At 50.9% G+C, this 70,244-nt stretch overlaps 2 protein-coding genes and 2 long non-coding RNA genes across 6 annotated transcripts in view; 2 read left to right on the top strand and 2 right to left on the bottom strand.

Moving 5' to 3' along the window:
* LOC106782775 (uncharacterized) overlaps window positions 1-4,015 on the bottom strand; it is a 4,685-nt gene extending 670 nt beyond the window's left edge. Inside the window, exons 1-3 of one of the 3 annotated variants that reach the window (XR_011436487.1) lie at window positions 2,848-4,015; window positions 1,602-1,766; window positions 1-373 (exon numbers count right to left, since the gene is read on the bottom strand). The exon at window positions 1-373 is cut by the window's left edge and continues 670 nt beyond it. This is a non-coding gene — a long non-coding RNA (uncharacterized lncRNA). Of the gene's footprint in view, window positions 374-1,601; window positions 1,767-2,124 lie in introns of all 3 variants that reach the window. The other 2 variants (XR_002806223.2, XR_011436486.1) reach the window with 2 other exon arrangements.
* Window positions 4,016-4,059: 44 nt separating this feature from the next.
* On the top strand, window positions 4,060-10,182 carry TRNP1 (TMF1 regulated nuclear protein 1). Its single transcript, XM_023635386.2, has 2 exons — window positions 4,060-5,026; window positions 9,402-10,182. The coding sequence occupies exon 1, from the start codon at window positions 4,194-4,196 to the stop codon at window positions 4,866-4,868; it is 675 nt and encodes a 224-aa protein (XP_023491154.1). The 5' UTR covers window positions 4,060-4,193; the 3' UTR covers window positions 4,869-5,026; window positions 9,402-10,182.
* A 3,408-nt stretch (window positions 10,183-13,590) lies between these two features.
* Window positions 13,591-20,810, bottom strand: TENT5B (terminal nucleotidyltransferase 5B). Its single transcript, XM_001500644.7, has 2 exons — window positions 20,289-20,810; window positions 13,591-15,501 (listed from the first exon to the last, which is right to left on the bottom strand). The coding sequence occupies exons 1-2, from the start codon at window positions 20,784-20,786 to the stop codon at window positions 14,482-14,484; spliced, it is 1,518 nt and encodes a 505-aa protein (XP_001500694.4). The 5' UTR covers window positions 20,787-20,810; the 3' UTR covers window positions 13,591-14,481.
* Window positions 20,811-55,991: 35,181 nt separating this feature from the next.
* Window positions 55,992-69,351, top strand: LOC111772372 (uncharacterized). The gene is made up of 2 exons (XR_011432329.1): window positions 55,992-57,905; window positions 68,952-69,351. It is a non-coding gene; the product is annotated as an uncharacterized lncRNA (long non-coding RNA).
* Window positions 69,352-70,244: the final 893 nt, after the last annotated feature.

Genomic DNA, 70,244 nt, shown 5'->3' with positions numbered 1-70,244 from the left:
GACTGAAAGGGCGGGGTTAGATCTCTTAGCAAGACCTTGAGCCTTCTAGGCTGGGATAGAAGTAGACCCCTCAGGCCTTGACCTCCTGTCCCACCCCACTCTCAGCTGATGGAGAGATCCTGCTTTGGGCCACAGCCGCACACACCATTCCCTCTGTAAGGCTCCGTCTCCACTGGCTGCTGTCCTGGGAGGACAGGGCAGGTGATGGACAGGACTCTGGAACCACGGTCCCCCTGGGCTGCCTTTTCTCTTTCAGGGTCTCTGACTCAGACCACAGACAGATCTGACCAGTGTATGAGACGTTGGACAAATCCTTGCATCTTTCTGTGTCCTTGTGAATGCCACAGGTATTGGCAGTTCCATTTCTCAGACCCTGAAATTCACAGAGAAAAAGTGCGTTTCTCAGGGTTGCACAGCTAGGAAAGGACTGAGCTTCAATTCAGACTCATCTCTCTAATTCCAGATGTTTTCCTCTCTGTATCCTTTTTTATATTTTAAATATTTCCTCTCTTTCCCATCTTTCCTACAAAAGGAATGTATAACTTTTATAAAGATCAGAGGGGCCGGCCCCATGGCCAAGTGGTTGAGTTCGTGCACTCTGCTTTGGCAGCGCAGGGTTTTGCTGGTTCAGATCCTGGGCGTGGACATGGCCACATCAGGCCATGCTGAGGCAGCATCCCACATGCCACAGCTCGAAGGACCCACAACTAAAATATACAACTATGTAATGGGGGGGGTTGGGGGAGAAAAAGCAGAAAAAAAAAAGATTGGCAACAGTTGTTAGCTCAGGTTCCAATCTTAGGAAAAAAAAATAAAGGTCAGAAAAAAACAATAATCATTATCATTTAAAAATGTATTCCCTAATTCCAAATGTTGTGCTTCATGGGTTGGCTGTGCCCTATGAGTTGTCCATGGCCCCCGTCCACTCCCGGAGTGCGGAGCTCAGGCCAATTAAGGAAGCCTGGAAGGAAGCTGGCAGATGCTAAACTTCTCTCACCTCTGGTCCTGTGCACACGATGTTCCCATCCTGAATCCTTCTCCCTTCCTGTCCCCCGACCATCTGTGCACCCCTCACTTGGATTCATCCTTCAGGTCTCAGTTTAAATACCATCTCCTGCAAGGAAGTCTCCCCGATTGCCTCCCCACCCAGCTGGGCACAGTATCTGCTCTGTTCCCGTAGCCTCAGTGTTACCCCCATCCCTGGAGATACCTCACTGAACTGTCATCACTGTCTGTGTCCCCCTAGACTATGCGCTTCTCGAGGGCAGAGCCCCATCTGATCGTCGCTGTACCTCCAGCAGCCAGCCCAACAGAGGAGATAATGATCAAATTTGTTGAATGAGTGAAATAAAGAAAGAAGGAATAAATGAATGAATGGAGAAGGAGGCTTCTCCATTTGCATCAAGCTCTATCCTTGCATTATTTTTCCATTCAAACAAACGTTTATTGAGTGCCTCATGAGGCCAGGCACTCAACCACAGGAGATTCTAATGATAAGCAAAATCAATCAAGGGAGAGAGACTCTTAAATAACAATAAACAACTACATATATATCTGTAACTTGTGAGAAATGCCATCAAGGATAGAAACAGGGGACATACCAGAGAATAACAGGGAGCTGAGGGACGACTTTGGGATGGGTCAGATCTGTGTTTGAATTCTGCCTTGGCCACTTATCTGCTGTATGACCTTGGGCAAGCCTCTTCACTTCTGTGGGCTTTGGTTTCTCATCAGGAAAAGGCTGCTGATGCCCCTCTTTAGGTATTCTGTGAGGAAATAGAGAACATTCATCCATTCAGTGAAGATAGGTTGAGGGCCCGGTCCCGTGGATGAATGGTTAAGCTGGTGTACTCTGCTTCAGAGGCCCAGGGTTTCACGGGTTTGGATCCTGTGCGCGGACATGGTACCGTTCATCAAGCTATGCTGAGGCAGGGTCCCAAATAGCAGAGCCAGAAGGACCCGCAACTAGAATATATAACTATGTACTGGGCGGCTTTGGGGAGAAGATGGAAAAAAAAAAAAAAAAAAAGATTGGCAACAGATGTTAGCTCAGGGCCAATCTTTAAAAACCTAAAAAAAAAAAAGAAGATTGAGTATCTCCTCCTATTCACAGAAATGACTTGCCCAAGGTCATCCAGTGCACGTAGGATTTGAACTCAGATCTGGCTGGTTCTCTGGAGCTGGCTGATTTGGTGGGGGGGGGGGGCGGTGGTAAGTTCTGGTCTTGTTCCCCTTGATTCATCCCCCAGAAGCTGGGAGCAGTGATCTACCTGTTGCAGGCAAAACACCTGTCAGTCTCCCCACAGGAAAGGGAGGAGCTGGACTTCTGCACAGAGAAAGACACGAGGTTTGATGACACAAAGGAGACATTCAAAGGAATGACACCATTCAGCAGAGCTTCCTCCTTGTGGGGGGCAAGCTGGTAACTCCTGAGCCTCTGTCATCCCCATCGAGTCCCTCTGACTCCCTGAGTCCCCGTCCCTCTCACTGAGCCTCCCTTCTCCCCCTGTGAGCCTCCTCCAGCACCAACGCGTCCACTAACCCCTCCCCCTCACTGAGCCCATCACGTTCCTTCAGTGAACCCCTCTTCTTGCCCTCACTGAGCCCGTCCTCTGACTGGGCCACTCCCCTTCCCCGCCACTGAGCCTCCACTACTGCTCACTGATCACCCTCCCACTCACTCCCGCATTCTAATTCCTCCTCCCTTCCTCTGCACTGAGGCTGGCGCCCCCTCATGGACCTCTCCCTCCTGTGAGTCTCTTCTGAGAGCTCCCACCCAGGAGCCGAGCTGTCTCGCCCACGAGTCCCCATCACTCAATCTAAGGCACCTGAAAGCACTTAGAGCACCTGGGGGGAGGGACTCCATCGTCCTCCTCCACATCAAGGGAGTGCAGCTCCTGCGTCAGTCTCCTTTTCAGGCCAGTCGCACTGACCACACCTTTGGCAAGTCCACCTGAGCCCAGGGTTTGCTGCACTTCTTCCCAGTCGGTCTCAGAGCTGGTTTCTGACCCTCCAGCCCCTGCCCCCGCCCACCACAGAGACTTCCCAACTCTGATGGCACCTTCCGTGGGATGGAAACTGAGGCAGGGCCATGGCTGCTGGGCCAGTGTTTGGAGGGTATGGGAGCGTCACTTCTGCTTTGAAGAAAATGGGCAGGGCTCAGTCCTATCAGTTTGCCAGGATGACTAAAGTCCTGTTACGGAGGGCCTCTCAGTGACAGTGAGGAGACCCAGGTATCTGAGCTCCCAGGGGGCATGAATGGCTGAGTTGGTCCCACTCAGTGGTCCAGATTCAGCAACCGACTGGCCATGTGACCTCGGGCAAGGCACCACTGCACCTTCTGGGTCTGCTTACCCCCCTGTGCAAAGGGTATGGGGACACCTACTGGGAGGAGAAAACAGGAGCAGGGGCGTGGAAAGAACTGCACACCGCCGGGTCCGGGGCCCCTTTGGGGGGCCACCAACGTTTGCGAAAGCCGCGCTAGGCTCAGCGGCAGCGCTGTGGTTTGTTCTGCAAGCGAAGGGCCTGCCTGGCGGGCAACCAACGCGGCCAGATCTCCGCCGGGACGCCAGTCGCCCTTCTGGGTTAACCCCTCCACTGAGTCAGGGAGGTTGGAGAAGAGGTCCTAGCGAGGCTTGTGGCCCAGGAGACTACGCAGAACCGATTCGGCCAAAGGGCAGCGTGCGGTACGGGAAGGAGCACCGCGCAAGGAGTCAAGTCTCCTGAGTTTCTAGTTCAGACTCTCAATGTCACATAGTTTGGCCTCAGGCAAAATCTTCCTCCACCGAGAGCCCATGATTTCTAAGTAGCAGCTACCAGAGCTTATGACTCAGCGATCAGACCAGAGAAGATGCAGTCGTCTTCCTACCCCAAATTTGGAGCAAGGGGGATGAGGACCTGATGGCCTAGCAGGGCAAAGTGGGACGAAAGACCAAGGACCTGAACGGTTTGGGCGAGTCCTGAACGGGCGGGGCAGGGGAGGCGGGTTCCAGCATACCAGTCTCTGATAGGCTGTGCTGTCCATCGCTCGGCCTCGTGTTCTATAAGACGCACCGGCGGAAAGCACCGCGCTGGCGTAGGGGCTGCGGCCGCATCTCTCTCCGGTGCGCGGCGTCCATCCTCCATCGTGCCCCGCGCGGGGGTAGCCGGCGAGACCCGCGGACTGACCGCTGCAGACCGCCGGGGGGCGGGGGATGCCGGGCTGCCGCATCAGCGCCTGCGGCCCGGGGGCCCAGGAAGGGACGGCAGAGCCGGGGTCCCCACCGCCGCCGCCCCGGGAGCCCTTGTCGTCCCCTCAGCCCCCGCCCCCAACTCTGACCTTGCCCCCGACGCTGGCTCAGGCCTCGCCGCTGCCGGAGGCGGCCCCGGCGTCGGCGGTCTCTGCCGAAGGGCAGGAGCTGCAGCGCTGGCGCCAGGGCGCTAGTGGGGGTGCGGGGGGCACCGGCGGCCCGGGCGCGGCGGCAGCCGGGGCTGCGGGGCGCGCCCTGGAGCTGGCCGAAGCGCGGCGGCGACTGCTGGAGGTGGAGGGCCGCCGGCGCCTGGTGTCGGAGCTGGAGAGCCGCGTGCTGCAGCTGCACCGCGTCTTTCTGGCGGCCGAGCTGCGCCTGGCGCACCGCGCCGAGAGCCTGGGCCGCCTGGGCGGCGGTGTGGCGCAGGCCGAGCTCTACCTGGCGGCGCACGGGTCGCGCCTCAAGAAGGGCCAGCGCCGCGGCCGCCGCGCCCGCCCGCCCGCGCTGCTCGCCTCGGCGCTCGGCCTGGGCGGCTGCGTGCCCTGGGGCGCCGGGCGCCTGCGGCGAGGCCACGGCCCCGAGCCCGACTCGCCCTTCCGCCGAAGCCCTCCCCGCGGCCCCGCTTCTCCCCAGCGCTGACCTAGCGCCGGGACTCCTGACCACCCCGACCGGCCATCGCCAAGGTGCTGACCGACGGATTGAGAACACTGGCTGGATGTCACCGACGCGGATGGACGGACTGACCGACCACAGGAAGAGACAGTCGGGGGGCCGGGGGCCCAGTAAAGGAGGTTGAGGTGCGGTCTTAGGGGCTGGTGCATCCGCGGGGCGGGGTGGTGCAGGGTCCGGGTCTCCCTTCGCTGGGGCTTCTGGAGTCTGCTGGGTCCCTAATACAGCTGTCCACTTTCTGCTGCCGCCTCCCCTAGATCACCTGGGGAGTGAGGTGGTACCACCAAGCCCCCGTTATAGAGTTGGACAAATTGAGCGTGGATCACAGCGTGGGGTTGGGGGCGAACTTTTACGAGTCGGAGTCTGCTGTATTGACGCAGCACCCCTAGCTTCATCTCCACCTGCCATGCCTCTCCTGGACCCTTGGGGCTGTAAGAAGAATCTTGCCCTTGAGGCTGCTGCGTTCCGGCACCGCCCAGCTCCACACCTTGGGGAGGACAGAATAATGAGGCCCTGGCCTGGGATGGGGGCTGGCACAGCGATGTACCACTGAGTTTTCCTCTCCTAAGCCCCCGTGTCTCATTTCGGGAGATGGAGACCCAGAAAGATTGAGGATTTATTCCCATCACATTTATACTTAGGTCCTTCCGCTTCTAGGAGATGGATCTTTTCTCATACCCTCCTGTAGCTTGGCTAAAATAATCGGGGTGGGGTGTTTGGTAACTGCCTAAGGCCTCACCTGCTCTCCTAGGAGCCCCCCTCCCAGCCTGTGTCTAAGATGGCTCTGCAGGGATGGAGCCAGGTGACATTCTTTAACAGGCCCCAAGGGGGCAGGTATGTCGTGGGATGCTAGAAAGGGAGGCCTTAAAGGGCCAGACCTGTAATGAGATCAGCCTCTCTTCCGGCCACATGCCCTTCAGGCCCCCCATGCCCCTGCCCCCACTCAGCTGTGAGTGGCCTGGCTGCTGCTTTACTCCTCTCCAGCTGAGTTGACTGCAGCCTCACTTGTCAGTCTGTGAAGTGGGTGTCTTCACTTTCCGGAAGGGCTGTAGTGAGGTTAACACAGGGCAGAGCTCTGTCTTCTTCCCCTCTAAGTCATGGAATAATGTTTTACTCTCTTAAATCGCACCTCGAAACAGGCACTGCTTTTACTGGTGGAGCCAGGAGCTAATTTAAAGGCCTCACTTTATGGAGTGGCAAGGTCACATGTCAGCAAGGGGCAGAGCTAGGTCCAGGGCCTGTATGTGTCCTTCCCATTGTGTCTCTTCCTTGCCCAGAGGCAGGGGCTAGAGAGAGCTGGTGTGCCTGCCTGCTGTGTGACCTAGAACAACTCTGCCCCTTCTTTGCGCTGGTTTCCTCAGTCCCTCTCTGAACAGAGCCGTCCCTCCTCATGTCAGGGCTTGGGGATGGGGAGAAGAGCGTAGGATGAGAACGTCAGAGTTATGGGAATCTGGTTTAATCCTGGAGTCCTGAGGGTCAGGTGCTCTGCTCAAAGGCAGAGCCCCAGGGGCCCTCACCTGACCCTCTCCCACCAGCCCTTCCTCTCCCCAGGTAGGCCTTCGTGAACCCATTCTTCGCTGGGGAAGGGAGGTTCAAGAGGAGGTCTCAGGGGCTCTGAGAGAGCTTGGGGGCCAGGAGAGCAGTGAGGGGCCCTGGCATCCTCTGGCCTGCCCAGAGAGGAGGTAGTTCACTAAGCTACTTGGGTCATTTGGGGTCTAGAGGCCCAGAGAGGACAAAGACTTCCTGGAGGTGACACAGAGAGGAGCTCAGGCCACGGCGCTGGGCTGCAGCCAGGACTGTTTGCTTTCTGGATTACACGGGAGACGGCGCTTGGTCCAGAAAAGCTTTTAGCTAATGGTGTAAAGTGCTCTATGCTGTCACCATTTTGTCTTTCCTTTCTCTGGGATTTATTGGTAATCAGCTTTGTCCTGATTTGGAGGGGGTGGGGGCGGTAGAGAATTAGAGATGGCTCTTGCTGGAGAAAGTGGCGATGTGTGTAGGAAATGGAGATTGGTCCCAGTGTCACAGGCAGCTCTGTCCCCTCCCTCCACTTCCATATGTCCCACTGCTTCTCACCAAGGGCCTTGGCCAGGGCACACAGCACTCAGTGACTTGAACTCCAGCTCTTGGTTCAGTGCTCTGCCCACTACCCCTCAGCCAACTAATAAAAGTCATCTTCTCACCTCTGCCTGGCCCACCCAGAGCCCCTTCTAGGAGGCTCCATTTTCTCAATGAATAAACTGATATCTACTCAGTGCAGGGCCTCCAGAAACGGCACTGAGTCAGAGGGTCTCTGCTTTTAAGACCTGGGCAGTTGATGTTGTTGGAGGGCTATTTTTAGGCCTTCACAAATAACTATAGCCCCTGGTCAGGAGACTGACCCTCCCCCCCATAACTTCCTGAACACTTTCTTGATGGCCCCCAGCCCTGGGGACTGGACAGAGTACAGGGGATCTTGAGGGACTTATGCACTGAGGACATTGATGGCCATCAGTGTGTGAATCTGGGATCTCAGCAAAGAGAAATGAAGAGAACAGGAGCCTTTCTCCAGGCCAGTGCCTGAGGCTGGGAGACCCGTTTAGGCTTCTAATCTGGGACGTGCCCCTCCCCGGGAAAAACTCCTTCTCTCTTTTGGCTGGCCCCAGCCAAGTGAGGGCGTCTCTGGGCGGCGCCACCAGAGGGCAGTGTGGGGCTGCATCCTGGGATGTGGGGGCGTGGCCTGGAGCAGGCTTTGTCCCCGCCCCCAAACAGCTCCTTACCCGGGCCTTGAGCTTTGAGGGTCTGGCAGAGAGAGCGAGTAGTGGAGGTCACTTAGAGAGGGGACACAAAGGAAGCCCTGGGGTTGGGCCGGGCCCTGGACCTCAGGGGAAAAGTACATCAGGAAAGACCTTCCTGGAAAGAGAGGTGGCCCTGTTGGTGGTCACTGTCTCAGTAAAAGCCCGCAGTCATTTCGCCCCTTTGGGTGTATTATACCGATAATTGATCACAACACCCCGTCCCGCCGCCTCCTGGGGACCAAGGTGGCTTCCTAGAGATTAGACTGAAGCAACAGGTGGAGGCTAGGGCGTTCCAAGCCTGCAGTGGGCAGTCTCTAGGAGGATCCCTTCCCCTGACAGCCATATCCCTCCAGAAGCACGCAGGGGTCCCAGGCTTCTCAGAGCTGAAGGAGAGGCTGCCTGTTTTACAGCCAGCGGGGAGGAGGTACCTAGGAAAGCAAGGAGATCCTCAGGCCTATTTCCTGCACCCTGGCCAGGAATGATGGGGGAAGGGAATATTTGGTTCGGGAATAATATATTAACTACCTCCTCTGCCAGGCATTGTGCTAAGCACTCAACCCATTATCTGTTTCAGCCTTTCCAGCTATGCAAAATCCTCATTTCTATGGTTGAGGAAACTGAGAGTCAGGGAGGGCAGGTGACTTGCCCAAGTACATAGAACCTTTAAGTGGAGGATCCCTTAAACATTAGGTTATATGGCTTTTCATTCATCAGGCTAATGAGGGCTCCATTGGGGGGATTTCTGGGCTCTTTAAGTCTGGACACAGTGACCCCTGGTCCTTGGTTCTAGGGAAGGATGTGATGAGACACTGGAGGGATGGCAGAAGGTCCTCCCCACAAAGTCTGGGCACACCCCCAGAAGCTGGATCCCCATTCTGGTTGTCTGGGCTCCAGAGGGTGAGTGAGGCTGAGTCAGCACACTGGCTTCAGGCAAGGGCAGGCCAAGGATGCTCAGGGCCTGGACTTGCCTGGGAAGGCTCCCTCTCCCTGCGCACCTGGGCTGGAATGTTTGGTGCCAAGGAGAGCAAAGAGCATGGAATGGCAGAGGAGGAGGGTGACAGGCTCTGTGGTAGGGCAGAAAGTGCCCCTGACTTGGAATGAAACAGGCCTGGGATTCAGTCCTGGCCTGAAACTTCTCAGCTGGGTACCTTGGGCAAATGGCTTCCCTTCTCTGAGCCAGTTTCTTTTGTGTGTTTGTGTGTGTATGGGAGTTAGGGAAGAGATAACTTCTAAGTATTAAACGACAGGTCATACTAAGTGCCTAGCACATAGTGGAGATCTGTAAAGGTTTGATGGAGCCAATCTAGCTAGCCCAGGAGAGGCTGCCAGGACAGAGTCCCCGGTAGTGTGGGCCTTTGCTTCTCCAGAGCATCGCCATATCAGGAATCCCTGGAACAGTCTCCCTTCTCCCCACTACGGTCCCTGGGGAACTCCATAAGGGGAGAGGTGGAGGAGGGGGCAGGCTTTTCATCCCAGGAACATTCCATTCCAGCTGCTCAGACCAGTGGGGATCCCAGCCAAGGACAAAGGCCCAAGGGAACCTCTGCTTGCCCCAGGAGCCCACACCCCTTCCAGGGCAGGAGTCAGTGGAGCCCTGTTCCGTAATACCGCCCTACACCTTCTCTCCACAATAGGCCTCTTAAGGAGGTAGATGTTGAAGGGTTTGGGTGGGACTGGGTGGCTGTGGGAAAGAGGTAATTAAAGCTCTTGAAATTATTCTTTCCAGCTCCTCCCAGCTCCTCTGAGCCTTCACTCTGTGGATCTGGACTCCTGGATTCTGCTCCTTCCCTGAGCACCCGCTGCGGGAAGACTTCTCCAGTCTACCCGATACAACCTCGGAGCCCTCCTCACTCCCAGGAGCCCTTCACGTTACAGTGGCAAGGGGCTGGATTCTGGGGAAGTGGCCTGTACCGTGAATTTCTTTATATATGCCACATTTGACTTTGGCTGACGCTGTACAACTGGAAAGGTTATGACAGGACCCTGGGATGCCATCAGATGATTTAAGAGTGGCACAAACATTCCCAATGTGAAAGTGAAAAGAATTTCTTTTGAAAATGTAGTCATCATTCTTAAACAAGTCACAGGGCATCTGGGGTCTCCACCCTGGTGGATGCAACTGCTTCTCAGTCTAACAGCGCTGGGAGGCCTGTGTGTGGCAAGACATTGGTCTGAGAAATCCCTTAGTTTCCCGACGCCTCTCCATGTGGGAGTGTGCCTGTGGAGTGTGCCTGTGGAGTGGGAGTGTGCCTCACAAAGGTGATCGGCTGCTGGTTCCTGGGGGGACACACGTTTCTCAGGAAGAGGTAGCGGCAACATAAAAATTCGAAGCAAAGTTTATATGAAAAAAGGAAGCATATTTATTCACATACCCTGATAGTAGAGGGAAGGGGGCCACATTTACTCACACACAACCCAGAACTTGTAGAATTATGCCAAATGAATGCACTCTGAATCAGTCCCCTGATTTACACATTCAGGAAGAATAAATTTCAATGTGAGACCAATGCATGTGGTTTTGAGGTTTACTTTGCAATGTCCCTGCCGCCTTTCCTTCGTGTGTCTGTCATGGCTCTTTAAGTTGGCAGTTGCTTGTTGTGTTTGGCAACCTGGGCCTGTTGCCTGATTTGCAGACTGCTCTCTCCCTGCATCTGGCTCAAAGCTAACCCTCTCCAGGAAGTCTTCTCCGATTAAGGATGTGATGAGGAAGCTGGGGGATGGGATTGCACGTGTGTGACTGTGTGACATGGAGAGAAGTTCTGTATGTTTGTGATAACATGGCAGCAGATGATCCATGGAGGATTGTGTGTGACTGTGCTGGTGACTGTATGGACCTGTTTTACAGTCAGGATCCCAGCAGGAGACAGGGAACACTCAAACTGGGAAGAGGTTTAAAAGGGGACTATTTCCAAAGATGGGGGCTGGGTTTAAGAAACTAACAAGGGGGCCTGTGCAGTGGCATATCGGTTACGTTCACATGCTCCGCTTTGGTGGCCCGCGGTTTGCCGGTTCAGATCCCGGGCACAGACATATGCACCACTTATCAAGCCATGATGTGGCAGGCGTCCCACATATTAAAAAATAGAGGAGAATGGGCACTGATGTTAGTTCAGGGCCACTGTTCCTCAGCAAAAAGAGGAGGATTGGAGGCAGATGTTAGCTCAGGGCTAATCTTCCTTGGAAAAAAAAAGAAAGAAAGAAAAGAGACTAACAAGGGACCGTGCAGCTTTCTGGGGCTAGCAATAGTGGGAAGCCTTTACAACCACTGGGCCTGAAGGGAGGAGGGGAGGGGAGGTCACAGGGACCTAGAGAGTGCAGCTGTGTGGAGAGGACCCTTGACAGGTTGAGAAATATAGCCAACCATGGCAACTTGGTGTGGACGGAGGAGGGGGAATAAATACCCCATTCTCTTCCTCCACTCCAGTCTCTGCTAGGGCCTCTCATTGGCTGAACCCAACGGGAAGGCAGGGAACAAGGGAGCCATTGATGCATGGTCCATAGAGGTCAGCCTCCCCAGGGCACAGAGCATGGAGAAGGGCAGAGTGGGACTGAAGGAGCCACCACATCATGTAACTGTCTGGCGGTGTCTTCTGTTCCCCAAAGTTCACAACAATGTTTCTTCTCCCTCTGGAGCTCCCCCCACCCACTCTGGGTCCTAAGGGGTGGGTGGACTGCTGCTTGGAGAGCACTGTGGGGTTGGGGCCGAGGGGCCGGGGCTTTCCTCCCTCAGCCTTCCTCTCTCTGGCTCTGACTCCCACTTCTTGATTCCTGCCTGTCCTGGCGTCTTTGATGGCTGCAGGAATTGTCCATGAGAGAACAATGCCAGCCACTGAGTCAGTGTTTTTCTCACACCCGGAAACACTGCACCACTCCCAAACACACCCACAGACACACCTGCTGCCACCACAGGCCTCTGACATAGTCACCACAAGCCACGGCTGGTGTCAGATGTACATCAATAAAATGCACATCTTGGCATGCTGCTACACTCTGCCATGGTCATACCTAAAATGGCAAATGTCACAGTAATACACACTCTTTCACTCTGTCACATACCAAACATGCCCTGTCACATATATGTACAGCAGACATACTGTCATACTCACCCATGTGAAATCAGAGTGTAGAGGTGGGCTGGTGCAGGGGTTACAGCAATGGCTGTGGAGTCAGACTGACTTCTTTGACTTCTCTGGCGTCAGTTTTCTTGTCCATAAAATGGAAATAATACTTGCTCTTCTCTCCGGGAGTTGTTGTGAGGATGAAATGAGAGGTAATGATCAGGAGGACCTTAGCAGAGTGCCTGGTCTGGAATAAAGCGCTCCAGAACTGGTAGCTGTCTTTGGGAGCTCCTGTCTCACACTCTCCCACTTCTGACACTCAGCACATGCGCCTGCACAAGGCCAGACACCCTCAGGCGCACGTGCCCTCCCGCAAACATGCCTGCCAGGAGCACGTGTACGCTAAAAGACAAGTTCCTTCTGCCCAGAAAGCTCTTTCCCCAGACGTCTGCATGGCTTGCTTCCCACTGCCTTTGTCTTTGTTTAATCAAAATTACCCTTTCAATGAGGTCCACCCTGATTTCTTCTTAAAGTTGCAAATCCCAGCACTTCCAATCTCTTAGCCTGTTCATATATTTTTAAGTATTGCTGACCTTCTAAGACAATATAATTTTCTGTCTGACCCATTAGGACATAATCTTCACGAGGATGGGCATCTTGGTCTTTTGTTTGCTGATGTGTTCCCAACCCCTAAAGGGATAGCTGGCACACGGAAGGCTGAATGCAGTGTATGCACACACATACCATGAGTTTCTGGCTTTCTCATCCTCTGAAACAAGCACATCCAGGTGAACCCGCTCCCCACCCCAAGCCTGTGTGCTTACACTGTGAGCATCTCCTTCATGCCCGAATCAGCAGCTGGGACAAACTGAGTTCCTCCTAGGACCCTAGTTGGGTGGGCATGGCCAGGGTGGGGATGGGGGACTATTTTTCAGTCACCAAGCAAAGAATGCCTTTCCACTTGCCCTTCCAGCCATTTTGAGCCCAGCAAGGACCCAGTGAGCAGGCAAGGTGGCTGGACTCACCCAGGTGACTTGGGGCTTCCTCTGAGGCCTTGTTTTTTCCACCCTGGCTAGAACCATCAAAGCCAACACTTCAGAGGCCACTAATGAAGCTGCATATGTTAAGAGCTTTGCAATTCCTGGATCAAAGAGGCTGGGTAAACAGTGGGCAGCGTCCAGGCCTGTGACTGGCTGATGCCCGGAGGGAACAGCTCCCTGAGGGCTTACAGCTGACATTCACTCCCAGACAGCCTGGTGTGGCCCCAGCTGGGTTTGGAAAGAGGAGACCCTGCCCCTCTGGGGGAGCTGCTTACAGCAAGCTGGTGTGTGCCCGTCAGCACTTGGGGGTAGGAGAGGAGGCAGAGGATTGAAGGAGCCTCTCCCAGCCAGGGAGGCCAAACCTGGGCTCTCGCGGACCCTAGAAGTCCCCCAGTCTCAGCTGCCACTACTGGAGGGATCTCCAGTCTGGATTCATGCCGCTTGTTCTCCACCTGCTTCCTGGGAAGGGATGGGGTGGGGTGGGCAGAGCTGGGGTCCAGCAGACCTCACCAGAATGTGAGGCCAGGTCCAGGGGCATTAGGACTCTAGGCAGGAAACATTGAAATATTTACTCTTTAGCAAGAGACTTGCTGAGGCAATGTGCAGGTGCAAGTCACACGTGTAGACATGAGCTCCTAGCACAGCTGTTGAGCTGGGGCTGGTGTTGAGGGAAGGCGGGGCATTACCCCAGCCCCAGCTCAGGACTCAGACACTAACCCCCCTCCCACAATCTAAGCCAGACTCAGGCTGGCAGAGGCAGCCACAGCCCCCACAGCCATGGAAGTTTCTTCTCCCAGGAGAAAGCATGGTGCTAGTCTCAGTGTAGACGATCTTTATTGGTAGGTGTTAAGAGTGCAAAATAGTAACAAATCCAGAAGGATGGGAAACGAGGCGGGGCACGGCTCCCCTCCCCCAAGTGAGGACCCTGTAACCAGGCTAGTGGGGTGGGAGCACTTGACTGTGGCCACTTTGAACCCAGCACCCCCCAAAGAACAAGCTCCCAGGCAAGGGAGGTCCTTACAAAACAGGGGAAGGGAGCAACACCCCAGAAGGGGCATGAGCTGTGTCCCACCCCAGGCCACTTTGCCCTTCACTGCACACCTTGACAGCTTGGGACAGGGGTATTATGGGCCTGGGCTAAACCTACCCCTCTCCAAAGCCAGGTATCTGCCTCATGCCTCAGATTCCCTCCTCCCAGTGATTAACCAGGTTGGACCACCAGGCCCTGTTACTGGCCCAGCCCGACCCAAAGTGAGTAGTTCCCATAACATACCACATTTTAGCCATTGTGTGGGCTGCAGGCTCTCGGAGTCTGCTGGGATCACTGCAGGCTGGCCCTAGCCAAGAAGACCCTTTCTAGGCCACAGAAATCAACCCAAGATGATGGGCATTGAGGCTACCACCCCAAACATGCTTTATCTCCTAAAGGCAATTGACCCTCAAGACAAACAGCCCTTGCACCATACAATCATGCTGGTCCAAAAGTGTGGTGCAATAACCGAAGGGTCTGTCTGCAAGAACTCCAGCTTGGCCTTATGCCCACAAGGGCCTCACTTAGGGGAGTCTGGTCTGTTCAGTTGAGGGCTCAACCCTGCAGCAGTGCTGGGCTACCTGGCACAGGATGCCTGTCTCTGGTCATGTCTTCCACACACTCCTGAAGGCCCCACTCCATCCAGGGAAGCCCCATCCCTTCTGGCCAGGGTCTGAGTCAGTTACACGGCAGCCAGGTGGGATAGGAGTGGGCCCGGGCCAGCAGAGGCTGCACGGGGGTGACGTAGTAATTGACAGTGGCAGGCACAACCCCTTCGGTGCCTGGAGGGCGCCAGGCCAGAGCAGCTGCAGCAGCTGGGCCCTGCTCGGCCAGCGCCTGGAGTGCCAGCGTGGCGATGAGGTCCAGGGTCTGACGGCGCTCGTGGCTCATGAGACACACGGTGCTCTCGTTGACCACCCGGTGCAGTGTCACCAGGCAGGCATAGCGGCGAGCTGAGTCAGCCCCGCTAAAGTGGGCCTCCAGGTAGCGCTCCAGTGTGCGCTGCTGCTCCACCAGGTCTGGGAAGTCGATGAAGAAGCGAGAGCACATGTAACGTTGCAGGGCACGCACGTCAGTGCAGGGCTGCGGCCGGAAGCCCCGCACCAGGAGGTGGCAGTACTTGAGGAGGCCACCACCGCGGATCTCCTCAGGGCTGCGTGTGGCGATGACACGGTGCCGCAGGTGGGCCAGGGCCTCCGTGAAGTCCCCGTACAGGCTCTCACCTGTCACGGTTGGGTGGAAGGCCTCAGACATGGGTGTGGATGAGCACTGGCCAAAGAGCAGCAGGGAGTCCAGGATGATCTGGAAGGAGTCTACACTGAACTCGAACTGGCGCCTGACTGAGTCCACAAACTTGAGCTCCACGTTCTTGCCACTCTTATTGGACAACGAGATGAGGCTCCAGCGGTCCGTGTCCGTGCACACCTTCACCAGCTTTTGCACATACGCCTCCTTGAGTGTCAGTGGTGTGATCTTGGCCCGGCTCACGCCGGCTGGCAGGAAGTCCAGCAGGCAGGCCAGCACCACCTCCTTGGTCAGCTGGAAGGATGCCTCGCTGCGCAGGTCCACGCGGAACACCAGGTCCAGGTCCTTGTAGCCCAGGCCACTCTCCGGATGCAACACATGGCTGGCAGCTGAGCCGTGCAGTCGCACACCATGCACACGCAGTCCCTGTTCCTCCAGGCGGCTGCGGACAACCTATGGAGGGGACAACAGGAGGGAGAGGAGTCAGGAGCCTGGGCCCCCAGCGTCCACTGTGGGCTTCTATGTAACAATCACAGTAACATCAACCCCTGCTAACCACTTACCAGCTGTCGTACTTTTGGAAACTCATTTAACTCTCTAAGCCTTGATTTCCTAAACTGGAGAGTGGCCCAGTTGGAGGAATGACTCAGAGAGACCAGCAATAGTGATAGCAAATAGACACATAGAATTTACTAAATGCCAAGTCCTGATCTAAGCATTTTATATATTAGGATATAAACTCACATAATTCTCACAATAACTCTATGAGATAGGTACTATCATTCCCATTTTACAGATGGCGAAATGAAAGCACAGAGGGGCCCAAGATCACACAGCTGGGAATGCAGAAACCATGTCTTACCTGCTGTGTTCTATTACCTGTTCAAAACTGCAAGTAAAATATGTAGTTTCATGCCAGGCATGATCCTAGCTGCTCAAATGTCTCAGGAATGTCACTGGCAGTTCACATTACTTTACTGCATTAACCCTCAACAACAAGCCTATCACTGAGTATTATTATCCCAATTTACAGATGAGAGACATGAGGCACAGAGAGGTTAAGAAACACATCCAAGGTCAGAGAGCAGCCAGGTGGAGACTAGAGTTCAGGTCAGTTGGATTTTCAAGTCCGTGCGTGCTCTTTTGATTATGACACACTCATCTCAATTCATCTTTACAAGGACCCAGTGAGGCAAATATTATACTCATTTTACAGATGAAGAAACTGAGGCTTACCATGGTGAAACACCTAAGGCTCAGAGGGGAAGCCATTCAGAAATGGCAGGACTGGAAGTTAAAACCCAAACTGTTTCTGCTTTTGGGAGAGGAGATGGGTCAAGACCTCAGGAAGCCTCCCAGGCCACGTGGGCAGAGGTGTACAGGCCCCATCCGCCAGCACATGAGCATGATGGGAACCCACAAGTCATCTTGAACCCTTTTCTCTAGCCAGAGCTGTCTCCCTGGACCTAGGACCAGGTGGGGAGAAGAGAGGAGCTGCGCCCTGACATTGTTTTCTCAGCAACCCAGAGAACTGCACACACCAACCCCGAAAGTGACCAGGCGGCATTCCTTGAGTGATTCCGCAGCCCCACCTTGCTGCAAAGTCAGCACCAGGCCGGGCTGCCCTCCTCGCCTCGCAGGGAATTACTGCAAAGAATGCACCGAAGTGCTGAGGAGGCAAGCTGCAGTGGGGCAATCCGAGGCGGGCGGCTCCTCCAGGAAGGCTTCCGGGAGGAGAACCCTGACTAGGAGAAGGTATTATCATGGCTATGGGGGGGGGGGGTAAACTATTGGCCCTCAGGAACGTGGGGGGGCAACAGGGGAGGGGGATATTCATTAGGCAACTATTGGGTGCCAGGCAGTGGACCTTCTCACCAGAATCTATGGGGGATAGATCTTTATGATCCCAAGTTACAGATGGGGAAACTGAGGCTCACACGAGTGAAGTCACCTGTCCAAGATCACATAGAGGTGCCTTCAAATCCTGATGTGGCTGACTCCAAAGTCTATCCTCTTTCTACCGCACTGCTGTCCCAGGGTTCAGAAGAAGCAGAGGCCCGAAGCCGGGATTCCAATCCTCCTTCCCTTTCAAAATTTCAAAGTGAGGGTAACCCTCCAGTCACTGAAGCCAAGAGCCAGAGTAGTTGGGGAGCAGGAAGGTGAGCGCTGGGGATGCCTTGGTCAGACAGACAGGGGAGGCTGGAGTAAGGGGCCTGTTGCTGCCGTCCAGCCTGTGGGATTTCTAACCCACACCCTGGCAGCTGGCAGCTGTGCCTATGCAGGCCAAGGAGAGAAGTGGGCTTTGTCTCAAGGACCCTGCCAGACCCGCAGAGCAGTCTAGCCCCCTCCCCAAGGCCCATTACTGCTGACTGAGCCTTACTCAGTGCCAGCTCCTGCTCCCAGGCTAATGCCCACCCCAGGGCATGGCATCAGGCCTGGTGAGTCGGTAGCAGTACCCTTGTTAAACCACCTGCGTCAGGTTGTGGGGCCGGCTGCGTCAGCCAGCCAGAGGCTGTTGTCTCTTTCCCAGGTGTGAATACAGCCAGCTTGGCAGGCGGTCCCCAGATACCACCACACCCAAGGACTGCAGGGCAGTGTGGAGCCTCCCGAATCAGACTTTCCAGCAGCGGAGGAGATTGTGGCTACACCCTCCTTTCTCCTGTTCCAAGGCCCTCCTCAGAACCACTCTGTTCCCAGGCCACTGCTGAAACCAGCAGGGAGATCGTAGGTGCTATCAGCCAGCAGGCTTACAAAACCTGAATCCAGAGCTGCCTAATGTAGGCCCTCTGGCTGCAACTGGAGAGATCAGATTGTCTAATTCAATCCTCTGGGCCCAGAGAGGGCAAAGGATTTATCCAAGTTCACACAGCTAATAAGCATTTCAGTTTAATTAGAATCAGGCCTTCCAGAACTATGGGCAGGGGGGCCTCCTACAGGAGAGTGGGTCCCTCTAGCCCAGGTACAAGAAAGAACCGCATCTCTAGCTGTTCAGAGTGTTGCTGTGGGCGAAGTCTTGTGAGGGTAGAGAGGGAGAAAGACTGCAATTCTTGAACTGTGGAACAACTCAGCACTAGTGAGCAGCCCAAAGTCGACAACCAGCATCCTAAACACACACACACACACAGCAGCCCCTGCCCCCCGTACACACACACACACACACAGCAGCCCCCGCCCCCCGCACACACACACACACACACAGCAGCCCCCGCCCCCCCGCACACACACACATATCAAACAGCTTGTGAAGCTGCCAGCTGCAGATTCCTGCCAGGTTATTGACTTTCTTCCCTGTGGAGGCCACTGTGCAGACCAGGTGAAGGCAGCTGTGCCTTTGGATTCTGGAACCATAAAGTGTGTTGGAGAGCACTTCAACCCATCCCCATTGAACAGACGAGGACACTGGGCCTGGCAAGGGGAACTGACAACAGTCCAGGCCCTGAAGCCAGATGTCCAACCTCCCAGCCCAGATCTGAAGCCTCCGCTGCCCCTCTGCACCACAGCCGACAGCTGCCTGTTCTGTCACAGCTCCGAGCCTGGTCTAGGAGGATGTTGTACTATTAGCTGCATTGTAGAGTCAGCTCCTATTGACCTGCAACCTCCCTCACCTGGCTGGGAGCACCTGCAAGGCAGGGAGGCTGAGTCCAAGTGACGTCTATGCCCCTGGTGTCCTGAACGGGGCTTGTCACAGAGCAAGCACCAGTAAAGGTCCCTGGCCCTGTCAGGGACTTCCCCTCTGGGGCACCCCTTGTCCCTACAGAGGGGAACTGCCACACTAGGCTCCACCTCCTCCTCCTCCCATGCCTGAGACAGCAGTCCTGGAGGTACAGCAGTTGAGTCCCCAAGGTTGACCTGACTGCCCTGGAGAGAAAAGCATCAACTGGTTTCCTAATTACCCCATGACAACCAGCAGCCGGCAGCCGAGGAATGCCTCAGTGAGCACCACTGGGGCTGCGGGTGAGTCAGCCCTGGGGAATCTGCCCCCACTCCCTCCCATTCCTTGGGAGGGAGGGCGAGGTAATCCCCCAGCAAGCACCCCTCCCCCTCTGTGGAAGCTAAGGCAGCAGGAGGCAGGGGAACAGCCGGCTTCACCTAGCTTGTATGGCTACCTCCCCAGAAAGAAAGTCCATCTGCTGGCGGAAATATGTGGGAATTGTGGCTGGATTTTTCTGGTTTCTTCTATCAGAAGACTCCCCTAAGGCCTAGAAGTTGAGTCTTGGGAACTGGGGAAGGGGTGGGAAAACCTTGGGCTTGCAGCAGCTGGCTCCTGGGAAGACCCAAGATCCTCTGGGTTTGATTTTTACCTTTTTAGGTAATCTTAGGCAGCTCACTGCCCTCAGCGAGGCAGCTCTTGGGGCCTCAGCTTCCCCAGCTATAAAATGGGTACAATAATTACCAATAATCTCTAGTATTTCAGAGCATGACAGTGCCTGGGATATACAGGTGGAAGAGCAATTTTAGGGTTGCTGAGGGTCAGGTAAAGGGAAGTGGGAGTCTAAGGAAGAGGAGAGGGGTTGCCAGAATTCTCTTCTCCTGCTCTTCAGGCTTGGGGCCTGAGACGTGGGCCAGCCTTCGTTTCCAATCTTGGAGATGGGGAGAAACACCTAAACTGGACACCTGATGTTGCTTTTTGGCGTATGGGCATCAGGTCTGTCCTGGTGCTTAGTTAACCTCTGCCTGCCACAACCCTCAGGGGCTGAGAGTGGGGGAATCCTTGCTGGGATTTCTCGGCTTTTTCACCCAGCCAGGCGGCTCTTGAGCCTAGGGCTGTGGGAACAAAAGACAGAGTCTGCCCCTAGAACCTCGAGAGAGGGAAAGGGTCCGGGGCGAGGCCCAGGGATGATGATTTGGGGCTGAAAAGAACTATTTTGGACTCTAGCATGAACACCAACCCACCCAGGGCTGCCTGGCATCTTTTCTCCTTACAGGTGGAGCTGTTCTCCCCCCTGCTACTGGATCCCTCCCCATTTTCCTCCCCTCTCCCAGCCAGGACCTGTGTGCACGGTCAAGGGGAATCAGGTCTCCCCAAGGGCGGGGACGGGAAAGTCAAGTCGGGAGAGATTATGAGGTGCAGGGAGAAGGGGTATGGTCTACCATCAATACTGTGCGACTTCGTTACAGTCCCTATCCCTCTCTGAGCCTCATTTCCCTAGCTGTCCAGCGAATTGAACAGACTCCGGGCGCTTCTCAGCCACTAGAGCCTCAGAACAGAGGCCCCCGATCCCCGCCCAGCACCCTCTCACCTGCACGATCTGCCGGGGCTGGACGCTCAGCGTGGGGAAGTTGCCGCGCCCGTGAATGGGAATCGGCTCGCTCAGGAGCGCATCCAGCCGCTTCACCTGTGGCCAGCCCAGCCTACTCAGGTGCCGTCCGAGGGAGGCCGAGGAGGCCTCCGGGTCGGGGCCGCCGCCTGCCGGGGCGGCCGTGGCCACCGCCGAGGCCGCAGCTGTCCCCACCTGCGCAGCCGCCCGGTCCGCGTTCTCAGCTCCGCTCTCCGTCGGCATCGTTAGCCCGGCCCCTGGGCCCCGACGGCAGAAACCGTGGGGGTGGTGAAGGGGAGGAGGGCAGGGAGAGCGGCTGGGCCGGGGCCGGGGCCGGGGCCAAGGCGGGGGCGCAGGTACCGGACGGCAGCGACGGCGAGGCGAACCCAGGGAACACCTCCGGCGGCAACGACCAACCGACCCTAAAGCCTGTCGCCCCGGGCCCAGCCGACTCTTATAGGCCGCGGGCGACATGCCCATTGGTCCGGGCAGCTGTCACACAACGGGAACTCCCCGCCTCTCGACGCCCCTGCCATTGGCCAGCAGAGCTTTGCACGCGAGTTATTGGTCGCCAGGGAGATTCCGATTGGCTGGAAGGCACGCCCCTGCCCTGCCCTCCGTCTGAATTCCCTCCTTTGGTCCTTAAAGAACTTCTGCTCACAGTGATTGGCCTGGACGGAGGCAGGGCCTGGAATTAAGGGGACTGCGCCCTCCAGGGGCGGGCGAGAGGGAAGTGACCTGTGGAGTTTGTAGTGCAATCGAACCAAGAACTTCCAGAGTTTGCTTTTTGGCTCTGGAAGGAATTTAAAAATCACCTGGCCTGGTCCTGATTATCTTCTATTTTCAGAAACTCAGAGAGATCGCGCCGCTTGTTCAGCTCCACAGAGCGTCCCCCCCCTGCTCTGCGCAATCTTCCAGGGTCGAGAAAAGGTGACAAACTGTCTACCGAGGTAGACACTTTTAAATGCACTTTCTCGATTGGCCCTTGCTAACCGCAGCCTGGCTAGCATTAATGTTCCAGTTTAGGGGAGGGGAAACCGGCTCAGAGAGGAGGGGTGACTCCCTCAAGGTCGTACAGCAAATGAGTCCAGGCCTTGGGGCTGAATCTGGGCTATTGAATCTGTAGGCGCATGCTCTTTCCGTTACACCTGCACAGACCCAGGGCCTTTACCGGGCTGGAGGCTGGAGGCTGGAGGGAAGCTGGAACTGGGGGGTTGGTATTCCTGACCCAGTGTCTCGGGCCATTCTGCAGCCCCTTCTGGAAGCAGCTTCCCGGGTGACCGGCGAAAGTCTTACCTGAAAGCCTCTTCCCAGCTTTCTCAGGTCCTGTGTGCCCTTAGACAAGTCGCTAAAACTCTCTGAGCCAGTTTCCTCATCTGCCCCAGAGAAGGTCAATAAATATTTTTAAAAATTCGATTTGATTATTCATATTTGTCAAAACATGTTCTATTGAAAGAATGTGTTTACATGTTTTTCTCTCCTGCTTTACAGAGTCTAGAGGGATGAGGCTTATTGTTACTTTCAATCTTTTTTTCTGATTTTAAATATGTGCTTGTAGCAAAATTTTATAAATTGAGTCTGTGTGATTCATCACTGTGAATATTCTCTCGTAAATTAAATATCATTTTCCTAACGCTCCCATTCTGTAAGATAGCTGGGCAAGGAGTTATATGCCCAATGTATGGAAAGAGAAACCAAGACCTAGAAATGGTAAATTACATTCCTAGGTCACCAGCTTACCTCTGACAGACCTCGGACTAGAACCCAGGAGCCTGACTCCCAGACTAGAGCAGCTGCTTCCTCTTTCTGGAGGCCAGCCCAAGCAAGATCCTGCCCTTGTCCCCTCCTTCCATCTTGTCTGGGATCAGGGGCTTCCAGGGAGGGGAACTGCTGCTTACTCCACTGCTTGGCTGTGTGACTTTGGGCAAGTCCCTTGCACTGTCGTCAGTGCACTTGCTTGCTGTTTTGTTTTACCTTCTCTTTAAAGACAGGAAATAGATAAGAAACCTTCTTTGGCTGGGTTCAGAGTCTCCAAACCCTTGATCTACCACCTCCACATCCCAGCAGGGAAGGAAAAGAAAGGAAACTAACATTACCTGGATACCTACTATGTACCAGAACACTTTACATACGTGACCTCTAATTCCTAAAAATACACCTCAAGATGTGGGATCATTATCCTCAATTTACAATGAAGAAACCAAGGGTGGTCAAGTGACATGCCTAAGGTCATACAACCACTAATGGGCAGTGTGGGACTTGAATCCAGGTCTGCTGACTCCAGAGCTCTGTTTTTCAACTGCTCCTCTTGGAAGAGTTGGCACAGATCAGAGTTACCTGGTACCACCCATAAGATCCATCCATTCATTCATTCATCAACCAACACATCAACACTAAGCGCCTGCTGTGTACCAAGTGCTGGGCTAAACCCTGAGATATTACAGGTGAAGTCCCTGATCTTCTAGAACTGACATTCTACCATAGAAAGACAATAGTTGAGTAAACAAATAAATAAGACATTTCAGATAGTGCTAAGAAGAAAATAAAACAGGATAATGGGAGAGAGAACAACTCCATGTGCATTCGAGTGTGAAAAAGAGAGAACTACAGAGATCAATGTACATCATTAGATAGTGTGATCATGGAAGGCCTCCCTAAGGAGGTGATATTTCCATTGCATCTGCTGGATCCACTTCTGCCCTATCTCCCCGTGCTTTTCCCTGGACAGCCAGGGCAGCAAAGAAGGTGCCAGGCCACATATTTCTAGACCCCTGCAGGCCCGAGCTGGGAGGGCCTTTGACGATCATTTTGTTCACTCTCTTCCCACTTTAAGATGGGGAAACCGGGGTCCAGAAAGCAGGAGGGATTCACCCCAGGAAGACTGGCTCGGGCTGGAACTCTGCAGGGGCAGGCCTCGTGGGTGCGGCCTGGTGCTGTGCTCCACCCCTCCCCACTTGAATTAAGTTCTTTAAGGAAGGAAACTTAGACACCTCTTTTCCTCTCTCCTTCCTTCTGTCTGGGCCAGGAAGAGCAATCAGTGAATTCACATGCTGTGAATCACCCTCTACTCCCAAAGATAATGGGTCCAATGTTTGCCCAATCATAGGACCTGAACGTCACTGTAATGGGGGTGGAGGTGACTTGGGGATGTACGAAGAGGAGAGAGAGCAGGGGTGTACCCAGCAGGATTTTTCATTTTCACCAACACCAACTTTTAATTGTCCCAGTGAATGGAGGGGAACAATGGCTGGGGTGCATCCTGAAGAGTCTGCCTGGCTGTCAAATGTTATATATAAATCTTTCCTGCCCTGTATAAGTTTCCCATCTTAATTTTGACTCCAGTTGGTGTAAAAAAGGGAGCTTATCCTCTGTGATAACTGAGTTGCAGAGTCATGGGTAAGTCACTATCCCTATCTGGTCTTGAGTTTCCTATTCTGTAAAATGGGAGTTAGGCCCTTCCGTTCATACCTTCTATGATTTGAGGTGGTGGGAAGGGAGAAGTGGCCCTGGTGTGAGTCTTGGTCCCTACATCAGCCCCTCCTCAGCCCTGGGACTCCAGATAAGAGCATTCTGGGATCAACCCACATCATTGAGCACCCTGTGCCGGGAACCACACTAGGCACTTTCCACACAGTTTCTATTCAATTTTCAGAACATAATCTTTTGGCACAGGAGTGATCTCTCACTTTGAAAGAGAGGAAACTGAGACTCAGAGAAGCTAAGTAATTCGTGCAGGGCCCTACAGTTGGAGAGAGGGGCTTCACACCCAGGTCTGGCTGAATCGGAGGCCCACGCCCTACCCAGGGCCCTGCCTCCAAAGACGATGTGGTTTGTTCAGTTACACGCAGCTGATCCTCCCCTCTAGAGAATCACCCACTCCCTCCTAGCCCCTCACGGCCAAGGTAATTTCCTGGACCTTGTCATTACCAATAATTGTGCCCCTACCCTTCCTAATTTCAACATCAAGTATGCCGTCCTCTTCACATCACTTTCTGTCTTTTCTGCTCACTCCCGCTAGAACCCTGACTCCAATGGTTCCCTGACCCACACGGACCTTCAACCCACTGCTCCTCCCCGCTTTTCCCCCACTGTTCCTCACCTCTCTCCTGTCCTGACTTTCCTCCTTAACCAGCTTAGATTCCATGGACTATCATTATAATTACTTCCTTGCATATACCCTCAACCCCCTTGCTCCTCTCTCATTAAATTGCATTCACCTGGCAACACCACACCCTGGTTAATCCAACTCTGTGCTTGCACCCACACAGTTGACTGAAGCCAGAGAAAGACACAGCCCTGCTGACTGGTCTCACTTCAATGTCACGCCCACCGTCCTCCAGGGGGCCCTTAGCGCTGTCTCCTACCATAGGACCCAGTCCTTACACTCTCCCACGGTCCTGTAGACAATTTCTCACCTTCTCCTCCTTCTTCAATCCCTGACAGCTCCTCCCCCAACCCCCTCTCAGCTGATGGCCTTGCTTCCTACTTCATTGAGAGAATAGAAGCAATCAAAGGAGAATTTCCGCAGACTCTCCAGACCTCCCCGGGGCTGTGCCTCATTTTGATCCTCCCTCCCTCTACCTTGGAGGAACCCTGCTTGCCCCTCTCTGCGGCTACCCCTCCACTTATACAACAGAGCCCCTGCCTCTGGCCTGCTCACGGACCTCACTCTGGTCATTTTCCCCTCTCTACTGGACCATTGCAATCAGCATTAAAACATAATTCCTTGAGCCAGCCCTGATGGCCTAGTGGTTAAAGTGCAGGGGACTCCGTTTTGGCAGCCCAGGTTCGGTTCCTGGGTGCAGACCCACATCATTTGTCTGTCAGTAGCCATGCTGCGGCAGCTGCAGCTCACAGAGAAGAGCTAGGAAAATTCCCAGCACAACTATGTATTGGGGTTTTGGGGCAGGCGGGAAGAAGGAAAAAGGAGGAAGATTGGCAACAGATGTTAGCTTAGGGTGACTCTTCCCCTGCACAAAACAAAACAAAACAAAACACCCCATAATTTCTTGCATCTCAGAAAAACCCACAACAAAACCAAAAACCCTCTCTTGACCTCACATCTCCCTCCCCTCTGCCCCATTTCTCTACACAGCAAAACTCTTTGAAAAGGTCTGCACTTGCTGCCTTCACTTGTCCTCTTCTCTCTTGAACACACTTCAGTCAGGATTTGTCCCCACCACTCGACCAAAACGGCTTTTGTCAGGGTCACCTGTGACTTTCGCATTGCTAAATCCAATCATCAGTTTTTCTCGTAATAGCCTCATTGAGATATAATTTACGTAACATACACTTCTCCCATATAAAGTGTACGATTCGATGATGTTTCGTACACTCACAGAGTTGTTCAACCAGCAGCATAACCACTTTTAGAACATTTTCATCACCCCCAAAAGAAACCCTGTACCCTTCAGCAGTCACTCCGCATTTTACCCCAACCCCTCAGCTCACAGCCCTAGGCCACTGCTAATCTACTTTCTGTCTCTATATAGATTGGCCTATTCTGGACGTTTCATAAAAACAGAATCATACAATATGTGGTCTTTTGTGCCTGGCTTCTTTTACTTAGTATAATGTTTTCAAGGTTCATCTATATTGTAGCATGTATTAGTATTTCATTTTTCCTTTTCTTTCTTTTTTTTTTTTGCTAGGAAAGATTCACCCTGAGCTAACATCTGTTGCCAATCTTCCTTTTTTTTCCTCCCTAAAGCCTCAGTACATAGTTGTATATTCTAGTTGTAAGTCCTTCTAGCTCTTCTGTGTGAGCTGCCACCACAACATGGCTACTGGCAGACGAGTGTTGAGATTCTGTGCCCGGGAACTGAACCCGGGCTGCCAAAGTGGACTAGGCCATCAGGGCTGGCTCTCATTTTTTTCTTTATTGACAAATAATATTCCACAGATATATGGATATACCAGATTTTATTTGTCCATTCATCAGTTGATGGACATTTGGGTCGTTTCCACTTTTTTCACTATTATGAATGCTGCTATGAATACTCATGTACAAGCATTTTTTTTCTTTTTTGTCAGAGCAGTTTTAGATTCACAGCAAAACTGATATGATGGTTCAGAGATTTCCCATATGGCCTCTGCTCCCCCTTATGCATAGTCTCCCCCATTATCAATAAAATCGCACCACACTGGCACATTTGTTACAATTGATGAACCTGCACTCACACATCACAGTCACCCAAAGTCCGTAGTTCACATTACAGTTTACTCTTGGTGTTGTGCGTCTACAAGTTTTTGTGTGGATCAATGTTTTCATTTCTCTTGCACATATACCTAGGAGTGGAATTACTGCTCATAAGGTAACTTTACGTCTAACCATTTGAGGAACTGCCAGACTGTTTTCCCAAGCAGCTGCACCATTTTACATTCTCACCAGCAGTGTATAAGGGTTCCAATTTCTCCACATCTTCACCAACACTTGTTCTTATCTGTCTTTTTGATTATACCCATCTTAGTGGGTGTGAAGTGGTATCTCACTGTGGTTTTGCTTTGTTTTGTTTTTGTTTTTCGTTTGGTGAGGAAGATTAGCCCTGAGCTAACATTTGTGCCAATCTTCCTCTACTTAGTGTGTGGGACGCCGCTACAGTAAGTATGGCTTGATGAGCCAGTCCGTGCCTGGGATCCAAACCTGCGAACCCTAGGCCACTGAATTGGAGCATGTGAACTTAACCACTATGCCACCAGGCCGGCTCCTGTGGTTTTGATTTGGCTGTCTCTGGTGGCTAATGATGTTGAACATCTCTTCACGTGCTTATTGGCCATCTGTATCTTGGTGAAATGTCTATTCAAATCCTTTGCCCATTTTTTTTTTTTTTTGAGGAAGATTACCCCTGAGCTAACTACTGCCAGTCCTCCTCTTTTTGCTGAGGAAGCCTGGCCCTGAGCTAACATCGTGCCCATCTTCCTCTACTTTATATGTGGGACGCCTACCACAGCATGGCGTGCCAAGCGGTGCCGTGTCCACACCTGGGATCTGAACCGGCGAACCCCGGGCCACCGAGAAGCGGAACATGTGAACTTAACCGCTGCGCCACCGGGCCGGTCCCAACTTTGCCATTTTTAATTGCATTATTTTTTAAATTATTGTTGAGTTCTGAGAGTTCTTTATATATTCTAGACACAAGTCCCTTATCAGATATACGATCTGCAAAATTTTCTTCCATTCTAATTGTCAATTCTCAATCCCTCTATTTTACTAGACTGATAAATTGCCTGCGACACAGCTGATCATCCCCTCCTCTTGGAAATGCTTTCTTCTCTTGGCTTCTAAGACATCTTGATGTTCTCATTTTTCTCCTATTTCACTGACTGCTATTTTGGGGTTTCCTTCTCATCCCCTGAACCTCTAAGCAGTGAAATGCCCAGGACTCACTCCCTGGTCTCTTCTCTCTTCCATCTACACTCACTCCCTTGGTGATTTCATCAGGCTTTAAATTCCACCTGTGTGCTGGCAAATCTCAAATGTCGATTTTCCAGTCCAGAGCTCTCTCTTGAACTCCAGGCTCATTGATCTAATTTCACTCAACAGCTCTACTTGCATGCTTATAATCTTCTCAAACTTTGCATGTCCACAGCTGAATTCTTGAAGTGAATTGCTCCTCCCACAGCAAAAGGCAACTTCCAGTTCTTGGGCTGAAAGCTGATCATGTTTCACTCCTTTTTCTCTCACATCCCACATCCAATTTGTCAGCAAAGCAAGTCCTGTTGGCCCTACCTTCAGAATTCAGACAGAATCCGACCCCATCTCACCCACACTCCAGCTTACTGCCACCTCCATGGCCATCGCCCGTCTCTCCTGGATTATTGGACCCTCCCCACTGGCCCTCCTGCTATCGCATTTGTCTCCTACAGTCTGTTTTCAATTCAGCAGCCAGAGTGATCCTTCTAAGACACAAGTCAGGTCATGTCATTTTAATGCCTCCACTGCACTTGGAGTAAAAGCCAATCCTTCGAGTCCCCACAAGGCTCCACCCAATCCCCACCTCCATCTCCTCCCGCTCTCCTCTCGCGCACTTGTTGCAGGCACATCGGCCTCCTTCATGTTCCTCTCCCACCTCAGGGCCTTTGCTGTTCTTTCATCTGCCCACACAGTCTTCCCCTCGACAGCCACAGGGCTTCTCCTCCAGTTCCTCCAGCTCTTTTTCTGTAGGTCCTTTTCTCAGTGAGGCCCCCTAACTATCAATTAGAATGGCTACCTCCCTCCCCACCCTGGCTCTCCTCTTCTCTGCTTTGTTGTTTCCATAGCACCCAACACCGTCTACACGTCATGTGTTCATTGCCTGGTTTCCTGTTGGAACGGAAGCTCCAGGAGGGCAGGGATTTTGTCTGTTTTGTTTTCTGTGTGCCTTAGCTCCTGGAACTGTGTTGACAATTACTCAGTGCTCAATAACTATTCATGGGATGAGCGAAGGGATACTTGGGGAACGGAGGAAGGAGCACTGTTCTAGAAGCAGAACTTGCAGGGAGTGGCGCAATGTGGCCACAGCCAGATCCCTGAGGTGGGACTTTGAACTGAGTCCTCCCCAAGGTCATTAAAAATTGCTTCCTGTTTTCCAGCTAAGGAAGCCCCGTGGAGTGGGAGCCAAAAGCTTGAGTTCCTGTTCCATCTTGGCCTCTTATTGGCTGTGTGCCCTGGGTGCAAATCACTCCTCTTCACGAGCCTTGGTTCCTCATCTGTTCATTGGGGTGTCATCATCTTCTTGCAGGGCTGGCTTAAAAGAGCCAGTGTGTGAGCGGCGCCCCCCCATGTAATCAGCACCCAGTGCACACTTGCTCCCCCCAGAAACAGTGCTAATTCAGAGCAAGTTTCAGACAGATGTGTTTTGGGGGGGAGGTGGGGAGGAAGGAGGAAGAGAGAGTGAGACCATAGAGGAAGACGAGGCCCTGGGAGAGAAGCAGGAGGGCTGAGGGCTGGACCCTGAAGGACCAGGAGAGGCGCCAGAGGCAGAGGGGTGAGCAGGAGACCCTCCGACCTCACTTCCCTCGCAAAGCCCATCCCTGTCCCTGAGCTCTTTGGAGCCTGGCCAACCCCATGTGGAGGCAGGTGGAGATTGATGATTAAGCTCATTTCATGGGTGAGGAAACTGAGGTGAAGAAGGCGGCGATAGGTGTCTGTCTCTTCTTCCCCTGCCAGACTGGAAGCTCCTAGGGTTTAAAGTCTGCTCATTCAGACCCACCATTTCTGTCTCCTCAGGGCCAATGTAGCTGACTGAAAACAGGAGTGGGTGCTCATCGGTGGGCTCCCAGCCTCAGCACGCCCCACCCCCGCTTTTATAACAAATGTCTTGCAATACCGTCTTCCCTGTAATGGAATGCAAGTCGTAGGTAATATATCCTATCTATGCGCTCCTGATTTTGAAAAAGAAAATCAAGAGAATGCCCTAACTGAAACATAAAGAAGAAATAAAAGGAAAGTAGGAAAGTAATCTCTCTTTTCTTTCAGTCTGTAAATACGCAGGCAGATTCTCGTAGAACAGGGCTTCTCAACGGGAACGAGCATAGGAGTCACCTGAGATTTTGTTAAAATGCAGATTCTGAATCGGCGGGTCTGGGGAAGGACCGAGGGGCTGCATCTCTAACCCGCCCAGGTGTTGCCTAGCTGCTGCTCCGCAGGCGGAGGAGGGACGCATTCCGTTCCCTCGGCCCACGCACCGGCCCGCCCTGCAGGACTCTCCACCCAGAGCCGCCCCCTCCCCAGGTCCGAGCAAGGGGAAGCCCCGCTCAGGCCCCACCCTGAGCGCTGCCCACGAAAGCGCCCGCCCTGCTGCCCAGCCTCATTCCTAGCACCCATGTGGCTGGGCTCCCGCTGCCGAGACAGCACTTCCCACGGGAGGAGCCCGCCGAGGGGAATGGGCCGCGGGGGATGGAGAGAGTCCCCTCCCCGCCCCGGGAATTGACGTCCGAGGGGGCGGAGCCTCTGTGCCCCGGTCCTGCCAGCCCCACCCTCTTCCCTGTCGCAGCTTGTGTCAGCGCGCGGATGGCTTGCCCCGCCCGCCCTTGCATCCCCTTCTCCCATTCCTCTCTCATTCTCTTTGCCCTCAGTCTGGGCTAGGCCCCTGTAGAGGGCAGTCCAGATCAATCCAGCTGTTCCCTGTCGTGAAGAAACTCTCAGTCTAGGGTCCAGCAGACAAGCAAACAGACAGCTTTTATCTTTAAGCCGGTTTTCTGTCAAAGGAGGGGTGTGGGAAGGAACTCACTCCAGCCTTTTGGGTGCTAGTCAGGGAAGGCTTCCTGGATGAGGCAGGAGCCCAGCAGGGCATGAAAGCTTTGGAGGGATGCCCTTGACAGCCCCTCTCTCCCAGAGTCCTGGGCCCAGCCAGGGCCTGCTAACTTGGGGCACCAGCTGGGGCATTGCTGCCATGAAGATTCCAGGGGACCCCGTTTTAGAGGCCAGGATAGAGGAATAAGTCTTGTAGGAAAGAGAGGCCTGGATTTGAAGCCCAGCTTTGCCACTAACCTGTTGTGTGCCTCCCAGGGCAAGCCCTTTTCCTGTCTGGACCGCCACAAAGGGATGGCATCTGAGGATCCCTTAGGCCATTCCAGCTCAAAAGCCCGAGATTCCATGGTGGTCAATGAGGAAGATTTGTCCAACTGTGAGGTGGGGAGGCTCTGAGGAGGCCTCCGACCTGAGAGGTAGGCCAGACCAGACTCTCTGGTCTCTGCTGGAAGGTAAACTCATAACAATGGCAGTAACAACTGCCCCTCCCTCCTATGAGGCCTGAACTCTACAGTTTGCAAAGCACTCTTCTTGCCACCATCTCATTTGATCCTCACAAATTTGGTGTTATTGCCATTTGACAGATGAGAAAACTGAGGCCCAGAGAGGTGAGTCACCAGTACAAGGTCCCAGAACTAAGAGGACATCCCAGGACTGGAACCTGGTATCCCATACATGTTTTAGGAAAAGATTCCTGGGTCTCCTGGGTCTGAATTATCCAGAAAGTACAACCCGTCCAACCCTTGAACATGGGACCCTCAATTTCCATCGAGATCCTTAACTTTGGATATTAGAGCTAAAAGGTAAAATCTCTCACAACTGGGGAAACTGAGGCCCAGAGAGGGGAAGGGTCTTTCCACAGCCCATAAGGTCCTGGCCTCCACCCCCTAGGCTCTCTGTTGAAGTTCTTGGGGCTTTCGCAGTTCCCTCTCCTGAGGGAAAAGGCACAAAAGATTTTTTTAAGGAGGCAAACATTATCGTATGTTGATAGAAATGACCCAATAGAGAAGGAATGATTGGGGAGGTCTAATTCTCCCCTTGGGGGCCTAGAGGCCTGTATTTGGGAGACAGTGTGGAGGGAAGGTTTAGGGCAAGCATCCTTCAAATCAAAGAGGGAGCCCAGCAGGGGCGAGGAAGGGCCAGGGGCTTAGAAAGCATACTTTGTTTTAGGCCTTATTTCCTAACATGAGGGTGTGTCACTAAAGGAAGGAAGAGATGGGGGGGGGGGGCACTTAATTTGGTTTCATTTTTCTCTGACTTCTTCCCAGGTGGGAGCTTAAGCCCCAAATGCGGAGGTGAATGCTGCTGAGCCAACTCCACTCCAGGCCTGCTCCCCTTTTGGCTCAAGAGCCAGGCTTGTCATGACTCTGGGGCTGAGCCGGGGCCTGTGTCAGTGCACACCGAGATTGTGTTTTCTGTGGCCCCATCAGTGCCCAACCCAGAACCAAGGTGGGGCTCTGTCTGGGCCTGGGTGGAGATCCTTGTCACTGGGCTCAGGCCTCGTTTATAGCCAAGGTCAGGGCTCATCCTTGGGACCAGGAACAGGGAAAAGCAGCCCTTTGTCCCTCCCAGGACAGACTCAGCCTAGGATTCCAACTCCAGGAGGGTGAGTCAGGCAGCCTGGCTGTGGGCCCACAGGCCTTAGGCTCCTGGGCTGGAACAGAGGTTCTGGTGAAGGTGATGTCCCTGAGCTAATGCCCAGGGTCTCTTGTCCACCACTGGGTGTGTCTTGAGGGGAGATGACCTCCCAACTCCACTTATATCCCCTAACCAGACAACCTGCCCACCAGGACTCTAAGGACACAGTCAGCCATCTCCTTCCATTGGCCCTGCTCCAGGCTCTGGAGCTTACAAAGGCAAGTGGTGGGAGTCAGGTTCTCTAACTGTCCTCAGGGCTCTGTCCAGAGATATGCTTGTGAACCGGCTAGCTGGGAAAAATAACCAAAAGCCCTCTGCTGTAGTTGATTTCAAGCTACCCATGTGATGTCACTGGTGTGAAGTTGAGAAGAGATTCACAGAATCAGCTCTCACAAGGAGGTAGGCGCCAGCTCCAGCACACCACCGGCTCTGTCCCAGGACAGTCCCATTGCCTTCCACTGGGCCCATGTAGGGGCTGGGGTCCTGCTAGCTCGCAAGGTCAGGGTGCCCTCGAGGATTTCCTATCCTGTCCTTGTGCCTGTGTATTGGTGAAGGTGATGGTGATTATGACTGTGGCCGTAGTTGACATTGTGATTGTAATGGCTGAGGCTTCAGCTGCTACCATTGGCCTCTTCTCAGTGACAGGGGAGGGGCCAGTCAAGGAAGTACCTCTGTCCCCCTAGGGAAACTGCCTGGAGGTGCCCAGGAGCTTGAGGGTTGATTAGGACCTGGCTTCCTCAGGGCTGTGTCCTGGCTCTATCCAGGACACTGAAAACCTGATGTGGCCTAACAGATACATGTCCTGCCACTCTCCCCCTGTGCAGTGATGACCTAGCCTCACACCTCATTGAGGAAGCCCTCACCTTACCACCGCTGTGCACCTATCTGTGCTGTGCCCATCTTCCTCTTCCTGATTCATACATGAGGACGAGTCCCTCCTCCTCTCAAAGCACAGCCCTCAGTGATTTTATTCCATTGCCTGGAATAAAATGCCAGTTCTTTACTCAGCTGACTTTAACCTCATCTCCTCCTCCCACCCCCAGCTCCTTATGCTCCAGCCTCACTGGCCATGTTTTTGTCCCATAAGCACAACAAGCTTGTTCCAGTCTCAGGATCTTGGAGCCCACAAACGCCCCAGATCTCTGCACGCCTTGGTGCTCATCCTCCCAGCTTCAGCTCAAAGAGTCCTTCCCTGACCTTCCCCTCTTAATGGGCTCCCCAGTTCCTCTCCATCTCATCCTCCTGGTGTTTCCTGCCCCACAGTTACCTTGTCTACCCACATGTTACTGGTTTGACCATCTTTCCACTAGATTGTAAACTCCGTGGGGCAGGGACCTCATTCTCTCCTCTATCTGGTACCTAGTTGGAGCCAAATAAATGCATATGGAAAAATGAATAGATGCCTGTGCTTCTTTCCTCTTTGTTCTCCCTGGGCCATTGATAACATCTTGTTTGAATGTCCAGGCTTGGCTTCTGCTCTACATCGGGCCATAAAGGGAAGGGGCAGTGTCCCATCTACTTTTGGCCAAAGGGTGAAAAATGGACCAGTGTCCTCCAGGGGCCCTGTGGTGGTGGCAGCAGAAGTAGGTGAGTGATCGCAAGAGGCTTTGGGTCTGGCTGGTGTTGAAAGGTCCAGCCGCCTTCAACTTTGGTTTGGTTTTAATAAAGAAGGCAGCATCTCCTCTCAGCTTCTTTATTCCATTGTCACCACCAGGCTTCCTTACTGAGTGGGCTTTTGTTTTTTGGGACCCTTGCATCCAAACTCCCTTTCTCTTTAGGGGGAAGCCCCCACTGTGAGTCTTGATGGACATCATGGCCCCATCACCTCCTACTGAAGCTGAAAGGGACCATAGACCCCTCTTTCCACTCCTGGCACACAGGACAGGGGCACACAACCTGGGCTTGGCCAAGAGGATGCTTCAGCCCAGGACTTTGAATCCTGAGTGAGTGAGGCAAAGATAGAAGGGTTTAGAATTCACTCAGAAAGGTGGCCCTTGGTAGCTTTGGTCAACGTGGTGCCTGATGGTGAAAGTTGTGTTCAGGTGTCTTGCGGTGGAGCTTGGTCTGTCCAGTGCTTTCGCTTCCTTGGTTCCTACCCTGTATCTGAGCTTGGATCTCCAAGCTTTATGTCCATTCTGGGAGCTCCCCATATCTTCCTTCTCTTCATAAGTCAGCCAGAATCAGATTCTATTGCTTGCACCTCAGAAATCTTGTTACCACCTACCTCCATCACCAGACATTGTCATTATCACCATTTCCATCAATCCCAAGCTCAAACACCCATCAAACCAGCCCCATAGTCCTCACCAGACACCATCACCATCCCTGTCACCATATTTGTTACCTCAAGCACCAACTGCTTTAACCATCTTCAGGCTATCGAACTGTATTGTCAGAGTTCAGTGCAGGAAACAGAAGCCCCCTTGGTGTTTTTAGCAGGAAGGTATTTAATATAGGACAATCATTAGAGAGGCTGATGAGGTAAGCCTCCAGGAATGACTCCCAGAACTAATATACAGAACTGAGTCACCAAGAGAGCCTCTACCTCTGGAGCTGTGAATTCAAGAACACAACCCCGGAGCTTCAATCCAGGGATCAGGAAGCTGCATTTAAGAAGCCCCTACCACCACTTTCACCACTGCCACTGCCTCTGGGCAAGCGAGAAGCCAGAGACCTAGTTCTGGAATAGTGGAGACCCAATACTAGAATGATGCTGCCGCAAAACCTTGTGTTCCCACGACCTTGCTGGCTGGCAGAAACAGCCAAAAGGGGACAAGAAATAATAATAGTAAACAGTAATAATAGCAGCAACAACCAATACTTCTATAATGCTTTTTATGTGCTAGGCACTGTTCTATGCTTATCCCTATTTCATAAATGAGAAAATGAAGCTGAGAAAGGATTGTGCCTCACTTTTCCTTCCTCAGCTTGCTCAAGTGGGTCTGAACTGGTGGAGCCTTTTCCACATGCGAATGCTGCCAGGGAGGGAAATGTAGTTGTTAGCTTTCCAACTTCCCCATCTAGGAAGGTAGATGGAGGCTGAGAGCGCCCAGCTGCAGGGTCTACCCCATAAATCATCACTACCACTGTTGCCTCTCCATCAGCACTATGATCTGCCACCATCGTTAACCATCAGCTTAACCACCATCAAGTCAATTACCAGCCTCGTCACCTCTTCCACCAACATCAAGATCTGACAGAGCCATCACCTTTTCCGTCACTTGACAACGTCACCATCAATGTCATTACCACCACTGCCATGATTATCCCCATTACCTCCATCCCCAGCGGCAGGGCGGTGTCCAGCGGCCAGTGAGGTCACTTCTTCGCCTTGGCACTCCCAGAGGTAATTGCTTAATGAGATGGTTGTGGCGCTGAGCTATTAGTTACCCTGCACAACTAGGAAATCTTCCCAGGCTCTGACGAGGTCTGACGAGGTGGGTGTGAGGGTCCAAGACAGACCTCTGGGAGGCCATTTTGTCCATCCCCCTGCCTCTGTGGTGGAGAAAAGCAAGACAGTATAGTGGTTAAGAGTACTGGTAGTCGGCTTAGGTCAGTTTAGGTGAGGGACTTCACCTTTCTGGGTCTCAGTTTCCTCCTCTGTAAAATGGGAACTATGAGAGCTCTCTTATTGAAGACTCTGGGGATTAGAGGTAATATAAATAAAGAACCTGGCACAGTGCCCACTGCACAGGAGGCTGTCGAATGGAAGTCACTAATATCTTTTATTTCTTTTATCAAACACTTGGTGGACAGATTTTTGGGACGCCTCTCCCTGGTCTAACAGGCACATCTAGCAAGCAAGCTGCATGGGCTTGAAGTCAGAACAATGACATCTGTGCTGTACTGTGGAGCAGCCGTGCAGGCCACATTCAGCCTGTGGAAGTGACCTTGCAGCCCCACACCTCGTGACTGAAGACGCCAGCTGGACAGATCCACCGCAGAAAAGGAAAGGGGGACCTTGCTCGCACATTCCCAGCTGCATTTCTTAGAGATTGAGGGAATAATTAACGACCCTGGTCCGTGCCTCCCTCCACATGTAGATAACGTCAGCATCTCTGAACTTGTTTGATGTACAATCAAAATATTCTTGTTTATGTTACCTTCAATGTATAATCTAGAGGAAAACCCCAGATGTACTCTATCCCTTTTTTAGAAGATCTAGTTGTAAGTTCTTTTTCTTTTCCTCTTCACTCCACGTGCACTGTTTGTGGAAGAGATCTAAGCTGCACCTAGACTCACTCCCTCGGAGCGCGTCCATCGGAGCACTCTGCTGAACTGTTACCCGGGGTTCGAGCTCCTCGCGCTGATTATTGAACAAACTCCTTCACTAACGTCACCCAGACTCTATTTCAGTTGACAACTTAGATGGAGCTCACTTGGTGCCAGGCGCTCTTCTGAGCACTTTACACTTTTCAATTCATTAACTGAAACCTCCGTAGAGCCCTAAGAGATAGATACTACTATTGCTTCCATTCGAGATGAGGAAACTGAGGCACAGAGAGGTTAAGTAGCTTACCCACAGCTACACAGCCAGTTAGTGATGGAGCTGGCATGTTAACACAGGGAGTCCAGCTCAAGTCTCAGTACTTGACCTTGATGCTCTTTGGCAACAATGTTCCCCCCTGTTCTACAAAGCTCCCCTTCCTGCCCTTCCAGGTTGGAAAAGATTCTGCTCTTTTTGTCCAGCAATGGGAAAGGGGCCTGTGGAAGTCACTGTGTCTGGTCTCTGGTCTTGGGACAGAAATGCCCCCATTCACCTTGTCCAGGGCCTCCCATCCCCCACAGCCAGGAAGTCTTTCCTGTTGTCTGACTTGAATCTGGGCCAAGGCAGCAGTTCCCGGGGAGGAGACTCCACGGCTGGGATACCTTGTGAGGGGGACCTCGGGAGATGTGGTGGAGGAGGAAGGGATCTTGACCCTGGGCTCTGAGAGAGTGGAAGCGCGGGGGTTCTGGGCACTTCAGTTGGGGCAGAGCCCTGGGGCCGGCCTCCCTATTAGCTGCTCTCCCCAGGATCTTGTTTTCCCCACCCGTCCCTCCACGACTGCACCAGGGGCCTCTCACGCCCTCACCGAGCCTCCAGGCCCCTCACCAAGCCCCCCTCCCAGCCTTCTGCATGCCTCACCGAGACCCGGCCATGTTCTCTTTGTCCCCTTTCTCGATCCCCATCCCCTTTGCCCTCTCAGTGTCTGACATCATTGCCGGCTCCCTGGATACTGCGACTCCGTTCCCTTCCGTCCAGGCTCCCCTCCCCCTCTGCAGCCCTCTTGGGCTCTTCTCCCTCTTACTCCATCATGGGGGTGCTCCTCGTGGAGCTGGCACCAGACCCTAGGGCCTGGGTGTCTCAGTCACACTACGACCTTGGCGTGTCCCCAATCCACCACATCTTCTCTCCCCAATTTGACCTCTGTCTTAGCCAGGGGCCCAAACCAGAAAGAAAGCTGGGAGTCTCCCTAGATTCGCCCCTTTCTCCTCCCCCTACACTCTATCCTGGCCATCGAACAATTAGTGAGCGCTTACTGCATACCAGGCTGAGGAGCATTCAGAGTCGAGGCTGACCAAGGCGGGTTCCTGGACTTATGAAAACAGCCCTGAAGTTCCCACAAATATGGAGGATGGAGAAGAGCTTTGTAATAAGTCTAGATTTTCCACAGTTAAGAGGGGTGAGGAGCGCCTCTTTGGGGGTTGTATGAAGGGGCTGCTCATGCACCACCCAGACCCCCTTCAGGACTGAGGAGCTCATTCCTGCAGTAGCTACCTACAAGATTATGTCCCTCCCACGGGGTAGCCCATATTCAGTGACAGGTCACCAGAGAGTTGGCCTCAGTTTGGGTCAATTCCAAAGGGCTGTCCCAGTTCCCAAGCTCCCCGAGGGATAGGCTGAGGCCTCTGCTGCAGCTGCACCTCAGGCCACTTGGGTTTCCTCACTCCCTTCCAGGGGTCAGGCCTGAGAGCAGCTCCAACAAGCCTCCTGCAGAAAAATATCGAAAATCTCATCTCAGCGTCTGTCTGCTTCAGGGAACCCAAGCCCAGACTGGACACTACCGCCCCCGAGACACCCACCCAGCTATGCTCAGACTCCTGCTTGGCACCCATGGGGGATTCCTGAGGGTCAGACTTCTCCTTCCACAGCCGTCCTGAGGCCAAGCATCATTTCACACCTGTATGTTTGTTGAATGACTGAATGAAAGAAATGTAGCACTTGCTAGGACTCCAGCCCTCATCTGCTGGCTCCATGCCCAGCGCCTTTTCTCTCCTGCCAGGTTTTTGGTGAGGATGAAAGGAGATAGGGGTTATGCAGGGGTTTTGCAAGTGGCAAAATAGAGTTCAGAGGCTGGTGGTTCTGGGGTCAGTACCAAACAATAGCTCAACAGACTGAACTCAGAACCAGCACAGCCTCCAGCCTGCTCTGCCCACAAGGTGGGCATGCTGCCAAGCCAGCCTGGCATAGCCTCCCCTAGGGAGCAACCCTCCCCCACTCTCAGCCCGGCCCCCTGGAGCCCAAGCTTGGAACAGCTCTGTCCAGAGGGTAGGCCCAGGCTGGTGCCCACAGGGAAGGAATGGTACACCCTGCCTTTCAGACCCTGGGGGGTGAGTCAGCCCCCACCCTTCAGGAGATGCAAAGCAGCTGTGTCAAGGGAACATAGGAGTCCACACAGGCCCACTCCCTTCCCTGGCAGCCCCACAGGCCTCACTCCAGGGGGGGACCCTTTGGCAGAGCTCTCCTTCTCCCAGGCCAGCTTGGGTGGAGAAGGAGTCAGCTGGACATGCTGGCCTCCTGGTTCCTGCACCCCACCTCATCGGTGCCCTTGGCCCCATGCCTATGCTGTCCTGAGACTCAGGGTCTCCATCCAAGGCAATGGGGTGAGAGTTTTCCTTGGCCGCTGCTGTGCGGGTCTGTTGAGATTAAATTAGGGCCCCTTGTGATTCTCTCTCCTAGTCCCCCTGTATTTTTCTCTTCTAGCCCATAATCCAGTTTCTAACTATATATTTATTTGTGCGGCAACGACGTGATGTCTGAAGCTCTCTGGGTGCAGGGACAGTGCCTGCCTCATTCCAGGAGATTCCCAGGACCCAGCACTGTGCTGGTTTACACACGAGGCACTCAGGAAATGTTGAAGAGTGAATGAATGAATGAATGAAAGCACTTCAGAAACTATAAAGCAGGAGTGACGGGAAAGGTTGGACTGTAGTCATTGTAGAATACCCACTGTCTACACAGGCAGAGGAAGCAACACAGCCGGAGTCGAGCCAGCACTTGGCTGTGGCTGGGTGGGGTGTCATCTGAACAGCCTCCTCCTCACCCCGCTCCACCTCTCACCCAGGACTCGGTAAGACCAAAAATAACAATAATAACAACAGCCGTTTCATCGATGTGACCTCATTTAATCTGCACAAGAAAATCACGAGGTGAGTACTATCATTATTGCCACAATGATTTGGATGTAAATATAAAGATTTGGAAGCAGAGGCTCAGAGAGTTTAAGGAATTTATCCAAAGTAAATAAGTGGTGGGGCTGGGATTCAAACCCAGGTCTGTCTGAGGTCATGGTCCACCAGAGTCAGCAAAGACAGTCTCCCGCCCCTCTCCTCACCTTTGAACTTCTAAATCTTCCCCATCCCCATTTTGCCTTCTCTAGTCTCCCTGTTCCATCCTCAGCCGCTTTGAGCAGGCACCACTCAGAGCCTCAGTTTACCTGTCTGTAAAATGGACACATTAACCCCTGCCCATTTTGTAGTGAAGGTCCATGAGGACAAGGACGCTGTCTATAAACTGTTAAGGGCTGGGCAAGGTGAGGTGGAGGGAGTGGAAGACACTGCAGGGATCTGCCCGAGGCCACCCCGAGTGGCAGGTGAACAGGTCTCTGCCTCCCAGCCCGGGCTTCTGGCTGGGCACTGTGGGTGAGTGGGTGAGTCAGTGTGGTGTATGTGAGGGTGTGGATGAGTGTGAGTGTAGACCTGCCTCCAGGGAACTCTTGGAAGAAAAGGCCCTTCTGCTTCCAATTTTAAGGCTTCCAGTTTATTAAATAAAAGTGTGAAAAGGGCTGCATAATACATGGTATATTTCAAATGTTTACATTTAACAAATGAGCGCTTTTAACACATACAAATACAATGCAATATAATTGTGCTATTCACAAGATAATTACAGGATTTATAGAAAATATTAATTCATAGTGCACTGCAGGAGGTGTGGTTGGGTAATGAGACACAAGTTTAGAGTTGCCTAATGAGCGGCTCTGGGCCTCACTCCTATTGTGTACCTTTGTCACTATGTATTACATCCACTTTGGGGCATCCTGGTGACCTGGAAGGCCTTACTCCATCTGGCCCCCTGCCTCAGCCCCCTCTCTGGCTTCTTCACTGCTCTTTGAACCATGACAAGCACAATCTTGCCCCAGGGCATTTGCACTTGCTGTCCCCTCTGCCTGGGACCCTCTTCCCTCAGATGTCTTCATGGCTTATTCCCACCATATCTTCTGATCTCTATTCAAAGGTCCCTTCCCAGAAGGCCTTCCTGCACCATCCTATTTCAAATTGCAAACCATTTCCACATTCCTTGTTCCCCTTCCCGTCTTAATTTTTCTCCCTAGGAGAACTTTTCAACATCTCACACACATACACACACACACTCACACAGACTATATTGGTTTATTGTCTGTTGCAACCCCACGGCTTCTAACAGCTGGAACATAGTGGATGCTTAATAAACATTTGCTGGAGGGAAGAATGAATTTCTGGTTACACTAAACGTCTCTATCCAGCGCCCTCCGTGTGAGGGGGCTCACCCAGTTCTTTGACTTGGTGCCGTGCCTTGCAGGATGAAGCTCTGCTGTCTCATGGGGGTTGGATGCTTGGAGCCCAAGGGGTCTCCTGGTGCTGCCATCTCAGAGGCGCTGATTTAAACCAACTGGGCACGGCGGTCCCTCCATGGCGTAGTGGTTAAGTTCACGCTTTCTGCTTTGGCGGTCCGGGGTTCACAGATTCCAATCCCTGGCTCGGACCTTCGCACTACTCATCAAGCCATGCTGTGGCAGCGTCCCATATACAAAGTAGAGGAAGACTGGCACAGATGTTAGCTTAGGGTCAATCTTCCTCACAAAAAGAAAAAAAAATTATAAATAAATAAATAAATAAACCAATCCAGCACAGTGGTCCCTCCAGCTCTGTCTCAGGCCATCATTCTCAGCCACTTCTGGAGCCCCGCTACTGGCCCCTGGTGGCCATCCCCCTAAAGTGTGTCTGGGTGGAGAGGTAAACAATTAGGGAGACCTGAAGGTCTCATAAAGGCCACAGTAGTGTGCCAGGCCCTGCGTCTCATTTCATCCTCGTCTTTCCCCCATTTTGTGGATGAGCTATCTGAGGGGCAGTCAAGGGAAGGATTTGTTTTTAATGACTCACTTGAATTCCCTGCAGACCTCTCTTCCTCCCTCTAGGTCCCTCCTCGAGGCTTAGAATTCGCAGTGCGCACCATGCAGGTTCCCCTCGCCAGGCGCTTGCTGAAGCCGTGACCTCTATGTGGAGCACCTTTCCCCTTCCTTCCTTTATAGGTCTCGAGGCGTGTTGTCCTTCCCCAGGAAGCCTGCCCTGAGGCCCTGGGCCAGGTTGGGCACCTCTCTGGGCTCCTGAAGCTCCCATGCCTCCCTCTGGCAAAGCACTGAGGGAAGGGGGGGTGTGGGGGGGGTGGGCAGGATCCATGTCTAGCTTTTACAGTCTGCCTTCCTCATTAGGCTGTCAGCGTCTTGAGGACACGGATGTTTTTGGCTTTTAAAAAGTCTTATATTCATTCGCTGATGTATTAGTTCGTTCACAAATGTTTATTGAGCACCTATTCTGTGTTCCGAGATCAATTTTGGACTCTGGAGATGCAAGAGTGAAGAAAACAGACTAGGTCTCTGCTCTCAGCAAGCCCACAGTCTTGGTGGGAGATAAATGCTTAACAAGTAAGTCAGGCCATACAAACGGTGATCAGTGCTGGGGAGAGGATTAGTGGGCACTGAGACAGAGGACTGCAGGAGATCCCAGTGCCCAGTGTAAGGTCTGGCACAGAATCGGCGCCAAAAACATATTTGAATTTGAGCTGGAAGGCCCCAAGGCCAAATGGCTGTTAAGGGGCAAGACGAACGGCCTCACCGACCCTCTGCTGTACAGAGAGAAGCTCTTCTGGTCCACTCTCTAGCCGTGTGACCTTGGAAAAACAACTTCACTTCTCTATGCCTCAGTTTCGTCATTTGTAAAATGGTATCACCTGACTTTTAAGGCTCTTGCAAAATTAAATGTGCTAAAGCCCTGAAAACAGCTGAGCACAGAGCCTGGCCTACATTCAGTATTCAATAAATGGAAGGCGGAAGATGAGGACGAAGAGGACGGAGGCCAGGAAATTTGGGCAACTGTTGGCCTGGTTCCCTCCGCCCTTGGAATCTGGGTTCCACTCAGCCTGGGTAAGCAATTTCAGAAATGGCCACAAGGTGGCGCCCGAATCCCAGTTATTCGGGAGTCAGCAACTTGGCAGATGAAGCTGTTTAGGGAGGCAGGGACCAGAGAAGCAGCTGGGCTCCTGGTGGCTTGGGTTGGGTTGGGGCTGGGGCCCGGATCTGCAGCTACTTGAAATCCAGCCTCTTCCAACCTCTGTCTCCCTTCGGTTTTTCTCATGGGGTTTCCCTGTCAGTCTTCAGGCACCTAGCACCCCTCCTGCCTCCCCACCCCCCAGCACTGGAGCTCAAGGCTTCTGCTAAGTAGGCCCCGCTCCTCGCCCGCCCAATGATGGGCACCCCGGCCCCTCAAGCCATCTCCCCTTCCTCTTCTCATTCATGAGCCAGGCAGGGGGACGTAACTGAACACTTCCCGTGGGCCTTGCAGGATGGGGAGCCAGTCTCCTGGGCGTGGGGTAGGAGATGGGACTAGAAACTAAAAGAGGGAAATAGAAAGCATGCAGGAGTTCCCTTAAGACTTCCTTCCCATCTGTATGTTCAGTATATAGGGAATACTATCCTCATTTCCCAGATGTGGAAACTGAGGCTCAGAGTGTTGGGCCAGTGCATGAATGGCCCTTTCTGTATATCGGGCTCCCTCACCAACAATGAGGTGTGGTCCCAACTAAGTACATTTGTAAATTCATTCAACAGCATCTACCGAGCTCTGTAGATCCAGCGAGAATCAGACCTGGCCCCTGCCCTCGGAAGCTGGCAGTCTAGAGGGAGAGGCTGGCGGGGAGCAGACAGGGCAGCTTGTCCTTGAAGTCTGTGCTGTGCACAGTGGGGACCCAGAGGGTGCAGTTGCTGGTGCTGCCTGAACAGGTTGGGGGGCAGGAAGGGAAGGAAGGTGTGAGAGGCTTTGTAGATTCCTTGGGGACCAAGGACCAAGGAGCTGCTCAAATATAATTTTCAAGAAAGTGAAGTCATGACCCTCATAGAAATTTTAAAAATGTGAACACATGGCAAAGATTTTCCTTAACTCTTTAACTGCCAAGGAACCAGCAAAATGTTAAAACTAGTGCAAATGAGAATTTGGACAAAATTCCTTTGTGGGGTTATGAACAGGAATCATTTGCACTATGATCTGTTTCACACACATTACCTCTATCCCTACAGAGTTATAAAGTCAAAGACAATCAATAGCACATACCCCTAAAGAATCAGATCATCATCAGAGGACACCTCGCTGACACCCAGCCTTCCTCTGAAAGGACACCCAGGAATCTCTTTTGCCTTTTCCAAGCCTTTGATATGTTTTCTTGATTGACCTTCAGAAGGATCAGGATAAACCAGGTAGCAGCTGTTCCTGAGGGAGCAGGTCATCCATAGAGAGGCTGGTCCCCGTCCTTCCATCATCCCCTTCCGCATCCAGGTGACAAACTTCCAACTCTAGCAGGAGCTGGCCAGAGTCAGTGCCCGCCAGCAGGTGGCGCGGAGGCAAATTCTCAGCAGCACCACAGGGAATTCTGGGGCCGGAGCTGAGTGAGCTCACCCGGAATCGTGCATTCAGTCATTCACTGACTCAGTCATATTTTGATTCAACAAACATGTAGCCAGGCCCACAAATCATGTTCCTGAGGTTCTCCAGACAGAGACTGATGTGTGTCAAAGAATCAGTCCTTGCCTTTGCTTGCCTGGCTTTGCTGCCAGGACTCAGAGCCACCTGAAATTCTGAAGTCTCAGGGCCTCGCTCTGCTTCACCATTGCCCTGCCTACCAGTGTGTTCACTCCTCCGGGAAAATTCACCTTTCAAAGGCTGAATAAAAGGCTTTACCTCCTTTTATGCTCTTATTATTCCCATTTCCCAGGGGAGAAAGCAGACTCCTCTTCTGGGGCCGTTCTGGCTGTGTGGGAAGGCCGTGCCTCCATCCCTCGAGGCCCAAGAATGGCTGAGATGCCACCCCAGGCCTGACCATTTCTCTGGCCTTCCTACAAGCTCACAGAGCCTGGAGCGTAAAAGGCACCTCCCCAGCCCTTCCCAGGGGTCTTAAAAGTTCTCCGGAATGTAGTAGGAATAACTATAAACTCAGTGCAAGAGACAAAGAGCTCCCAAGTGACCTCGCTTCCCTCCTCAGCTGTAACCTACGTTCAAGGGGAGAGGCAGCCAGCCCAGGGATGGAGGTGGGCAGGCAGGGTCCTGAGGGCCATTGTGGCAGTGAGGTCTGCACTGGGGCATGAGAGTGGTGGTGCCATTGTGGCGTGGGGCCACTGGAGGGCACATCAGTCCCACTGGGGTCCTGCCCTGGCTCCTAGGCCCATCCTTGAATGCTGGGTCCAGGACAGTGGAAGCAAACCTTCCTCCTGTCATGGGAGGTGGGAAGTGAGTTAGGGTGAGGGTCCCTGCCCTCACCCCCACACCATCTCTGAAACAGAGATCCCCACGGTGCTATAGTCAAGCCCCTCAGGAATTTCCTGAAAGAGGAATCGTTGAGAGAAGAGTGGGACTATATGGAAGGGGATCCTGGGGGAAAAGGCCTTGGTTTCTGAGTACCTTGGGCAGCGAGGTATGGTGGAAAGAAGCTGAGATGATGGAGGGAAGAGCACGTGGAGACTTAGAAGGCAGAAGAGGGAGGAAGAAACACGAAAGCCTCAGAGGCCGGGGGGAATGGCAAGCCCAGACGGGCCAGGAGAAGTCCCCACACTATCGGCACAACCTGAATCTCCCCTTCTTTCCCAGGAAGCATGCGACCTGACTCAGCATCCCAGGAGGACAGCCTATACCAACAGCCTGGACTTCTTTGTTCTAACAAGTTGGGACATCCTTCGGTTGTTCCTTCAGGATGGGTCCCTGGGTGTTTTGCGAAGGCAATATTTCATTTCCTCAGATATTCTCTGAGAAACTGCTGGAATTTCTGGTGTGGGGAAGCCTGTGCGGTTGAGAACTGGGCACCCTTCAGTGGCTAAACCAGTTTTTCTGGTTTTCTCTTTCACGAGGAACAACTAACCAGGATGGCCTCCTTTGGACTGGTAGACACTCTGGGATCCCTGGACTTACCTTAGGAAGCGAAAAGACTGCCCTCTCACTGTCACTAGGATGGGCACTCAGAAATCCTGGTATTGTGACTAACAGAGGAATTGTGAATTTATTTTGGCTCTCACGATCATGAAGCAGGACATATCCTAAAAGGACATGGAAATTAGCAGCTGTTTCCAATGGTTTGGGCTCCTTCCCTCAGTTCCCAAAGGAGCTTCCCTTCGTCTTCTCTCTGATATGGGATAAGTCAGTGGAGTCTGCACGGCGGCCTTTGGTGCCTGAGGTTCCACCAAAGCAAGTCTGGGCCACACAGTCTTATCCTGTCATATGCTTTCTGCAGATGTTCCATGCCAGCACATTCTCATCCTCAGCTATATTTTTAATCTATTTCTAGGTCACAGACTACCCCTAAACTTAGCAGCTGAAAACCATAAACACTTATTCTCTCACATAGCTCCTGTGGCTCAGGAATCCAGGGGCAGCTTAGCTGCTGGTTCTGACTTAGGGTCTCATGAAGTTGTGGGAAGATGTCAGTTGGGACTGCAGTCACTTGAAGGTTTGATTGGGGCTGGAGGACCCTTTCCCACAGTGGCTCACTCACATAGTTAGCAAGCTGGTGCTGATGGTTGGCAGGCAGACTCAGCTCCTCACCTTGCAGGCTTCTCCAAGGGCTGCTTGGGTCTCCTCACAACATGGCGGCTGGCTTCCCCCAGAGTAAGTGAGCCATCTGGGAGAGTGAGGCTGAAGCTGTGATGTCTTTAATGACACAGCCTAGAAAATCACATGCCATCTCTCCTGCTGTATCCTACCAGTCTCCCAGGCCAGCCCTATTTAATGTGGGAGGGGACTACACAAGGGCATGACTACCAAGAGGTGGGGATTGCTGGGGCCATCTTGGAAGCTGGCTACCACACCAACCTTCAGGTAAATCTTCAGAAATGTGAACCTCATACTTTAAGGTTTCCTTGCCTCCCAGAACCACTTAAGTGATCTTAAGCATCTTTTCCCTCCCACAGTGGACTCTGTCTGAAGAGCGATGAAGATGACACCCAGTGCAGGCCCCACCAACTTCCCATCAGCTCGCTTCCTCCTGTGCCCCTCACTAATCTCCCCCCTCCTGCATCTCAGCAGCGAGTTCCAGCTGCAGCACAAATTGTCTTTCCCAGGCTGCCACAGCTCTGCCAACAACAGCTTCAGCTTTGGCATATCATGCTTTCCTCAGGAAACAGACGAGATGCGCCTATTTCTTAGGGACAGCCCAGTTTGGGACCATAGGGACAACCTCAGACCCGCTGACTCTGTTCCTATCTCACTCTACCAGCCCTCTGCAGTTAAGGTGCCAGGAACAGAAGCCACCTCAGCCCCAAAATGGAATTTAGTGAAAGGATGCCAGAGTGTGTCACAAGATGGAGGGAAGCTGAAGAACCAAGATCCAGGAAGCCCGGGACCAGGCAGTCTCGTAACCTGAACAACAGGGGGCCATGGGGTGTCACTGTGGAACACAGCCATCATCAGACACAGTACCAAAGACCCCTGCTTCTGCTTCAATTTCCTGGCAGAGAGAATCTGATTGGTCCAGCTGGAGTCAGGTTCCCACCTCTGATCCAGTCAGCAAGGGCCAGGGAAGGGGTGGAATCCCAGCCATGGAGGCGTACGATGGAGCAGGTCCTAGGGTGGGTATTACTGCGAGGGCCAAGACCCACTAAGAGACATCTATTCAGGGAAGAGGTTTGTTCTGTGCAGAAATAAAGTATTAGGGAGCTCCAAGATTACATTACATCCCCTTCCCCTTTCTAGAATCTTCCTGGAACTCTGAAAGCCACTCACTTATTCGAGAAGCTTTCCTCTCACCTATTCTTTCCCTCTGAATATCCTCCCCAGAAACTGGCACCCACTTATGGGCTTCAAATTCACTTCAAAATGTGGTTCAAAGACCACTTACTTCAGAATTATCTGGAAAGCTTGTGAAAAATCCAGGTTCTAGGGATTGGGCCTGGGAATCTGTATTTAAACCCACTCCACAGCTGATCCTAACACACAGCAAAGGGCGAGTAACACCACCTTCAAGAGCTTTGTGTGCAGCCTCATTCCAGCCCTAACCATCTCCTGGATCTTGTCCCAGCACTCTCCAGGGACCCTCTTGTCCCTCTCCTAGCAGGAGCACAGCCCCCTGGGACACACATCTTTTGTTCTGACCTGGTAGGGTCTTTTCTTTTCTTTTTTTCCCTTCGTTTTCCTTCTGTTCTGATTCTCTCCAATGCTTGTTTTAAATTTAATTTTATCATTTAAAAATCATCTGTATTTATATAAACAACCTAAAACACTTTTTTAGAGCTAGCTAATGAATAACAAAATAAGAGAATGAATTTCAATCGTCCCTAATCCTAGGGGGTTATTAGCCCCTGTGCAGATGGGCCTAATGAGCACTGCACTAGAATTTTTAATTACCCCTAATGAGCTTTCAAAATTCACAGGGCATAATAGGGTGAGGTTGATTGTTACCCAAATGGCCCAATGAATCAAGCCTCCTGCTATCTACACTCTCCCACGTTGACTCTGGGCTTCACCGTGTGACTTGATTTGGCCAGTGGAGTATGAGTGATCATGACACAAACAGAGACCTTAGAAGCGCTGGTGCTTTGGGGCTTTCTCTTGGAACCACCATGTAAGGAAAGTAGCGTGGACTATCTTCCTTGAGGATGAAAGACCACATGGAGAGGGAGGCCATCTCTGGATCCAAGGTGACTGCTCTAGCTTTTGCTATCTTCCCGCCAGCAAGAAGAAAAGAGGGAGGGGAGGGCATGCCCAATCTTTTTAAGGGCAAACCTCCAAAGAGGCACACACCACTTCTCCTCACATTCCTTTGGATAGAACTTGGGCACATGGCTTCAGCCAGTTGCAAAGGAGACTGGGAAATGTAATTTCTAGCTAGGTAGCATGTGCCCAGCTAAAACATGACTGTTCTTTCTATTAAAGAAAGGAGAAACTGAATATTTGAGAATAACTAGCAGTCAATGCCATAGTCTGCCTCCAGGGTGAATATTCTCATCAATAAATGAATATCCCAGAAACTAGGTGTTTTTATTTCTCATTGTAAATCAATAATGGGCATCAAGCTTTTATGTATAAATTGGTCAGGATGCTCTACGTTGCAAGCTACAAAATATGCAACTAAAAGTTGTCTGAAGAGTTGGGAGTTTTATTATCTTAAGAGGTCTTGAGGTTGACCGTTTTTGAATCAACACTTCTTTCCGTCCTCCCATCTTCCGTGTCTTCACGGTTGAAAGACGGCTACAGTGGATCCAAGCATCACATCCACAGATAAAAATAGTAACAGCCATCACGTAGCGAGTGCTCACCATGCGCCAGAACTGTCTAAGCCTTTTAGGTGCATTCACGCACCTGATCTTCACAGCCACCCTAAGAGGAGGGTACCACTATTATTTTCATTTTGCAGAGGAGGAACATGAGGTGGAAAGATGAAGTAACTCCCTCAAGACCACAGCTAATCAGACGCACGGCAGTGCTTTTAACCCCAACTCTGGAACCCCCACTTTTAAGGACTCAGCTGCTCTGGCTCAGACAACAATGCGTGAAAACAAGTGTGTGGCAGGACTTACCCTAAAATGGCTGCTTTGTCTTTTTATTCGAGAGGGAAATCCTTCCCAGAAGCCCCTAGGAGACTTCCCTTCTGTCTCATTGGCCAGAACAGGGTCACATGTCTACCCCAACCCAATCACAGCGAGGGGAGTGGGAATATATAATTATTTCTGACCAATCACCATCCCCTTGGGGTGGGCCCACTGCCCATTCGCCTGACGAACACAGGCTTCTTTTAGCGAGGCAGCGGGGGATGAAGTCTCCTGTGGTGGTGGAGCCTGGGCTTAGCTGGGGGCTCCCAGCTCACGGGGCTTGAAGTAAACTTGGCTCAGACGCCTTCCCTCACCCGTCGCAAGACTCCCGCAGTTTCTCAGGCTTGTAATTGTGTGGCCCTGGTTTCCTGCTTCTGCTGAATTCTTGCAGCTGTTCCCTTTCTTTCTGCCCTGGAATTGAGTCAAATGTAGAATGCAGCCCATTCCTCCTCCCAAGAAACCATGAATACCAGCCTGCCCTGTGAGCAGAATTTCACTCAGGATGTGTGGTCTCTGGAAGTTACAGCGCTGCTCAGCACACAGCTGAAAGTGGCACTGGGACATTCCTGTCCTTAAAAGCTGTGCCCACCAGGGGTTCCTCCCTCATCCTTCACCCCAACTCCCACCCCCTCCCAGCGGCCCATGCGGGCTGCCTGCTCCCATCTGCTGGCTCTCTTCCACCTCCCCTCCTTCCCCCACAGCCCCGGAGGCTTCCTGTTCTCATTCCTGACACCAAGCAGTTTGAGCAGTTCAGCCCTCCGCTGCCCCTCCTTCTCCTCCCAAACTGGCTGCCAGGCTGCGTCTGCCAGGCCAAACCCAAGAAGGGGCCTCAGAACAAAAGGGCCTTTTATTTAACGAAGCAGGATCTACTCTCCTGAGAAGGAAACTTGGTTTTAAGTAACAACAGTCCCCCTCTGGACTCCTGTAGGTGCACTGGAATTCAACTATCAGAATAAATTGACAGCCAAGATGGCCCTCCCCGCCCCTCCCCCCCCCCCCAATCAGGGCCTATCTGAGCGCCCTCAAAGTTCATGGTGCTGGACACCATCAGTTTTCCAGAACCAGAGGAGGTAAAATCAAACTGTGTTAGAAAGATACTGTCCTCCTAGAGTTTTCTAAGCCCCTGTCCCCAAAACTGGTGGCTCTGGATGCCTCTAGGTGTTACCCCACCTGGCCAGCAGGGTCTCTGCCTCTGAGGCTGGAAAGGCTCAATGATGCCTTTTTCCTAAGGAGTCACTGTTGTAAGCAACTTTGAGAACTGAAGAAGAGGGAGGGATCCCCTGCCCTGCTTTTGCAGAAGGTCCAGCACCCCGACCAATGTCCCTAGGCTCATCTCAGGACCAGGATAGCTCAGAATGGAAGCCCAGGGGCCGGCCCGTGGCCGAGTGGTTAAGGTCGCGCACTCTGCCTGGGGGCCCAGGGATTTGCTGGTTCGGATCCTGGGTGCAGACGTGGCACCGCTCATCAAGCCATGCTGAGGCGGTGTCCCACATGCCACAGCTAGAAGGACCCACAACTAAAATATACAACTATGTACTGGGGGCATTTGGGGAGAAAAAAGCAGAAAGAAAAAAAAAAAGGAGATCTGCAACAGTTGTTAGCTCAGGTGCCAATCTTTAAAAAAAAAAGAATGGAAGCCCAGTCCCCACCCCAACCCACAAGGAGGCAGAGTGTCGCTAGGGTCCTGTGTGCCCCCACACGATCTCTGAGGGATGTGGACGTTTGGAAGCACCCAGGTCTTGGCTATCTCCTGTCTGCCCTCAGGATTTGCTCGGATAAGAAGCATGGCCTCACCCAGCTTGGGGCTCAGCCTCAGTCATTCTCATGCACAGGTCTGCACTGGGCATTTCCATGACTCTCCTGCCTGGGCCCTCTGTTCAAGGGCTTGGCCACAGGCAGGACTAGAACCTGGTCATGGAGAGAGCCGCATCGTTCTGGTTGTCCCAAGGGCAGTGAGGAAGGAGGGGTGTATAGGTGAAAGGAAAGGGGGAAGGATATGGAGCTGGCTGGGAGACGTGAGAACTCCCAGTGTAAGGACGGCCTCAGGGCTTTTAAGAACTGGAGCGTCTCTTGTGCTGCTTTCTGATGTGTGTTCTGTCTTTAGGAAAAGTCCCACTCACACAACAGCCTGTACCCACGGTTGCTCTGGGAGCAAGGAAAAATATTCTCCATCCCTCGTCCGTCATTTGGGTCCATTCCAGGGCAGAAATAAAGGCAACAGCTGCAAGAAATCAGCAGAAGCAGGCCAGTGGCCATGAGAACATGAGCCCTGAGAACCGGCAGAAATCTCCAGGAGGTCTTTGCATAGCTGGGGTCACAGCTGGGGTTTGCACACAGCCCGTCTCAATCTCCGGGGGCAGAGACCGCACTTGGAGACTGGGTTGCATCTTTGGGGCAGACAGTTATCCCTCTTCCGTGCCAGGATTCTCAGTGTGGTCCCTGGACCCGCAGCATCAGCAGCATCTGGAAACCTAGGAGAATGCAGTTCTTGACCCCATCACAGACCTACCTAATCCAGCCTGGGGTGGGGCCCACAAATCTGTGTTCTAACAAACTCTCCTGGTGATTCTGATGCGCCTGGAGTGTGAGAGGCCCTAGTCCATGGTAACAGAGACCTGATTTTGTTCAAATGTTGTTTAACTAGGGCGTTCCCATTCCTCTCTGCCAGTCAGTCTTTTAGGGACGGGTTTGGGCCCCTGTTCTGATCAATGAGACTGAAGGGGGTTCTGGAAAGATCCCCCCTCCCCCTCATAAAACAAAAAAGACAGCTAAGTCTTGTGCTGTCCTCTCACCTTTGGACACTATCAGAGGTCGTGTAGCAGAGGGGTTAAAAGTGAGGGCTCCACAGTCAGGCCGCTGGGGGCTGTGTCCTAGAGTGGAGGGCACAGGGAAGAATGGGACAAAATAATTCTAGTAACGGCTGCTAACATGGACCAAGGGCTTTCCCTACGCCGGGTGCCGTTCTAAACACTTAGCATATTTCACCCTCCTAACAGTTCTATGAGGTATGTTCTGTTATTCCCATTTTATAGATAAGGAAACTGAGGCACAGAGAGGTTTATATAACTTGCCCAAAGTCACACAACTAATATTTGGAGGCCAGGATTCAGACCCAGGCAGCTGGGGACGGGCCTCGAAGGCCACGCTGGAGACCGTGGCCTTTTCCTGAGAGCAGGGGGTGGGTAACTGTTGAAAGGTTTTCAGCACGAAGTGGCAGCTCTGACTTGCCTCTTAAAAGTCACTGAAATGCTTCGCTCATAAAATCCTCTGGGTGGTTGGGGACAAGCCAGACGCACTTGCCCAGCCGGTTCTTCAGCCTCTCTCACTTGTCTCTGAGACATCACCCCCATGAGCAAACCCAGAGGCTTGAGTGACTGGGACCAGGGTGACTCAGATGCTGACGGGCGTGGGAGAACCACAAATCCCCTTCACCCTCTGGGGAAAAACAAACAGCATCAGATCACTATGATATTAGTTACACAGAAGAATGGAAAGGTGATCTTTGGAGAGTAGGATTGTAGGTGGTTTTTTTTAATCGAATTTTTATGTTTTCTACCAGTTCACCATGCATCACTTGTTATTTAAAAGCCAATTGTATTACGTATAAAAAGAAAGAAGAGGGGCCGGTCCTCAGCCCTCTCCGGGGTGGCTGGCTTCTGCTGGTACCAGCTTTAGCTGAAATAGTCATAACGATAGCTCACACTTGGAGACTGTTGACAGCACGCCTGCCACTTTGAGTGCTTTATGTGACATGTATGAACTCGTTTAATCCTCCTCACCAGCTTGGCCAAGGTCGTGAAGCTGAGGAGCGGCAGGCGAGAGTCCAGCCTCTCCACTATGTGCTATGCTGCTTTTCTGGAAGTTGTTTCCAAGTGCCCTGTGGATGAAAGGCCTGTCCTTGCCTCACTCCCTCCACAGTGAAAACAGCCTCCATTCTGTGCCAGGCGGGAGCTCTCGGGTGAGGGGTTGGGAGACTGGGGGGAAATAGAGGAGACTGGACAGGGGTATCCAGAAGTGTCTGAATCCTTGGAAGGCCCAGACGAAAACTCACTCTTCTTGCATGTGTTGGTCCGCAGAACCATCAGCCTGGACCCCAGGCTCCTGGGACTTTCATGGTACGAGGGGGTGGAAAAGGGTGGCTATTTGAGGGCTGTAGACATCTGAGCATTGTGGTTAAATATTTGTGGCTTCAAATCCCAGTTCTGCCACTTACCAGGTGTGAGACCTTTGGCAATTACCTTCCCTCTGTGAGTCTCGGTTTCTTCATCGCTAAAGTAAAGATCTTGGCAGTTGTCAGCGTCAAATGGCGTAATATATGTAAAGTTCTTAGCACGGTGCCTGGCACATGGTAAGCACTTATTAAGTGATGGTTATTCTCATTACTATTCAACGATCATTTATTGAGCACCTACCTTGTGCCCCGCACTGTGCCAATAGTAGACCGCCCGAGGTGCGAGAGCCCAGCAATTGCACCTCCAGGCTCCAAACACCCACAGACATATGAATTCTGCAGAAGCAAGAAGCCAGAGCCAGAAGCCCAGGCTCCCAGGGCGCAGGATGGAGTCTGAGTGTCTGAGTGAAACCTACCTCAGTCTCATGGAGCAACCCTGCTGATACCTGGTTGATAGACATCAGGGCAGCACAAACCCTGTCTTCCTTGCTGGCAGACGCCTGACTTTGTCAAGGTTTTGGGGGCAATGTACCAAGGTCTGGGGGGTAAATTGTGTCTGGTCTGGTCTGCATTAAGTATAGTTTTCCTATTCCTGTTGTCAGCAAAGATCTTGCTCAGAGTCACGCAGGGAGTAAGCGGGCAAGACTAATCTTTCAATCTGTGTGCTTTAGGGCTGGGTGTGTGACCCCACTCTGGCAAATAAGGACTAGGAGGACCTACCTCACAGGATTGTTGGAAGGATTAAATTCACATAAAGTGCTTAGAACAGTGAGTGGCATTCAGTATTCAGTAAGTATACAATTGACATTAGCTGATTTTATTTTTCACTTCCACCACCCTCCCCCTCTGTTTCAGCTACTTTGGACACTCTTTCTGTGTCTTCAGTCATCATTTACAAACACTTAAATAAATATCTACGTATTCCCACCTCCTTTGCAGCAGATCTAACCATACAACTAAGTTGTGGCCAATGGAATGTAAGTAGAAGTGGTATGTGCAACTTCCAGGAATTGCCCTCAAATGGAGAGATTGTGCCTTTCTCCTCCCCTTTGTCTCTTTCCTGCTAAATGAAATTTAGGAATGGTGGCTGGAGCTGGAGCAGCCATTTTGGACCATGAGGCAAAAGCTGAATGTGGAGGATTTTGAAGCAACAAGATAGGAAATGTCCAAATCCCTAACAATTGTGGTACCAACATACCAGCCTGGACTGCATTCCTGGACACTCACATGAGAAAAATAAACATCTATTTTGTTTAGGCCCCTATTGTTTTGGGTTTCCATCACTCATAGCTGAAATGAATCCAAACTAATTCAGGGACAGAACTTGGATTTGGACCCAGGCTTGCCTGATCCTGAGGCACTCACTCCACCAGTGTAGATGGCAGACCACCTGAATCAGAATCATGGGTAGTGATCTTGTTTAAAATGCATATTCCAGAGTCCCACCTCAGCTCTGCTGATTTAGACTCTCCAGGGGCCAGCCCGGTGGCACAGTGGTTAAGTGCACACGTTCCACTTCGGTGGCCCAGGGTTGGCGGGTTTGGCTCCCAGGTGCAGACATGGCACCGCTTGGCAAGCCATGCTGTAGTAGGCATCCCACATATAAAATAGAGGAAGATGGGCACAGATGTTAGCTCAGGGCCAGTCTTCCTCAGCAAAAAGAGGAGAATTGGCGGCAGATATTAGCTCAGGGCTAATCTTCCTCCAAAAAGAAAGAAAAAGACTCTCCAGAGTTGGGGCCTGGACAGTTCTAGTCTAAGCAAGCTGCCCACCCAGAGGGTTCTGATGCACACTCAAGTCTGAGAACACAGCACGTCATCCTATTTCCTCTTGTAAGACTTAAGAAAAATCAAGCATCTGTTCTGATCCGTTGGGTTGAATGAAAGCTAGGTAGAACTCAAGAGCCTAACATAACAGGGGATTTTGAAGAGGCAAGGAGGGTTTGTGGGCAGAGGTGGAGAGTCTGGGGCCTTGGATAATCTATAGCCATCCCCCGAGGCAAGTGCTGTGCAGCCCTCTCCCAGGAGGTGGCTCTGTCACTGGGGGTCATGGGTGGCCTAGAGGATCAGCTGCCTCCACACCCCTGCCCTCACACATGGCAGTTGCTCCAAAGCTGAAATCATCTGAGGCCCCGAGTGTCTGTAACATGTCGAGCTTCCCTTATGGAGCCTGGGCTTGTGCCCCAGGAGGCAAATCTCAGCTCAGGAGCCAGGATATTAGTGCAAAGCTGTGCCCCCTTCTGCAAGCTACTATTTTCCTTTTGAGAAATGGCTCAGGCCTTTCATGAGCTGGTGGGCCCCGGGGGAGACTGAAAGCCTGACGTGAGGCACCTGGGGACCATGTGATGCGAGCTGAATGCTATCTGACCTTGCTACAAAGTCAGGTGTGCCCAGCAGCATCTGTCGTCAAGGAGAGAAGGCACTCGTGGGAGAGGGATGGGCCCAAACACGTCCTGAAGCCCAGGCGAGCTGCTGAGCAGGCAGCTCATTCCCCAGAGTCCCTTCTCGGCTTCTAGCTGCCCCTCCCTCCACCCACACCTCAGACTCAGGTCCCTGGGACCAGTTGCACAATGATTGAAAACTGTGCCATGCAAAGAGCTCGGGGGACACTCACAGCAACACTCGTGGACACTGGAACTCACAGGCAGAGTTCCAGCAGGCCCCAGGGCCCTGACAGAGGCTGGAGGCACCATGGGGCAGAGGGACCCTGGTCTCCGCCATGTTCTCCCTTTTCATAGGCGAGTATGAGAATGACCTTGGGGGTGGTGCAGTGAGGCGAAGGAATGCTAAGCAGTCTAAACTTGAACGTCAGCTGTTTGGGAAAGTGCTGGCCTGCAGCCTTGGCCCCTGTGCCTCCACCTCACCCTCATCCCGTGGGAGGTTGAGTTCAGGCACAGCCTCTCCTTCAGGGACAGAGAGCCATCGGTCTGGCTTGCTAGTTGCCAGGCAACCCAGGATGAGCCTTCGAGGTCATTTCTCAGACGATTCTGAGCTCTCCCCACAGCCTGTTAACAGATGGTCTCACAAGCAGCCAGCCCCAGCCAGAAATCGATTGCTGCGGCCGTGCTGCCTGTCGCCAGCAGCCACAGTGACGAGAAACCTTTCCAGGGCTTCCAGCACTACATTTTGTTGTTCACTTTGCGTGCAAGGAGAGGCAGCCTGAGGTCAGGCTTTATGTCAGCTCTGGGCAGCGGCTGGTGGTCTCACCAGGCGGGCAGGGGCTTGGAAGGGGGCAGACTGGAGGATTGGTGACAACGAAGTGCTGTGTGATGGGACTCTCAGCATGTGTCCAGATTGCGAGAGAATGCTTGTGATTGTCCGCCAAAGGGCACCCCTTGAAAGGAGGCTCGTAACAATCAGGGGACACCTGTGGATGTCATCATCTTCCCTTCTCTGTTTTTAGGACCTAGACAAAATTCAAGAAGATATCTCCGCTTCGGTGGGGTATTACTTTTGACACTTCTAATTGCAATGAGACTTACATTTTAGGAGAAGAGATACAGACCATTCATGGGCTTCTCCCTGTCCCATCATCCTGATCTAAGATAATGCCAAGCAACATTCCGCGTTATTCCCTGGGGACAGAATCGGTCATAAGTAGGTCGACTCCTACTCATTTGAGGTAGCACCTGAGGTGAAAACCCAGCATTCTTGCTTTATTTGAAGCATAAAAAGCTTCAACTTTTTAATAGAAATGTTAAACAGCAAGCCAGCACTTTTTTTTCCAGGACAAGGACAAATTCCCGTAAGAATTTTGCAAACATCACATGTTCTCTTTCTCCTTGTTGCAATATGTATAATTTATCTTCTGGTATAACTTGCTTAATAGTCACAGTTTGTTAATTCCATCTGCTTCCCAAGAGGAGGACAAATTGTTACATGGCAATGCCTTGGGTTCCGAGAGTCCGCCATAAGCCACAGCTGGTCAAGAACCTAACCAAGGGAGGGGCAGCAGTTTGTCCGCCTGCAATAGATCCTTATTGTGAAGTTGAATTTGCTTTCTCATCCTCTGTCTGCCTCCCTCTGCACCTCCATTCATAAACTGACTGAATGACGCAGTCGAACACAGCATTGCCTCCCACCGAGAAGCTCATGTTTCTGTGAAGACTGAAGACATACACCAATAGGCCAGTGCCCATGGGATTTACCTGTCTTTCCTTGTACCCATCGCCCAGGACTAGGTGGCCTTAAAGCATGGTGGAATGCCCTATTGCAGGCCCAGTTACGGTGTGAGCTGAGAGACACCACCTCGTGAGACCCACTGGTCTGCAGATTATGGAGTATGCTCTGAACCAGTAACAACCTGTGATGCTAGTTCTCCTGGAGTCAAATATGTGGGTGTGGGAGCCAGCGCCGGGATGTTGGAGTGGTACATACTTAGTACTCAGGGGAGAACTGGGTCTTGCAAGAGATGCTAAAATGACTCCTCTGAAGTGGAAGCCGAGACTGTCACTGGCCACTGAGAAAACAGTTAATAAGGTGAGTTATCGTGTTGGCTGGGGTGTTGACCTTGACCATCAAAAGGAAATGGAGGCTGCTATAAAGCAGAGTCAAGGAGGACTCTGGAGATGCCCGGGTATAGTGGGATCATCTGGGAGGGCTCCTTGTTCCTCCAGGCCCAGGGGAGAGAGTAAACGGAGGCGTTTCACGCTGCATGGGCCAGCATACACTCACTGGTTGCGATTGTTCAAGAATAAAGGTTTGAGTGGTGAATGAATCCTCCGGCTGAGGTGCTGTCTGAAGGCAAATGACTGTGAAATAGTGAGTGCCAGAGAGAAATACTGCCCTTAGAGGACCACAGGATCGGAAGCCCCGTGGGGGGTGTGCGGAGGATGGTGGGGGCTAGAGCGGAACAGGGAGAGGGAGCCTGGCCAGACCAGTCCAGCTCCTCCTAGAGTAACCTGTGACCCCGTGTCTTTCCAGGCTCTCCTCTGTCCTTCTCCAGCCCCTGGTGCCCAGCTCTCTCTTTCTGTAGGGAAGGACAGGGGCCACTGGCCCTAGAGCATAGTTTGATCTGGTTTCCTCCTTCTCTCACAGCACCTTTCAGAAGTGGTACTTAGTGATGTGCCAGAATTTGGGTCTGACATCTGACCTCCTGAGTTCCAGTCCCAGTATAATTACTTACTAAGCATGTGTGTGTGTGTGTGTGTGTGTGTGCATGTGTGTGAGAGAGTGGGTTCCTACATGCAAGTTACTTAGCCTTTCTGTGACCTCAATTTCCTCCCCTATATAGGGAGGAAAAGTATCCAACTCTTTCTTTTCTTTTCTTCTTTTTTTTTGAGGAAGATTAGCCCTGAGCTAACATCTGTTGCCAATCCTCCTCTTTTTGCTGAGGATTGAGCTAACATCCATGCCCATCTTCCTCTACTTTTTTATATGTGGGATGCCTGCCACAGCATAGCTTGACAAGCAGTGCATATGTCTGCACCCGGGATCTGAACCGGTGAACCCCAGGTCGCTGAAGCGGAACGTGCGAACTTAACTGCTGCACTATCCGGCCGGCCCCAAAAGTGTCTAACTCTTATGAGGTGTCAAAATTAAATGTAGAACTAAAACCACAAAGCTTCTAGAAGAAAACATAGGAGAAAAGCTTTGCAACCTGGAAGTAGGCAAAGGTTTCTTAGATTGGACACAGAAAGCAATAACTATTAAAAAATAATAACTTAGATTTCATTACAATTCAAAATTTCTGCTCGTCAAAAGTCATCATTAAGAAAACGCATATGGGACTGGCCCTGTGGCCAAGTGGTTAAGATGGTGCACTCTGCTTCGGTGGCCCAGAGTTTCGCCAGTTCAGTTCCTGAGCGTGGACCTAACATTGCTCATCAAGACATGCTGAGGTGGCATCCCACATAGCAGAACTAGAAGGACCTACAACTAGAATATACAACTATTATGGGGGGCTTTGGGGAGAAGAAGGGAAAAAAAGGAAAGAAAACGAATAGACAAGTTACAGAGTGGAAAAAAATATTCACAAAGCATACATCTTGACAAATGACTTGTTTCTAGAACATATAAAGAACTTCTAAACCTCAATAATAAAAAAACCAATACCCAATTTTAAAATGGGCCAAAGATTTGAATAGATATTTCACAAAGAAAGATAAGCACATGGCCAATAAGCATAAGACAACATGTTCAACATCATTAGTCGTCAAGGAAATGTAAATCAAAGCCACAGTGAGATGCCACCGCACAACCCATCAGAATGGCTGAAAATGAAAAGACCGCCAACACCAAGAGTTGTCCAGGATGTGGAGCACCTGGAATGCTCTATATTGTTGGTGGGAGGATAAAATGGCTCAGCCACTTTGGGGAAAGGTCTGGCAGTTTCTTATAAAACTAAATATTGGGGCCGGCCCAGTGGCACAGCGGTTAAGTTCGCACGTTCTGCTTCTTGGCGGCCTGGTGTTCGCCGGTTGGGATCCCGGGTGCAGACATGGCACCGCTTGGCAAGCCATGCTGTGGTAGGCGTCCCACATATAAAGTAGAGGAAGATGGGCATGGATGTTAGCTCAGGGCCAGTCTTCCTCAGCAAAAAGAGGAGGATTGGCAGCAGTTAGCTCAGGGCTAATCTTCCTCAAAAAAAAAAAAAAAAAACCTAAATATTTACATATCCATGACCAGCAAGTCCACTGTAGGTATTTACCAAAGAGAAATGAAAATATGTGCCCACAAAAAGATTTGGACAACAATAGTCAAAGCAGCTTTACTCACAACAGCCCAAAATTGCAAACAGCCCAAGTGTTATCAACTGGACAATGGATTCTATCGTATTCATACAAGAGAATACTACTCATCAATAAAATAGATGGGACTAGTGATGGGTGCTGCAACATGGATGAATCTCAAAAACATTAGGCTGAGCAAAAGAAGACAGATACAAAAGAGCACGTATTGTATGATTCCATTTATATGAAGTTCTAGAACAGGCAAAACCAATCTTCGGTTAAAAAAACACTGTAACAGTGGCTCCCTCAGGATTGGGGACTAAGGTGGCTAAGAATTGACCAGAAAGGAGCATGAAAGAATTTTCAGGGGTGATAGAAATGTTCTCTTTTTTTTAAGATTGGCACCTGAGCTAACAACTGTTGCCAATCTTTTTTTTTTCCTGCTTTTTCTCCCCAAACCGCACCCCCCCAAGTACATAGTTGTATATTTTAGTTGCAGGTCCTTCTAGCTGTGCCATGTGGGATGCCGCCTCAGCATGGCCTGATGAGTAGTGCCATGTCCATGCCCAGGATCCGAACTGGGGAAACCCTGGGCCACCAGAGTGGAGCACATGAACTTAACCACTCGGCCATGGGGCTGGCCCCCTGGAAATGTTCTATATATTGATGAGGGTCTGGCTAACACGGTTAGATGCATTTGCCAAAATTCGTCTAATAGTACGCTTAAGATCTGTACATTTCACTGTGTCTAAATTTTATCTCAAAAGAAAAAAAGAGGGGCCATCCCGGTGAAGCAGCGGTTAAGTTTGCACTTTCCGCTTCAGTGGCCTGGGTTCACTGGTTTGGATCCTGGGTGTGGACCTATGCACTGCTTGTCAGGCCATGCTGTGGCAGGCGTCCCACATATAAAGTAGAGGAAGATGGGCATGGATGTTAGCTCAGGGCCAGGATTGGCAGCAGATGTTAGCTCAGGGCTAATCTTCCTCAAAAAAAAAAAAAAGCAAACAAATATGGAACTCTAGTCATTGCTATTTATGCTGAAACGTTTAGGAATGAACTGTACTGATATCTGAAAATTACTTTTAAATGCATTAAAAATAAGATGCATTGTTATTCACAATAGGCAAAAAGTGGAAGTAATCCAAGCGTCCATTAACAGGTGAATGGATAAACAAAACACAGTATATACACACAATAAAATATTATTTAGCCTTAAAAGGAAGGAAATTCTGACACATGCTATAATATGGATGAAGCTTGAGGACATTATGGTAAGAGAAATAAGCCAGTCACAAAAGGGCAAAAACCTCTATGATTCCACTCATATGAGGTACTTAGGGTAGTCAAATTCATAGAGACAGAAAGTGGAAGGGTAGTTCTCAGAGGCCAGAGGGAGGGGAATGAGGAGTTAGTGTTTAATGGGTAGAGTTGCAGTTTTGCAAGATTAAAAGTTCCGGAGATGGATGGTGGTGATGGTTGCACAATAATGTGAATGTACTTAATGCCACAGAACTGTACACTTAAAAGTAGTTAAAATGGTAAAATTTATCTCGTGTATATTCTACCATAATTAAAATAAATAAAATAAGATGCATTGATGGATATATAGAGGGATAGATATATAATAAAGCAAATACAGCAAAATGTTAACAACTGTAGAATCTAGGTGGTGAGTTTATTCATAGTATAGTTTCTTCGATTTTTCTGTATGTTTGAAATTTCTCATTATAAGATATTAGAAAAAATTAGATATAGAAAAATAGTAAGATTGGGCCTGGCCCCATGGCCGAGTGGTTAAGTTCGCACACTCCACTTCAGCAGCCCAGGGTTTTGCCGGTTCGAATCCTGGGCGCAGACACGGCACCACTCATCAAGCCATGCTGAGGCGATGTCCCACATGCCACAACTAGAAGGACCCACAACTAAAAATACACAACTATATAGTAGGGGGCTTTGGGAAGAAAAAGGAAAAATAAAATCTTAAAAAAAAAAGAAAAATAGTAAGAATGCAAATTAGTACAACATTCCTGGAAAAAAATTCAGCAGCATTTACCAAGAGACTTGCCTCATTAATTTCCCTATTCTAGGGGAATAATTGGAAATGAGGACAAAGATGTATGTAAAATTGGAATTGTTACTTTAATACTTGGCAGATCTTACCAGGGATGCCTGGAGTTTTCTTCTGGGAAGATACCTGACTGCTGATTCAATGCCCTTATTCATGTGGGGAGCAGACTCTAAGATGGCCCCTAATGATCTCTGCCTCTTGGTATCAAGCCTTTGTGTAATCTCTTCCCTATGAATGTGGGCAGGACATGTGACTTGCTTCTCATCAATAGAATACGGCAAAGGTGATGGAATGTCATCGCCATGATTAGGTTATGCAAAATTGTAACATTTGTCTTGCTAGCAGCCTCTCCCTATTGCCTTCTTGGCTTGCACCCTTTGATGAAGCAAGTGGCTGTGTTGGAGAGGCCCATGTGGCAAGAGACAGATGGTGGCCTTAGGCCAACAGCCAGCTAGGAACTGAGGCCCACAGTCCAACAACCCCTGAGGAACTGGATTCTGCCAACCACCATGTGAACTTGGATATATATCCTTCTCTAGTTGAGCCTTCAGATGAGACCCTAGCCCTGGCCAACAATTGCAGCCTTCTGAGAGATCATGAAACAGAGCACCCAGCTAAGATGCACCCAGACTCCTAACCCACAGAAATCACGAGATAATAAGTGTGTTTTTAAGTTGCTAATTTTGTTGTAATTTGTTATATAGCAATAGAGTACCAGTTATAGAACTATTCAGATATCTGATTTCTTTTTGATTCAGTTTGGAAGTAATAGTTTTCTAGAAATTGTCAATTTTGCCTAAATTTTCAAACGTATCAGCATAAAGTTCATAATATCTTGTTTCTGTTTAAAAACTTGATTATAAAATATAACACATACAGAAAGGTGCATAAAATAGAAATGTGTAGTATAATGTATAATTATAAAACAAACATCTGTGTACTCACCAACCAGGTCAAGAAATGGAATATTGCCAGCACCATGGGAATCCCCAAGCACGCCTTCTCAGTCCCATGCCCTCCTTTCTTCATAGGGGTAATCGTTCTTGTATTTTTATGGTAATCTCTGCCGGCTGTTATAGTTCTTTATAGTTTATCCATTCTTATACAATACAGTGAAGATTTTTCTGTTTTTGGAGTTTATATAAATGGAATCCTTCCCTACATATCTTTTGTGTTTTGCTTCTTTTGCTCAGCATTGCATTTATAACATTAATCCATGTTGCTGTGAAGTTCTGTTTTGTTTATTTTCACTGCTGCTTAATATTCCATGGTATGATTATAAGAAAATTCATTTATCCACTTCACTACTGCTAGGTATTTTGATTGTTTCCAGTTTGGGGCTACATAACTAATTCTCCTCTGGACATTCTTGTCCGTGTCTCTGGTGCATAGTGCGTGTACTCGTTAGGGTATTTTTCCACTATTAGTGTTGCTGGGTCACAGGGTATAAATATTTATACCACTTTCTTGGAAAATGCCAAACTTTCCCCAAAAATAGTTGGGCTAATATTCACCAGCAATGTATGAGCTCCTGTTGCGGCACACCCTTGTCATTACTCAGTGTTGTCACACTTTTTAATTTTACCCAGCTGGCTTGTGTATAATGGTGTTTCATTATAGTTTTTGCACTTCCCTGATTTTTTATGAAGTTAAGCACTTTTCCATATATTTATTGGCCATTTGGATTTCCTTTTTTTGTGAAGTGTTTCTTGAATTTCTTTGCCCATTATTCTGTTGGGTGAGATTGTCTTTTTCTTGTTGATTTCTAGAGTTCTTTGTATATTCGAGATAGGACTTCATTACCAGTTACATGTGTTCAAGCATTACCCCATTGTATGGCTTGCCTTTTCATTCTCTTTATAGAGTTACTGAATTTTTATATCATTAAAGGTATCTATGTTTTCCTTTATGGTCATTCATGGTACCTTGTTCCCTTGTTTGCATGGCTGACAGTTCACATTTGTTAAAACATAATTTGTTGAAATCCTTTGAGGCTTCCTGTGATGGTGGATTCCTTCAGAGGGCATTTGCATTTGCTTCTATCTGGTGCTAGAGGCATTACAAGCCCAGGATCACTTTAAACTAAATTTCCAGGTGGCGTATTTGTAGACCGTATTTGTGGTAGGTGATATGAATTTGGTATGCAACTCTGCATATGGGGCAGCTTCAGAATGCAACCTCTGAGGGATATGGTTTTTTGTCTCCTGCTCTTTGTGGCACCCTGGCATATTTCCTTGCAGTTCCCTGGGGGTGCGGGATTGGTTTCTTCTGGTTCACGCTTGCACTGAGAGTATGACCCTTTGAGGTCTCTTATGAGATTCTCCTTCTTGGTAAGGTCCTGGGCTTTATGAGACCATCAAAGCTGAAGTCCTGTGCACCTGGTTGGCAAATGACCCCAGGGGAAACAGCTCCAGACCTTGGCTTACCTCTCTCATTTCACTTTGATTTTGCCTGGTTATTCATTATAAGCTTGTCAGTTCTTTTTAGGAAGATGCTTCCAGAAACTTCACTCCCAAAGACTTATGTACTAAGATGTTAATTGGCAAACTAGTTATAATACATAAAAATTAGGTATAATGGGTAATGTTCAAAAAAGGGGGATAAGTAAACTATAATGTCGAGGATGACAATTACCATTCTCATTTTCTAGAATACCCCCTGTGGCAAAGACTGCTAGATGCCCACCAAATCTATTTTCTCCTTCTTCTCTATTAGTAGTAGAGTTATTTAGCTGCCCAGCTAGAAACTGCACTTCCCAGCCTCCTTTGCGGCTGGGTGAGGCTATGCGATCATAGGTTATTGTCGATGCATGTGAGCAGAAGTGATATGTCACCTCCAAGCACAGGCCTTAAAATTTAGATGTATTCTCCTTTATGTCTGTTTCCCTTCCACTGGGCTAAGCATGGACCATGTTCTGACCATGAAGATGAGGACACCTTGGGGATGTCAGAGCAACAAGATGGAAGGGACCTGGTCACTGAATGACTGCAGAGAATGCGGAGGGCCCAACAATCTGGACCACTTATCTCAGGATTATTGCATGAGAAAAAACCAAACTCCTGTGAAGTCAGTATATTTGGGGATATCTTTGTTATAGCACTTTAGCTGTTTCTCTAACTAATACACACCATGTCATAATGCTCCTATCTCACTGAAGTGTCCAATCCATTGACTTCATTCTTACCTATTTCTTCCAATCTTTACTTCCCTTTGCATCTCTTTTAGATTCCGTGATTTATTATTATAATCACATCCCTCTTTCACTCTATCTTACTTGGCCAAACCTGTCTTTCTCGTGCCTGAGCTCAAGTATCTGAAGGTCACCGACAAGATCATACAACTGGGCTCACTGGTTTCCTGTTCTCAAACATCAAATGGACTTAACGTGGAAAATTCGACTGTTTTTATAATAAGCACAATTTCCTTCCTCTCCACTTTCTCAAGATGACTGTTTCATTTCCTCTCCTCATTCCTCAAATTCTCTACCTCCTTTCCTAAATTTAATCTCATTGGGTGACCTTGCCTCATCCTTTACCGAGAGAATGAAAGCCTTCCATCGCCCCAGCGCTGTTTCATCTGCCCCCCCCCCCCCGCCCCCGCTAAATCTGCAAACACACCTGCATCTGCCTGCCCTGGAGAAGCTGGCCCTGCTTCTCTCAAGGGTGTCTGACTCTGAGTCTCTACCCCTTTTACCTTCTCAAAGTGTTTTCTTCTCGACTGGGTCATTTCCCAACAGCTTACAAATATCTCTAATAGCTCCTATCCCCCAACGAAACAAAACAAACCTTGGTATTAGTTTTCTATTCTGTGTAACAACCACCACAAACTTAGTAGCTTAAAAACACACAGATTTATTGTGTCACAGTTTCTGTGGGTGAGAAGTCCAGCATGTTTTTGCTGGGCTCTGCTCAGGGTCTCAGCAGGCTGCAAGCAAGATGCTGGCCAAGTCTGCGATCTCTTCTGAGGCTTGGGTTCCATTTTCAAGCTCACTACCTGGTGGCAGAACCCAGCTCCTTGCACTTGTAGGGCCGAGGTTCCCACTTTCTTTCTAACGTTCCACTGGGGGCCACTCTCAGCTCCTAGAGGCCACCAACTGTTCTCTGCCATGTGGCCTTCTCCACAACACAGCAGTTTGCTCCTTCAAGGCCAGCAGTAGAATCTCTTTCTTTTAACGGCTCACCTGATCAGGTCAGGTCCACCAGGATAATCTACCTTTTCATAAACTCAAAGTTAACTGATTAGGGACTTTAGTTATATCTGTAAAATCCTTTACCTTTGCCGTATAGTGTAACCTAATCACAGGAGTGAAGTCCCATCATACTCAAAGTTTCTGCCCTCACTCAAGGGGAGGAGATTATACAAGGCACATATACCAGGACGCAAGAATCTTGGAGGCCATCCTAGAATTCTGCCTATCACAGCCTATCTTGACTCTCACCTCCTCCAGTTACTGCTTCAAGTCCATTCTGTCTGACACAGCAACCTTAAAAGAGTAGTCTAGACTTGTCTCCATTTCCCATCCACTCCAGTCTGGCTTCCATTCACTGAGATTGGTCTTGTCAAGTTACTGGTATCCATCTTGCCAAATCCATTATGTACTTTTCTTTTGAATTTTTTCTTTGGTTTTTTTATGACGGAACATTTCAAACGTAAGTAAAATAGATAGAACAATATAATGAATGTCCATCAACTCAAACACCCAGCTCCAATAAACATCAACATGTGGCTAATGTTTCATCTCTACCCCACAACTTCTCTCCCCTTTATTCTTCTGGGTTATTTTAAAGCAAATCTCAGTTATTTATATCATCAGGAAATAAATCAGGACTTCAGTATGGACATCTAAAAGAAAATGACTTTTTAAAATATGACCACGGTGTCCTTGTCAATAAGAAAATCAACAGGAATTCCTTAACGTCACCTAATGTCAGTCTTCGAATTTCCCTGATGGCTCCATAAATGTCTTTTAGAGCGAGTTAGTTTGAATCGGGATCCAAACAACAGCCATTCACCACATTTGATTGATCTGGTTCTTAAATTTCATCTACAACAACCCCCTTTTTACTCTTTTTTTGGTCTTGCCACTTATTTTTTGAAGAAATGTGGTCATTGTTCCAGAATTCCTCACATTCTGATCTGGCTGCTCAAATCCCTCTGGCGATTTTTCACATGTTCCTCCGTCCAATGGGCCCTTTCCTGTTATCATCAGACTCACGGCTCAGCAGCCTTTCACTCTGCTGCCGGCTTTCTCCTCCTCAAGACACTCTCCTCTCCCGGTCTGGACAGTACCACACTCTCCTGACACTTCTTCCGCTTTCTTCCGCTTCTCTGGCCAGTCCTCTTCAGTTTCTTTCACAGTTTGCTCCTCTTCCACCCAACTTTGGAATGGTGGTGGCTTCTCAGGTCCCTGGCTGGGCCCTCATCCCTTCTCTAGCCACACTCCCTCCCTAGGTTAGTTCATCTGGTTCTGTGGCTTTTAATGACATTTAGATACTGTAAGACAGACCATTCTAGCCAAAACCTGTCCTGCAAGCTCCAGACCATTTATGTGGAGATTTACTTGATAGTTCCATTCAGTTCTGTCACTGGTATCTCAAATTAAACACCAGCTAAAGGGAACTAGGATTTCCTGCTCCCCAAACCTGTTCTCCCTCTGAATGAACGGCAGCACCCCACCCAGTCACTAGAGCCTGGAACCTAGAGTTTCCCTTGATTGCTGCCTTTCCCTTCACTTCTCATATGCAGCCTATCTGGGTCTGTCATTATAAATCTAAATTACACACGTCTGCATCAGCACCATCTGCACCCTGGTCCCAGCCACCATCCTCTCTACCTGGGTCACTGCTCCAGTCTCCTTACTTCCTTCTTCCATTCCAGACTCCCTCTGATCAATTCTCCATACGGCCCAAAGTAATCCTTTAAAAGCATAAATCAGATAATATAACTACCCTGCTTAAATGTGAATAATTGCCCAGTGCACTGAAAAAAAGTCACTCCCCACTCTGGCCTATGAAGTCTATGTAACCTGCCATTGCTTACCTCTCCCGTGCTTCTCTCTCCTTTGCTTTCCAATTACAAAAGGCCTTCTCTCAGGTTCCCCAAAATGCCATAGTCCTGCCAATCCCTCTGACTGAACGTTCTCCCTGCTACTCATCATGGCTGGTGCCCTCTTTTCCTTCAGCTGCAGCTTAAACAGTGCCTTCTCTAAAAGCCTGTCACTCACCACTGAGTCGAAGGGATTCTCTCGTATTACTCACTCTTTGTCTCCTTCAGTGCACTTAGCACAAATATGCTGATGTGCGCACTTGTTTATTATCCATCTGCCCCAGCAGACCATGATCTGTTTCCCCTTCTCGTGAGTGGTGAACTTATAGAGAACGCGACCCTATTCTAGCTGTACGATTGGGCTGACATTAACCAGCCAGGCTCCCAGGAGCCCTCCCAAGCTGCAGTAAACTCTGGATGCTGCATGCATTAATTATTCAGGAAGTGAACTCCAGGCCTGGTGGCTAGATTTTTTATATCATTTTTTTAAATGGAGATAAAAGTTATACATAGTAAAATGCACAAATCTTAAGTGTACAATTCAATGAGTTTTGACAACACCCTGCTCAAGATATAGAAGACTTCCATCACCCCCAAAATTTCTGCTTGCCCCCTTCCAGTCAATCCCCAAAGGCTATAGGGAACCACTGTGGGTAGCTGGATTTTCATACCCTGTTCAGGGCAGTGCAGTGTTTCTGTAATACTCCAGCCAATCCACATATCTTTTTTTTTTTTTTTTAGGAAGATTAGGCCTGAGCTAACATCTGCCACCAATTCTCCTCTTTTTGCTGAGGAAGACTGGCCCTGAGCTAACATCCGTGCCCATCTTCTCTGTTTTATATGTGGGATGCCTACCACAGCATGGCTTGCCAAGCGGTGCCACGTCCCCGCACCCAGGATCCGAACCAGTGAACCCCTGGCCACCGAAGCAGATTGTGCGAACTTAACCGCTACACCACCTGGCCGACCCTAATCCATGTATCTTGACACTACTATTTTTACCCATGAGACTCTTTTCTGATATTCAGTGTACTAACTGGCACTCTAGGGTTGATGGGAAATAAATAAGCTGAAGCTCTGGTCATGGCCGAGCCTGGAGAATGGCCCTGCTGGCTAAACAAGGGCTGATAACCTCCACCCACTCCTCTCTCAGTGTGAATTTCCAATTGGAGCAACTGTCTGCCCCTGGAGCAGAGCTTAAACTAACACACATCTAATATAACACTGTTTATGCTCAAATTCAGGAACTACAGCAAAGTAGAACCAGTGGAACAGGCTAGGCAAAACGGACCCTGGAAGGCTGGCTGGTGGGCCTGGGAAGCCGCCAGTGGCCCAATGGCTGGTGGTCTGCTGAAACAGCAGGCCTGGTTGACGTCCTCTGGGGCACACGCCCGGTCCAGCAGACACAGACCACATCAGAACACAGTCTTCTCTGGCCACCTGCAACCCAGCTTCAGAGCCACCTCTGACCTCCACTTCCCCTTCCACAATGCAGGGTGTTATTAGGGACTCCTCTGGCATGTAGAAGGAGAAATAGCTCCAGAGATGCACAACCAAATCTGCCCCTTTCTCTCTTTCTGCAGCCCCCATACTTTCCACCCTGGACTGAGAGATTCCTGCTCCTGGGTTCAACTCTTGCTGTCCTCCTTCCTGAAGTCCCCCTCGCGTACACCCTGGGGGCTAAGCAGGTGGGTTTCAACTCTCCACAAGTGTCCCCTCCCACCCCCATCCTTTCCCTGAGCACAGAGTGCAGCATATAGTGAGACCTCAAAAAGTGTTCCTTAATGGAAAATTGCTCTCCTGGCTCTCACGTTATCCTTATACTGAGCTTATGACATGGGCAGAAATTAGGAAACACACACACACACACACTGGTGCATGCACACCCACACATGTGCTCTGGGCCTATTTGCTGAATTGCATGGGGGCAGCTAAGCCTTAGTTTCCTTACCTGTAAAACGGGCACCATGTCAGATTGTCTCCATGTGCTAGTACAGGCCCACCCTTCACCTTTCTTCATTCTGCACTTGTCAG

This window comes from Equus caballus, chromosome 2 (genome assembly GCF_041296265.1).
Source record: "Equus caballus isolate H_3958 breed thoroughbred chromosome 2, TB-T2T, whole genome shotgun sequence".
In the NCBI taxonomy this organism is placed as follows: Eukaryota; Metazoa; Chordata; class Mammalia; order Perissodactyla; family Equidae; genus Equus; species Equus caballus.
This window is presented reverse-complemented; position numbering and strand designations above follow the sequence as displayed.

What these genes read in the sequence shown, in the direction of transcription:
- TENT5B (XM_001500644.7), bottom strand. Translation starts at nt 20,786, where the DNA reads ATGGGCATGTCGCCCGCGGCCTATAAGAGTCGGCTGGGCCCGGGGCGA. An exon ending in AGCCCCGGCAGATCGTGCAG is followed by an intron (nt 15,502 to 20,288) that starts GTGAGAGGGTGC and finishes TCCCCTCCATAG; the next exon opens with GTTGTCCGCAGCCGCCTGGA.
- TRNP1 (XM_023635386.2), top strand. Translation starts at nt 4,194, where the DNA reads ATGCCGGGCTGCCGCATCAGCGCCTGCGGCCCGGGGGCCCAGGAAGGG.